Below are 72,089 nucleotides of genomic sequence, written 5' to 3' on the forward strand. Positions count from 1 at the left end.
TGGAGAGATGGCTCAGTGGTTAAGAGCATTGCCTGCTCTTCCAAAGGTCAGAAGTTCGATTCCTGGAAATCACATAATTGTTCTCAAAAGGAGGTTTGGTGCCCTCTACTGGCAACATAAGGAAGAGGCATGAGAGATGGCTCCGTGGTTAAGATCATTGCCTCCTCTTCCAACCTCCTGAATTCAATTCCAGGCAACCACATAATGGCTCACAACCATCTGCAATGAGGACTTGTGCCCTCTTTTGGATACAAAAATAAGAGCTGGGGTGTTAGCTCAGTGGATAAGAGCTTTGACTGCCCTTCCAAAGGTCAGAAGTTCCATTCCTGGCAATCCCATAATTGCTCTCAAAAGGTAGATTTGGTGCCCTTTACTGGCAAAAAAGAAGAGGCATGAGAGATGGTTCAGTGCTTAAGAGCATTGCCTGCTCTTAGAACCTCCTGAAATCAATTGCAGGCAACCACATAATGATTCACAACCATCTGCCATGAGGTCTTGTGCCCTCTTTGGGCTACAGTAAGGAAAGCTGGGGAGATAGGTCAGTGGTTAAGAACATTGGCTGCCCTTCCGAAGGTCAGAAGTTCGATTCCTGGCTACCAAATAATTGCTCTCAAAAGGAGGTTTGGCGCCCTCTAGTGGCACCACAAGGAAGAGGCAAGAGAGATGGCTCTGTGGTAAAGAGCATTGCCTGCTGAGTTTGATGAGACCACATACAGACATAGAGTCAGGGCCAAGGGCCAGGGCCCGCCTTGTTGTGACTGAATGAGGCAAAAGCTTTTGTTAGGATGTTAAAGGCTCACAGCTCTATCACCACGAGCCAGCGTGCTTCAGAGACAACACCAAGGAGAGTAAGGCAAGATGACTAGAAGAAGAAAATACAGGCATGTTCATGTTCCTGAAGAAGAACTCACATCCAAGACATCCAAAGGACGACAAACACCAGCAAAAGGTGTACCAATTTTAAGCCAGAGAAACAATTTATCTAGACCTCCTCTATGAGGTACACGAACGGCCAATAGGTCCACGGAGACCCCTGTACTCCACGTGTTAGGGAAATGGAGATGTGATCCACACACCACATTGAGTAAACCTGGTTTAGTAAAAGAAGTTGAAAAATGGGTTGCAGAGATGCCTCAGTGGTTAAGAGCATTGCCTGCTCTTCCAAAGATCTGAAGTTCGATTCCTGGGAATCACATAGTTGCTCTCAAAATGAGGTTTGGTGCCCTCTACTGGCAACAGAGGGGAGAGGCAGGAGAGATGGCTCAGTGGTTAAGAGCATTGCCTGCTCTTCCAAGTTCTATTCCTGGAAATCACATAATTGCTCTCAAAATGAGGTTTGGTGTCCTCTACTGGCAACAGAAGGAAGAGGCTGGAGAGATGGCTCAGTGTTTAAGAGAATTGCCTGCTCTTCCAAAGTTCAGAAGTTCGATTCCTGGAAATCACATAATTGCTCTCAAAAGGAGGTTTGGTGCCCTCTACTTTCAACAGAAGGAAGAGCCAGGAGAGATGGCTCAGTGGTTAAGAGCATTGCCTGCTGAGGTTGATGAGGCCAAGTGGACACATACAGCCACGGCCAACGTTGTTGTCTCAGAATCAGGCAAAACATTTTGTTAGGATAATAAAGACTCACAGCTCTATCAGCATGAGCCTGCATGCTTCAGGGACACCACCAAGCAGAATGAGGAAAGATGGTTAGAAGAAGAAAATACAGGCATGTTCATGTTCCTTAAGAAGAACTCACATCCAAGACATCCAAAGGATGACAAACACCAGCCAAAGGTTTACCAATTTAAAGCCAGACAAACAATTTATCTAGACTTCATCTATGAGGTACGCGAACGGCCAATATGTCCATGGAGACCCCTGTACTCCACATGTTAGTGGAATGCAGATATGATCCACACACCACATTGAGTAAACCTGGTTTAGTTCAAGAAGTTGAAAAACGGGTTGGAGAGATGGCTCAGTGGTTAAGAACATTGCCTGCTCTTCCAACCTCCGGAACTGAATTCCAGGCAACCACATAATGGCTCACAACCATCTGCAATGAGGTCTTGTGCCCTCTTTGGGATACAGAAAGAAGAGCTGGGGAGATAGCTCAGTGGTTAAGAGCTTTGCCTGCCCTTCCAAAGGTCAGAAGTTCGATTCCTGGCAACCACATAATTGTTCTCAAATGGGAGGTTTGGTGCCCTCTACTGGCAACAGAAGGAAGATGCAAGAGAGATGGCTCAATGGTTAAGAGAATTGCCTGCTCTTCCAACCTCCTGAATTCAATTCCAGGCGACCACATAACGGGTCACAACCATCTGCCATGAGGTCTTGTGCCCTCTTTTGGCTACAGTAAGAAGAGCTGGAGAGACAGCTCAGTGGTTAAGAGCATTGGTTGCCCTTTCAAAGGTCAGAAGTTCGATTCCTGGGAACCACGTAATTGCTCTCATAAGGAGGTTTGGCGCCCTCTAGTGGCACCACAAGGAAGAGGCAAGAAAGATGGCTCTGTGGTAAAGAGCTTTGCCTGCTGAGTTTGATGAGGCCAAGAACAGACATAGAGTCGGGGCACAGGGCCAGGGCCCACGTTGTTGTGACTGAATGAGGCAAAAGCTCTTGTTAGGATGTTAAAGACTCACAGCTCTATCACCATGAGCCAGCGTGCTTCAGAGACAACACCAAGGAGAGTAAGGCAAGATGGCTAGAAGAAGAAAATATTGGCATGTTCATGTGCCTGAAGAAGAACTCATATCCAAGACAATCAAAGGACTACCAACACCAGCAAAATGTTAACCTATTTAAAGCCAGAGAAACAATTTATCTAGACCTCCTCTATGAGGTACATGAATGGCCAATAGGTCCATGCAGACCCCTGTACTCCACATGTTAGGGAAATGGAGATGTGATCCACACACCACATTGACTAAAGCTGGTTTAGTAAAAGAAGTTGAAAATCGGGTTGGAGAGATGGCTCAGTGGTTAAGAGAATTGCCTGCTCTTCCAAAGGTCAGAAGTTCGATTCCTGGAAATCACATAATTGCTCTCAAAAGGAGGTTTGGTGCCCTCTACTGGCAACATAAAGAAGAGGCATGAGAGATGGCTCCGTGGTTAAGATCATTGCCTCCTCTTCCAACCTCCTGAATTCAATTCCAGGCAACCACATAATGGCTCACAACCATCTGCAATGAGGTCTTGTGCCCTCTTTTGGATACAAAAATAAGAGCTGGGGTGTTAGCTCAGTGGATAAGAGCTTTGGCTGCCCTTCCAAACGTCAGAAGTTCCATTCCTGGCAATCCCATAATTGCTCTCAAAAGGTAGATTTCTTGCCCTTTACTGGCAAAAAAGAAGAGGCGTGAGAGATGGTTCAGTGCTTAAGAGCATTGCCTGCTCTTAGAAGCTCCTGAAATCAATTGAAGGCAACCACATAATGATTCACAACCATCTGCCATGAGGTCTTGTGCCCGATTTGGCTACAGTAAGAAAAGCTGGAGAGATAGGTCAGTGGTTAAGAACATTGGCTGCCCTTCCGAAGGTCAGAAGTTCGATTCCTGGCTACCAAATAATTGCTCTCAAAAGGAGGTTTGGCGCCCTCTAGTGGCACCACAAGGAAGAGGCAAGAGAGATGGCTCTGTGGTAAAGAGCATTGCCTGCTGAGTTTGATGAGACCACATACAGACATAGAGTCAGGGCCAAGGGCCAGGGCCCGCGTTGTTGTGACTGAATGAGGCAAAAGCTTTTGTTAGGATGTTAAAGGCTCACAGCTCTATCACCACGAGCCACCGTGCTTCAGGGACAACACCAAGGAGAGTAAGGCAAGATGACTAGAAGAAGAAAATACAGGCATGTTCATGTTCCTGAAAAGGAACTCACATCCAAGACATCCAAAGGACGACAAACACCAGCAAAAGGTGTACCAATTTTAAGCCAGAGAAACAATTTATCTAGACCTCCTCTATGAGGTACACGAACGGCCAATAGGTCCACGGAGACCCCTGTACTCCACATGTTAGGGAAATGGAGATGTGATCCACACACCACATTGAGTAAACCTGGTTTAGTAAAAGAAGTTGAAAAACGGGTTGGAGAGATGGCTCAGTGGTTAAGAGCATTGCCTGCTCTTCCAAAGTTCAGAAGTTCGATTCCTGGGAATCACATAGTTGCTCTCAAAATGAGGTTTGGTGCCCTCTACTGGCAACAGAGGGGAGAGGCAGGAGAGATGGCTCAGTGGTTAAGAGCATTGCCTGCTGAGGTTGATGAGGCCAAGTGGACACATACAGCCAGGGTCCCCGTTGTTGTCTCAGAATCAGGCAAAACATTTTGTTAGGATAATAAAGACTCACAGCTCTATCAGCATGAGCCTGCATGCTTCAGGGACACCACCAAGCAGAATGAGGAAAGATGGTTAGAAGAAGAAAATACAGGCATGTTCATGTTCCTTAAGAAGAACTCACATCCAAGACATCCAAAGGATGACAAACACCAGGCAAAGGTTTACCAATTTAAAGCCAGACAAACAATTTATCTAGACTTCATCTATGAGGTACGCGAACGGCCAATATGTCCATGGAGACCCCTGTACTCCACATGTTAGTGGAATGCAGATATGATCCACACACCACATTGAGTAAACCTGGTTTAGTTCAAGAAGTTGAAAAACGGGTTGGAGAGATGGCTCAGTGTTTAAGAACATTGCCTGCTCTTCCAACCTCCTGAACTGAATTCCAGGCAACCCCATAATGGCTCACAACCATCTGCAATGAGGTCTTGTGCCCTCTTTTGGATAAAGAGAGAAGAGCTGGGAGATAGCTCAGTGGTTAAGAGCTTTGCCTGCCCTTCCAAAGGTCAGAAGTTCGATTCCTGGCAACCACATAATTGCTCTCAAAAGGAGGTTTGGTGCCCTCTACTGGCAACAGAAGGAAGATGCAAGAGAGATGGCTCAATGGTTAAGAGAACTGCCTGCTCTTCCAACCTCCTGAATTCAATTCCAGGCGACCTCATAATGGGTCACAACCATCTGCCATGAGGTCTCGTGCCCTCTTTTGGCTACAGAAAGAAGAGCTGGGGAGATAGCTCAGTGGTTAAGAGCTTTGCCTGCCCTTCCAAAGGTCAGAAGTTCGATTCCTGGCAACCACAAAATTGCTCTCAAAAGGAGGTTTGGTGCCTCTACTGGCAACAGAAGGAAGAGGCAGGAAAGATGGCTCTGTGGTAAAGAGCTCTGCCTGCTGAGTTTGATGAGGCCAAGAACAGACATAGAGTCGGGGCACAGGGCCAGGGCCCGCGTTGCTGTGACTGAATGAGGCAAAAGCTCTTGTTAGGATGTTAAAGACTCACAGCTCTATCACCATGAGCCAGCGTGCTTCAGAGACAACACCAAGGAGAGTAAGGCAAGATGGCTAGAAGAAGAAAATTTTGGCATGTTCATGTGCCTTAAGAAGAACTCATATCCAAGACAATCAAAGGACTACAAACACCAGCAAAATGTTAACCTATTTAAAGCCAGAGAAACAATTTATCTAGACCTCCTCTATGAGGTACATGAATGGCCAATAGGTCCATGCAGACCCCTGTACTCCACATGTCAGGGAAATGGAGATGTGATCCACACACCACATTGACTAAAGCTGGTTTAGTAAAAGAAGTTGAAAAACGGGTTGGAGAGATGGCTCAGTGGTTAAGAGCATTGCCTGCTCTTCCAAAGGTCAGAATTTCGATTCCTGGAAATCACATAATTGTTCTCAAAAGGAGGTTTGGTGCCCTCTACTGGCAACATAAGGAAGAGGCATGAGAGATGGCTCCGTGGTTAAGATCATTGCCTCCTCTTCCAACCTCCTGAATTCAATTCCAGGCAACCACATAATGGCTCACAACCATCTGCAATGAGGTCTTGTGCCCTCTTTTGGATACAAAAATAAGAGCTGGGGTGTTAGCTCAGTGGATAAGAGCTTTGACTGCCCTTCCAAAGGTCAGAAGTTCCATTCCTGGCAATCCCATAATTGCTCTCAAAAGGTAGATTTGGTGCCCTTTACTGGCAAAAAAGAAGAGGCATGAGAGATGGTTCAGTGCTTAAGAGCATTGCCTGCTCTTAGAACCTCCTGAAATCAATTGCAGGCAACCACATAATGATTCACAACCATCTGCCATGAGGTCTTGTGCCCTCTTTGGGCTACAGTAAGAAAAGCTGGGGAGATAGGTCAGTGGTTAAGAACATTGGCTGCCCTTCCGAAGGTCAGAAGTTCGATTCCTGGCTACCAAATAATTGCTCTCAAAAGGAGGTTTGGCGCCCTCTAGTGGCACCACAAGGAAGAGGCAAGAGAGATGGCTCTGTGGTAAAGAGCATTGCCTGCTGAGTTTGATGAGACCACATACAGACATAGAGTCAGGGCCAAGGGCCAGGGTCCGCGTTGTTGTGACTGAATGAGGCAAAAGCTTTTGTTAGGATGTTAAAGGCTCACAGCTCTATCACCACGAGCCAGCGTGCTTCAGGGACAACACCAAGGAGAGTAAGGCAAGATGACTAGAAGAAGAAAATACAGGCATGTTCATGTTCCTGAAAAGGAACTCACATCCAAGACATCCAAAGGACGACAAACACCAGCAAAAGGTGTACCAATTTTAAGCCAGAGAAACAATTTATCTAGACCTCCTCTATGAGGTACACGAACGGCCAATAGGTCCACGGAGACCCCTGTACTCCACATGTTAGGGAAATGGAGATGTGATCCACACACCACATTGAGTAAACCTGGTTTAGTAAAAGAAGTTGAAAAACGGGTTGGAGAGATGGCTCAGTGGTTAAGAGCATTGCCTGCTCTTCCAAAGTTCAGAAGTTCGATTCCTGGGAATCACATAGTTGCTCTCAAAATGAGGTTTGGTGCCCTCTACTGGCAACAGAGGGGAGAGGCAGGAGAGATGGCTCAGTGGTTAAGAGCATTGCCTGCTGAGGTTGATGAGGCCAAGTGGACACATACAGCCAGGGTCCCCGTTGTTGTCTCAGAATCAGGCAAAACATTTTGTTAGGATAATAAAGACTCACAGCTCTATCAGCATGAGCCTGCATGCTTCAGGGACACCACCAAGCAGAATGAGGAAAGATGGTTAGAAGAAGAAAATACAGGCATGTTCATGTTCCTTAAGAAGAACTCACATCCAAGACATCCAAAGGATGACAAACACCAGGCAAAGGTTTACCAATTTAAAGCCAGACAAACAATTTATCTAGACTTCATCTATGAGGTACGCGAACGGCCAATATGTCCATGGAGACCCCTGTACTCCACATGTTAGTGGAATGCAGATATGATCCACACACCACATTGAGTAAACCTGGTTTAGTTCAAGAAGTTGAAAAACGGGTTGGAGAGATGGCTCAGTGTTTAAGAACATTGCCTGCTCTTCCAACCTCCTGAACTGAATTCCAGGCAACCCCATAATGGCTCACAACCATCTGCAATGAGGTCTTGTGCCCTCTTTTGGATAAAGAGAGAAGAGCTGGGAGATAGCTCAGTGGTTAAGAGCTTTGCCTGCCCTTCCAAAGGTCAGAAGTTCGATTCCTGGCAACCACATAATTGCTCTCAAAAGGAGGTTTGGTGCCCTCTACTGGCAACAGAAGGAAGATGCAAGAGAGATGGCTCAATGGTTAAGAGAACTGCCTGCTCTTCCAACCTCCTGAATTCAATTCCAGGCGACCTCATAATGGGTCACAACCATCTGCCATGAGGTCTCGTGCCCTCTTTTGGCTACAGAAAGAAGAGCTGGGGAGATAGCTCAGTGGTTAAGAGCTTTGCCTGCCCTTCCAAAGGTCAGAAGTTCGATTCCTGGCAACCACAAAATTGCTCTCAAAAGGAGGTTTGGTGCCTCTACTGGCAACAGAAGGAAGAGGCAGGAAAGATGGCTCTGTGGTAAAGAGCTCTGCCTGCTGAGTTTGATGAGGCCAAGAACAGACATAGAGTCGGGGCACAGGGCCAGGGCCCGCGTTGCTGTGACTGAATGAGGCAAAAGCTCTTGTTAGGATGTTAAAGACTCACAGCTCTATCACCATGAGCCAGCGTGCTTCAGAGACAACACCAAGGAGAGTAAGGCAAGATGGCTAGAAGAAGAAAATTTTGGCATGTTCATGTGCCTTAAGAAGAACTCATATCCAAGACAATCAAAGGACTACAAACACCAGCAAAATGTTAACCTATTTAAAGCCAGAGAAACAATTTATCTAGACCTCCTCTATGAGGTACATGAATGGCCAATAGGTCCATGCAGACCCCTGTACTCCACATGTCAGGGAAATGGAGATGTGATCCACACACCACATTGACTAAAGCTGGTTTAGTAAAAGAAGTTGAAAAACGGGTTGGAGAGATGGCTCAGTGGTTAAGAGCATTGCCTGCTCTTCCAAAGGTCAGAATTTCGATTCCTGGAAATCACATAATTGTTCTCAAAAGGAGGTTTGGTGCCCTCTACTGGCAACATAAGGAAGAGGCATGAGAGATGGCTCCGTGGTTAAGATCATTGCCTCCTCTTCCAACCTCCTGAATTCAATTCCAGGCAACCACATAATGGCTCACAACCATCTGCAATGAGGTCTTGTGCCCTCTTTTGGATACAAAAATAAGAGCTGGGGTGTTAGCTCAGTGGATAAGAGCTTTGACTGCCCTTCCAAAGGTCAGAAGTTCCATTCCTGGCAATCCCATAATTGCTCTCAAAAGGTAGATTTGGTGCCCTTTACTGGCAAAAAAGAAGAGGCATGAGAGATGGTTCAGTGCTTAAGAGCATTGCCTGCTCTTAGAACCTCCTGAAATCAATTGCAGGCAACCACATAATGATTCACAACCATCTGCCATGAGGTCTTGTGCCCTCTTTGGGCTACAGTAAGAAAAGCTGGGGAGATAGGTCAGTGGTTAAGAACATTGGCTGCCCTTCCGAAGGTCAGAAGTTCGATTCCTGGCTACCAAATAATTGCTCTCAAAAGGAGGTTTGGCGCCCTCTAGTGGCACCACAAGGAAGAGGCAAGAGAGATGGCTCTGTGGTAAAGAGCATTGCCTGCTGAGTTTGATGAGACCACATACAGACATAGAGTCAGGGCCAAGGGCCAGGGTCCGCGTTGTTGTGACTGAATGAGGCAAAAGCTTTTGTTAGGATGTTAAAGGCTCACAGCTCTATCACCACGAGCCAGCGTGCTTCAGGGACAACACCAAGGAGAGTAAGGCAAGATGACTAGAAGAAGAAAATACAGGCATGTTCATGTTCCTGAAAAAGAACTCACATCCAAGACATCCAAAGGACGACAAACACCAGCAAAAGGTGTACCAATTTTAAGCCAGAGAAACAATTTATCTAGACCTCCTCTATGAGGTACACGAACGGCCAATAGGTCCACGGAGACCCCTGTACTCCACATGTTAGGGAAATGGAGATGTGATCCACACACCACATTGAGTAAACCTGGTTTAGTAAAAGAAGTTGAAAAACGGGTTGGAGAGATGGCTCAGTGGTTAAGAGCATTGCCTGCTCTTCCAAAGTTCAGAAGTTCGATTCCTGGGAATCACATAGTTGCTCTCAAAATGAGGTTTGGTGCCCTCTACTGGCAACAGAGGGGAGAGGCAGGAGAGATGGCTCAGTGGTTAAGAGCATTGCCTGCTGAGGTTGATGAGGCCAAGTGGACACATACAGCCAGGGTCCCCGTTGTTGTCTCAGAATCAGGCAAAACATTTTGTTAGGATAATAAAGACTCACAGCTCTATCAGCATGAGCCTGCATGCTTCAGGGACACCACCAAGCAGAATGAGGAAAGATGGTTAGAAGAAGAAAATACAGGCATGTTCATGTTCCTTAAGAAGAACTCACATCCAAGACATCCAAAGGATGACAAACACCAGCCAAAGGTTTACCAATTTAAAGCCAGACAAACAATTTATCTAGACTTCATCTATGAGGTACGCGAACGGCCAATATGTCCATGGAGACCCCTGTACTCCACATAGTGGAATGCAGATATGATCCACACACCACATTGAGTAAACCTGGTTTAGTTCAAGAAGTTGAAAAACGGGTTGGAGAGATGGCTCAGTGTTTAAGAACATTGCCTGCTCTTCCAACCTCCTGAACTGAATTCCAGGCAACCCCATAATGGCTCACAACCATCTGCAATGAGGTCTTGTGCCCTCTTTTGGATAAAGAGAGAAGAGCTGGAGAGATAGCTCAGTGGTTAAGAGCATTGGTTGCCCTTCCAAAGGTCAGAAGTTCGATTCCTGGGAACCACGTAATTGCTCTCAAAAGGAGGTTTGGCGCCCTCTATTGGCTACAGAAGGAAGAGGCAGGAAAGATGGCTCTGTGGTAAAGAGCTCTGCCTGCTGAGTTTGATGAGGCCAAGAACAGACATAGAGTCGGGGCACAGGGCCAGGGCCCACGTTGTTGTGACTGAATGAGGCAAAAGCTCTTGTTAGGATGTTAAAGACTCACAGCTCTATCACCATGAGCCAGCGTGCTTCAGAGACAACACCAAGGAGAGTAAGGCAAGATGGCTAGAAGAAGAAAATTTTGGCATGTTCATGTGCCTTAAGAAGAACTCATATCCAAGACAATCAAAGGACTACAAACACCAGCAAAATGTTAACCTATTTAAAGCCAGAGAAACAATTTATCTAGACCTCCTCTATGAGGTACATGAATGGCCAATAGGTCCATGCAGACCCCTGTACTCCACATGTCAGGGAAATGGAGATGTGATCCACACACCACATTGACTAAAGCTGGTTTAGTAAAAGAAGTTGAAAAACGGGTTGGAGAGATGGCTCAGTGGTTAAGAGCATTGCCTGCTCTTCCAAAGGTCAGAATTTCGATTCCTGGAAATCACATAATTGTTCTCAAAAGGAGGTTTGGTACCCTCTACTGGCAACATAAGGAAGAGGCATGAGAGATGGCTCCGTGGTTAAGATCATTGCCTCCTCTTCCAACCTCCTGAATTCAATTCCAGGCAACCACATAATGGCTCACAACCATCTGCAATGAGGTCTTGTGCCCTCTTTTGGATACAAAAATAAGAGCTGGGGTGTTAGCTCAGTGGATAAGAGCTTTGACTGCCCTTCCAAAGGTCAGAAGTTCCATTCCTGGCAATCCCATAATTGCTCTCAAAAGGTAGATTTGGTGCCCTTTACTGGCAAAAAAGAAGAGGCATGAGAGATGGTTCAGTGCTTAAGAGCATTGCCTGCTCTTAGAACCTCCTGAAATCAATTGCAGGCAACCACATAATGATTCACAACCATCTGCCATGAGGTCTTGTGCCCTCTTTGGGCTACAGTAAGAAAAGCTGGGGAGATAGGTCAGTGGTTAAGAACATTGGCTGCCCTTCCGAAGGTCAGAAGTTCGATTCCTGGCTACCAAATAATTGCTCTCAAAAGGAGGTTTGGCGCCCTCTAGTGGCACCACAAGGAAGAGGCAAGAGAGATGGCTCTGTGGTAAAGAGCATTGCCTGCTGAGTTTGATGAGACCACATACAGACATAGAGTCAGGGCCAAGGGCCAGGGTCCGCGTTGTTGTGACTGAATGAGGCAAAAGCTTTTGTTAGGATGTTAAAGGCTCACAGCTCTATCACCACGAGCCACCGTGCTTCAGGGACAACACCAAGGAGAGTAAGGCAAGATGACTAGAAGAAGAAAATACAGGCATGTTCATGTTCCTGAAAAAGAACTCACATCCAAGACATCCAAAGGACGACAAACACCAGCAAAAGGTGTACCAATTTTAAGCCAGAGAAACAATTTATCTAGACCTCCTCTATGAGGTACACGAACGGCCAATAGGTCCACGGAGACCCCTGTACTCCACATGTTAGGGAAATGGAGATGTGATCCACACACCACATTGAGTAAACCTGGTTTAGTAAAAGAAGTTGAAAAACGGGTTGGAGAGATGGCTCAGTGGTTAAGAGCATTGCCTGCTCTTCCAAAGTTCAGAAGTTCGATTCCTGGGAATCACATAGTTGCTCTCAAAATGAGGTTTGGTGCCCTCTACTGGCAACAGAGGGGAGAGGCAGGAGAGATGGCTCAGTGGTTAAGAGCATTGCCTGCTGAGGTTGATGAGGCCAAGTGGACACATACAGCCAGGGTCCCCGTTGTTGTCTCAGAATCAGGCAAAACATTTTGTTAGGATAATAAAGACTCACAGCTCTATCAGCATGAGCCTGCATGCTTCAGGGACACCACCAAGCAGAATGAGGAAAGATGGTTAGAAGAAGAAAATACAGGCATGTTCATGTTCCTTAAGAAGAACTCACATCCAAGACATCCAAAGGATGACAAACACCAGCCAAAGGTTTACCAATTTAAAGCCAGACAAACAATTTATCTAGACTTCATCTATGAGGTACGCGAACGGCCAATATGTCCATGGAGACCCCTGTACTCCACATAGTGGAATGCAGATATGATCCACACACCACATTGAGTAAACCTGGTTTAGTTCAAGAAGTTGAAAAACGGGTTGGAGAGATGGCTCAGTGTTTAAGAACATTGCCTGCTCTTCCAACCTCCTGAACTGAATTCCAGGCAACCCCATAATGGCTCACAACCATCTGCAATGAGGTCTTGTGCCCTCTTTTGGATAAAGAGAGAAGAGCTGGAGAGATAGCTCAGTGGTTAAGAGCATTGGTTGCCCTTCCAAAGGTCAGAAGTTCGATTCCTGGGAACCACGTAATTGCTCTCAAAAGGAGGTTTGGCGCCCTCTATTGGCTACAGAAGGAAGAGGCAGGAAAGATGGCTCTGTGGTAAAGAGCTCTGCCTGCTGAGTTTGATGAGGCCAAGAACAGACATAGAGTCGGGGCACAGGGCCAGGGCCCACGTTGTTGTGACTGAATGAGGCAAAAGCTCTTGTTAGGATGTTAAAGACTCACAGCTCTATCACCATGAGCCAGCGTGCTTCAGAGACAACACCAAGGAGAGTAAGGCAAGATGGCTAGAAGAAGAAAATATTGGCATGTTCATGTGCCTGAAGAAGAACTCATATCCAAGACAATCAAAGGACTACAAACACCAGCAAAATGTTAACCTATTTAAAGCCAGGGAAACAATTTATCTAGACCTCCTCTATGAGGTACATGAATGGCCAATAGGTCCATGCAGTCCCCTGTACTCCACATGTCAGGGAAATGGAGATGTGATCCACACACCACATTGACTAAAGCTGGTTTAGTAAAAGAAGTTGAAAAACGGGTTGGAGAGATGGCTCAGTGGTTAAGAGCATTGCCTGCTCTTCCAAAGTTCAGAAGATCGATTCCTGGGAATCACATAGTTGCACTTAAAATGAGGTTTGGTGCCCTCTACTGGCAACAGAGGGGAGAGGCAGGAGAGATGGCTCAGTGGTTAAGAGCATTGCCTGCTTTTCCAAGTTCGATTCCTCAAAATCACATAATTGCTCTCAAAATGAGGTTTGGTGCCCTCTACTGGCAACAGAAGGAAGAGGCAGGAGAGATGGCTCAGTGGTTAAGAGCATTGCCTGCTGAGGTTGATGAGGCCAAGTGGACACATACTGCCAGGGCCCCCGTTGTTGTCTCAGAATCAGGCAAAACATTTTGTTAGGATAATAAAGACTCACAGCTCTATCAGCATGAGCCTGCATGCTTCAGGGACATTACCAAGCAGAATGAGGAAAGATGGTTAGAAGAAGAAAATACAGGCATGTTCATGTTCCTTAAGAAGAACTCACATCCAAGACATCCAAAGGACGACAAACACCAGCAAAAGGTTTACCAATTTAAAGCCAGACAAACAATTTATCTAGACTTCATCTATGAGGTACGCGAACGGCCAATATGTCCATGGAGACCCCTGTACTCCACATGTTAGTTGAATGCAGATATGATCCACACGCCACATTGAGTAAACCTGGTTTAGTTCAAGAAGTTGAAAAACGGGTTGGAGAGATGGCTCAGTGGTTAAGAGCATTGCCTGCTCTTCCAAAGTTCAGAAGTTCGATTCCTGGGAATCACATAGTTGCTCTCAAAATGAGGTTTGGTGCCCTCTACTGGCAACAGAGGGGAGAGGCAGGAGAGATGGCTCAGTGTTTAAGAGCATTGCCTGCTCTTCCAAAGTTCAGAAGTTCGATTCCTGGAAATCACATAATTGCTCTCAAAATGAGGTTTGGTGCCCTCTACTGGCAACAGAAGGAAGAGGCAGGAGATATGGCTCAGTGGTTAAGAGCTTTGCCTGCCCTTCCAAAGGTCAGAAGTTCGATTCCTGGCAACAACATAATTGCTCTCAAAAGGAGGTTTGGTGCCCTCTACTGGCAACAGAAGGAAGATGCATGAGAGATGGCTCAATGGTTAAGAGAATTGCCTGCTCTTCCAACCTCCTGAATTCAATTCCAGGCGACCACATAACGGGTCACAACCATCTTTCATGAGGTCTTGTGCCCTCTTTTGGCTACAGTAAGAAGAGCTGGAGAGATAGCTCATCGGTTAAGAGCATTGGTTGCCCTTCCAAAGGTCAGAAGTTCGATTCCTGGGAACCACGTAATTGCGCTCAAAAGGAGGTTTGGCGCCGTCTAGTGGCACCACAAGGAAGAGCCAGGAAAGATGGCTCTGTGGTAAAGAGCTTTGCCTGCTGAGTTTGATGAGGCCAAGAACAGACATAGAGTCGGGGCACAGGGCCAGGGCCCACGTGGCTGTGACTGAATGAGGCAAAAGCTCTTGTTTGGATGTTAAAGACTCACAGCTCTATCACCATGAGCCAGCGTGCTTCAGAGACAACACCAAGGAGAGTAAGGCAAGATGGCTAGAAGAAGAAAATTTTGGCATGTTCATGTGCCTGAAGAAGAACTCATATCCAAGACAATCAAAGGACTACAAACACCAGCAAAATGTTAACCTATTTAAAGCCAGAGAAACAATTTATCTAGACCTCCTCTATGAGGTACATGAATGGCCAATAGGTCCATGCAGACCCCTGTACTCCACACGTCATGGAAATGGAGATGTGATCCACACACCACATTGACTAAAGCTGGTTTAGTAAAAGAAGTTGAAAAACGGGTTGGAGAGATGGCTCAGTGGTTAAGAGCATTGCCTACTCTTCCAAAGGTCAGAAGTTCGATTTCTGGAAATCACATAATTGCTCTCAAAAGGAGGTTTGGTGCCCTCTACTGGCAACATAAGGAAGAGGCATGAGAGATGGCTCCGTGGTTAAGATCATTGCCTCCTCTTCCAACCTCCTGAATTCAATTCCAGGCAACCACATAATGGCTCACAACCATCTGCAATGAGGTCTTGTGCCCTCTTTTGGATAAAAAAATAAGAGCTGGGGTTTTAGCTCAGTGGATAAGAGCTTTGGCTGCCCTACCAAAGGTCAGAAGTTCCATTCCTGGCAATCCCATAATTGCTCTCAAAAGGTAGATTTGGTGCCCTTTACTGGCAAAAAAGAAGAGGCATGAGAGATGGTTCAGTGCTTAAGAGCATTGCCTGCTCTTAGAACCTCCTGAAATCAATTGCAGGCAACCACATAATGATTCACAACCATCTGCCATGAGGTCTTGTGCCCTCTTTTGGCTACAGTAAGAAAAGCTGGGGAGATAGGTCAGTGGTTAAGAACATTGGCTGCCCTTCCGAAGGTCAGAAGTTCGATTCCTGGCTACCAAATAATTGCTCTCAAAAGGAGGTTTGGCGCCCTCTAGTGGCACCACAAGGAAGAGGCAAGAGAGATGGCTCTGTGGTAAAGAGCATTGCCTGCTGAGTTTGATGAGACCACATACAGACATAGAGTCAGGGCCAAGGGCCAGGGCCCGCGTTGTTGTGACTGAATGAGGCAAAAGCTTTTGTTAGGATGTTAAAGGCTCACAGCTCTATCACCACGAGCCAGCGTGCTTCAGAGACAACACCAAGGAGAGTAAGGCAAGATGACTAGAAGAAGAAAATACAGGCATGTTCATGTTCCTGAAGAAGAACTCACATCCAAGACATCCAAAGGACGACAAACACCAGCAAAAGGTGTACCAATTTTAAGCCAGAGAAACAATTTATCTAGACCTCCTCTATGAGGTACACGAACGGCCAATATGTCCACGGAGACCCCTGTACTCCACATGTTAGGGAAATGGAGATGTGATCCACACACCACATTGAGTAAACCTGGTTTAGTAAAAGAAGTTGAAAAACGGGTTGGAGAGATGGCTCAGTGGTTAAGAGCATTGCCTGCTCTTCCAAAGGTCAGAAGTTGGATTCCTGGGAATCACATAGTTGCTCTCAAAATGAGGTTTGGTGCCCTCTACTGGCAACAGAGGGGAGAGGCAGGAGAGATGGCTCAGTGGTTAAGAGCATTGCCTGCTCTTCCAAAGTTCAGAAGTTCGATTCCTGGAAATCACATAATTGCTCTCAAAATGAGGTTTGGTGCTCTCTACTGGCAACAGAAGGAAGAGGCAGGCGAGATGGCTCAGTGGTTAAGAGCATTGCCTGCTGAGGTTGATGAGGCCAAGTGGACACATACAGCCAGGGCCCCCGTTGTTGTCTCAGAATCAGGCAAAACATTTTGTTAGGATAATAAAGACTCACAGCTCTATCAGCATGAGCCTGCATGCTTCAGGGACACCACCAAGCAGAATGAGGAAAGATGGTTAGAAGAAGAAAATACAGGCATGTTCATGTTCCTTAAGAAGAACTCACATCCAAGACATCCAAAGGACGACAAACACCAGCAAAAGGTTTACCAATTTAAAGCCAGACAAACAATTTATCTAGACTTCATCTATGATGTACGCGAACGGCCAATATGTCCATGGAGACCCCTGTACTCCACATGTTAGTGGAATGCAGATATGATCCACACACCACATTGAGTAAACCTGGTTTAGTTCAAGAAGTTGAAAAACGGGTTGGAGAGATGGCTCAGTGGTTAAGAACATTGCCTGCTCTTCCAACCTCCTGAACTGAATTCCAGGCAACCACATAATGGCTCACAACCATCTGCAATGAGGTCTTGTGCCCTCTTTGGGATACAGAAAGAAGAGCTGGGGAGATAGCTCAGTGGTTAAGAGCTTTGCCTGCCCTTCCAAAGGTCAGAAGTTCGATTCATGGCAACCACATAATTGCTCTCAAAAGGAGGTTTGGTGCCCTCTACTGGCAACAGAAGGAAGATGCAAGAGAGATGGCTCAATGGTTAAGAGAATTGCCTGCTCTTCCAACCTCCTGAATTCAATTCCAGGCGACCACATAACGGGTCACAACCATCTGCCATGAGGTCTTGTGCCCTCTTTTGGCTACAGTAAGAAGAGCTGGAGAGATAGCTCAGTGGTTAAGAGCATTGGTTGCCCTTCCAAAGGTCAGAAGTTCGATTCCTGGCAACCACAAAATTGCTCTCAAAAGGAGGTTTGGTGCCCTCTACTGGCACCACAAGAAAGAGGCAGGAAAGATGGCTCTGTGGTAAAGAGCTCTGCCTGCTGAGTTTGATGAGGCCAAGAACAGACATAGAGTCGGGGCACAGGGCCAGGGCCCGCGTTGCTGTGACTGAATGAGGCAAAAGCTCTTGTTAGGATGTTAAAGACTCACAGCTCTATCACCATGAGCCAGCGTGCTTCAGAGACAACACCAAGGAGAGTAAGGCAAGATGGCTAGAAGAAGAAAATTTTGGCATGTTCATGTGCCTTAAGAAGAACTCATATCCAAGACAATCAAAGGACTACAAACACCAGCAAAATGTTAACCTATTTAAAGCCAGAGAAACAATTTATCTAGACCTCCTCTATGAGGTACATGAATGGCCAATAGGTCCATGCAGACCCCTGTACTCCACACGTCATGGAAATGGAGATGTGATCCACACACCACATTGACTAAAGCTGGTTTAGTAAAAGAAGTTGAAAAACGGGTTGGAGAGATGGCTCAGTGGTTAAGAGCATTGCCTGCTCTTCCAAAGGTCAGAAGTTCGATTCCTGGAAATCACATAATTGCTCTCAAAAGGAGGTTTGGTGCCCTCTACTGGCAACATAAGGAAGAGGCATGAGAGATGGCTCCGTGGTTAAGATCATTGCCTCCTCTTCCAACCTCCTGAATTCAATTCCAGGCAACCACATAATGGCTCACAACCATCTGCAATGAGGTCTTGTGCCCTCTTTTGGATACAAAAATAAGAGCTGGGGTGTTAGCTCAGTGGATAAGAGCTTTGGCTGCCCTTCCAAAGGTCAGAAGTTCCATTCCTTGTGGCCGCGCAAATGAATGTAGACAGATTATATAGATATATACAGCTTTAATAAGGAAATAAACTTACAGGACCACAGGTTCCCGCGGTGTACCGGAAAAGCGGAGCAAAAGAAAAAGGCCTGCTGGGCTCACGCCCGGCAGATTTATCCGTAAACATTAGCCCGAGCCGAACACGCCCCCAATGGGTGGGGCTATGTCCCTACTTCTCCCCCTTTTGTCTAAATAAGATAGAACCAAACCAAATACAACTATATACAATAATAACAAATAATAAATATAACAAACAATATTGAGGACAAAACTTTTGCTAAACATTCTATCTCAAGGAGTCTAAATAACATAGAGAGTAACTACAATTATATAATCTTCAACTCCGTCAAAGATCTGAGAAGGGAATAAATTTCACTTAACAATCGAGAGATATCCAAAATGTGCAACAATTGACAGAGACAACTGACTACCTGGGCAATCACCCAAAGTCTCGTTTGCAATGTTGAGTCAACCAACTTTGGCTAAGGCCTAACATAACTGGCATACCATTATTAAAGGCAAGGAACTTTCTTAGGACTATCCTACCCTGTCTTGGCAAGATAAGACAATCCTGTTTCATCCACTTAGGGATATTCTGTATCTTTGTCAGAAGTTGAGGTATGGGCTTTTCTTAACCCAAAGGCCAGTTCTGCCAAGAAGACAAGCTCCCAGTGGAGTGTCTTTGGTGCTCAACGTTCTCTCGGGAGTAGAGTGGTGTTGCCAGGAGTAATTGTGTCTCTTTGGCATAGAAATTTTAGGTTAGATTAAAGGCCATTTTCTACAGCTCTTCGAAGAGGCTGAAGATCATACTATCTATACTAAATATAATCTCTATGTAACTAAAAGACCTGATAAACTTAAAAATAAATATGACAAACATATAATTCTCAATACCTATCTAACTTTGAAGACTAAAAGAATAAACAACTGTGCAATATATGAAGACAATGATCTTCAACTGTAAACAATGTCATAGTATCAGAGGTAGAAATGTACAGTGTAATATGGTAGATGTATCAATACAATATGGACAAAGTTATAAGCATACTCATACAAAAATAGAGGTAGGAACACTCATATTCAATATTTAACATATCAATATACAAGAAACAGTACCAGTACAATTTTCTATAGACAGTAATTCACAAATACCAATCATCCCAAAAAACCAGTTACCCCCTTCTTCTTCCTCTTCTTCTTCTTCTTATTTTTTTTTTCCAAAAAAAATATCACCCCATCCCCTCAACCCTAAACCAACCATTAAAAGATGTCCCCAACCCTGAGGGCAAACTCTGTTGGGAGAGGGGATGCCGTCCTCTAAGATTGCTTCTAGCTGACATGGGGGCGACTTTCTTCTTAGGGGGTCCTGTGAAAGCAAATGATGGTAAAATTTCCAAATTAACCTTTGACCTAAGAAAATTGTAACTAGTCTCAGAGCGTTTTGAGAAGGTCCGACCAGAGTGTTGTCAAAAATGTGCACCATTCGAAATTGTCTCTTGTAGTTGGTACCAAAAAACAGGTCTAATATTAGCGCTTTAAAAAAAAATCATGACGTCATAAAAACCAGATGGAGTTGATGTTGTGGGGCCCCATCTTCATCCTGGAAACTTCAAAGATTACTGTAGGAAAATTTGTTGCTTGTTATGGGAAATTTAAACATTAACAACAAGGACATATACTGACATATAAAGAAAGACACAGATATGAGGAAAAGCAAAGAAAGTTTAAGACATATATATATATATATATATATATATATATATATATATATATATATATTAATACTTACAGAACAAGTCCCTCCATCAGTAATTAAATATTAGGGGTACCTTAAATTCTTTGAAGATGGGTATTTTCCTGTGGAGATAAGAAGAGAACCCTGCCCCCAACCTATTTGTATTACTTACCATCAGTATGATTGCCATCCATGTGATTGAATTGTTATTTATCTTTCCCAACTGGCTTCTCTTCATCAAAACGAACCTTTATCAATTTTGATGGAATCCACAATTTTTCCTCACCTGTGGAGACAAGAGCAAATCCCCTTCCCCAACGCAGCACATCTCCTGGCTTCCATTGTGAGGTCAGCACATCCTTGAAATAAACTGGTTGATTTAGTTCAGTAGACTTTTCCATTATCCAATGTCTTTCTGCAGCCGATGTTCCCTTCTCATTAGCGTTGAGGAAATTCAAGGTTAACAAAGCATTATGTAACCTATTTCTGGGGGTGTTTTCCACCCCTTTCTGTTTGTTCAACATTTCCTTTATAGTTCGATTTGATCTTTCTATGACTGCTTGACCTGTAGGATTGTATGGTATACCTGTAACATGCTTGATATTGTAATAATCAAAAAACCGTTTCATTTTCCTAGAGACATAAACAGGACCATTATCTGTCTTTATTTGTGTAGGTATACCCATGATAGCCATGACTTCTAATAAATGAGTGATAACTGAATCAGCTTTTTCTGAACTTAAAGCCGTTGCCCACTGAAAGCCTGAATACGTGTCAATGGTGTGATGAACATATTTTAATTTGCCAAATTCTGCAAAGTGGAACACATCCATCTGCCAGATTTCATTCCTTTGGGTGCCCTTTGGATTAGCCCCTGCAGGCAGTGGCGTTTGGTTATAGAAAGAGCAAGTAGGGCATTTCTTTACAATCTCCCTAGCTTGTTGCCATGTAATAGAAAACTCTTTCTTCAAACCTTTGCTATTAACATGATGTTTTTTATGAAATTCAGAGGCTTGTAGCACACTACCAATCAATAATTGATCAATTTCTGCATTACCTTGTGCTAGAGGACCTGGCAGACCCATATGGGATCGGATGTGTGTTATGTACATAGGGCAAAGCCTGTTCCTAATCAAATCTTGCACCTGGATAAACAAAGAGGTTAGTTCTGTATCATCAGGTATAAATTCAGCAGTTTCAATATGTAAAATAACTCTTTCTGCATATTGTGAATCAGTAACTATATTAATAGGTTCTTTAAAATCCCTTAGCACCATAAGAATGGCATATAATTCTGCCTTCTGGACAGAATCATAAGGACTTTGTTCCACCTTACCCAAGTCTTCTGATTTGTAACCTGCCTTCCCTGATTTATTGGCATCAGTATAGAACGTATGGGCTCCAGTTATTGGAGTATCACGGACGATTCGAGGAAGGATCCAAGAAGTTCTCTTTATGAAGTTAAGCCTCTTGCTTTTTGGATAGTTGTTATTAATGTCTCCCAAGAAATTAGCACAAGCTCTTTGCCATGGTTCATTATCTTCCCATAATTTCTTTAGTTCATCAGCAGTGAAAGGCACTATAATTTCTGCTGGGTCTATGCCTGCTAGTTGACGAAGTCTCAACTTGCCTTTTATAATTAACTCAGAGACTTTTTCTACATAAGTTTTCAGTTTCTTACTTGGTTTATGTGGTACAAAGATCCATTCCAAGATAATATCATCTCTCTGCATTAAAATTCCTGTAGGGGAAATTTTTGATGGTAGTATGACGAGAATACAGTCGAGCTCTGGATTTACCCTATCCACATGTGCCTGTTGTAATTTTTCCTCAATCATCGTCAGTTCCTTTTCTGCTTCAGCTGTTAATTCTCTGGGACTGTTTAAATCTTTGTCACCATCCAAGGTTTTGTTCAAATGAATTATTAGATCAGGTGTTATCCCAATAGCTGGCCGTAGACTGGAAATGTCCCCTAATAGTCTTTGAAAGTCATTAAGAGTCCGTAGGCGATCTCTCCGAATTTGTGCCTTTTGTGTCTTAATTTTTTGTAAACCTATTTTATAACCTAAATAATTAACAGAATCTCCCTTCTGAATCTTTTCAGGAGCAATTTGCAATCCCCATTTTGGTAAAAGTATTTTTATTTCTTCAAACAATCTGTTCAAGGTATCCATGTTTGAATCGGATAACAAAATGTCGTCCATGTAATGATATACTATCGATTTGGGAAATTTCTTGCGTATTATTGGCAATGGTTGATTCACAAAATATTGGCACAGGGAGGGGCTATTTAACATACCCTGGGGGAGGACGGTCCAGTGGTACCTCCTCGAAGGTTGAGAATTATTATAAGTAGGCACTGTGAAGGCAAATTTTTCTCTATCTTCTTTTTGTAAAGGTATAGTGAAAAAACAATCCTTTAAATCAATAACTATGAGAGGCCATCCTTTTGGCAATAAAGAGGGCAAAGGAATTCCAGATTGCAGAGGGCCCATAGGTTGAATAACCTTGTTGATAGCCCTGAGATCTGTCACCATTCTCCATTTACCTGATTTTTTCTTAACCACAAATACAGGAGAATTCCAAGGGCTGGTAGATTCTTCTATATGTCCAGCATCTAATTGCTCTTGTACCAACTGTTCTAAAGCCTGTAACTTTTCCTCAGCTAAAGGCCATTGCTTTGTCCATATTGGTTTCTCAGTCAACCATTTTAAAGGCAAGGCTGTTGGTATCTCTGAAGGGACATCAATTGCTTGTTCTTGTACAGCCCGAATGGCCGGTTTTCTCCGTTTGTAATATCTTTTAATATTATCCCCAGAAATATAGGCTCTAGAAGTAGCAGGAATGTTAATTTGGGTATTCCATTGTTGTAATAGGTCACGACCCCATAAATTCATTGCAATATTGGCTACATATGGCCTTAATTTTCCTATTTGTCCCTCTGGTCCTATACATTCAACCCATCTCGTGCTCTGCCTTACTCGAGATAGGGTTCCAATTCCCAGGAGCTGAACATTTACATTCTGAAGAGGCCAATATGGATGCCAAGATTCTGGGGTAATGATACTTACATCCGCACCTGTGTCCAGCAGGCCAGTAATAAAAATGCCATTTACACACACTCTCAGCTTTGGTCTTTGGTCATTTATAGAAGTTTGCCAAAACACACGGAACTCATCTTTCTGATCATTATTGCTTGTAACAGTAGGCATGGGGCTTTCTAATTGTCCTGACGAGTCACGTTCTCTGTAGTAACTGGAAATGACTGAACCATGTTTGCCATGGGGGCCTGTGAGGCCCCCCCCTCTCATGTTTCCCGTCTGTATCAGGTTGCCTTGTCTATCTCTTGTAGACCTGCACTCATTCGTCCAGTGTCTGCCCTTTCCACATCTTCTACATAAACCTGAAGGCTGAGTCCTCCTATTTCTGTTATTTCTAGAAGATGCATTATTATTATTTCTGAAAATCCGTTGTCTACAATTCCTTTTCATATGACCCATTTTGCCACAATTAAAACATTTGGTATTCTGATGTCTCCTTTTACCATTGGAAATTGCTTCTTCTACCCATGCTTCAGTGCCATAGTCAAATGTATCAACATCTAGTGTATGCAAGACCCATTCTTCTAATGGCGCTGATCTGAGCTTTAAAGGTCCCAAAATCCTTTTGCATTCCACATTTGCATTTTCATAAGCCAAAGTCTCGATCATTATACGTCTTGCTTCTGGGTCAGATATCCCTATTTGTACAGCTTTAGTTATTCTTTGTAAAAAGTCACTAAAGTGTTCTCTTTGACCCTGTTTAACTCTGACAAATGATTCCATCCTCTGTCCTGGGTCTTGCACCCTGTCCCAAGCCCTTAAGGCTGCTGTAGTACACACAGAGAGTATGTTTTCATCCAAATTAGCTTGTTCCTGAGGCTCAGAAAATAGCCCCTCTCCCAAAATTTGATCTATGGAAATCTCAATTCCCTTTGCTCTTTCTTGCTGTTCTAAAAGTCTAGCCTCTTGCCTGAATAAGCATTTCCATTTCAATTGCGTTCCACTCTCAAGGACAGCAGAGCTCAGTTGAAACCAGTCATTGGGCGTGACCTTATTAGTGGTAGCCCAAGATCTTAGCATCTCTTTAACAAAAGAGGCATTCATTCCAAAAGTCATTACAGCCTGTTTAATTTCTTTGAGATCATTCATACGGACAGGTTCCCATGTATCTTCCTTGATGACCCTAGGGTTTCTGGAACCAACTACTTTCTCAGTTGTTACAACTGGAAAGGCAGGTAGAACTGTAGGTAGAGCTTTGTGGGAATTGTCCCGGAGGGATTTACCCACAGATTTAGTTAAAATATGCCTTTCTACCTCTTGCTCTTCTTCCTCAGAATTTAGAAATTCCTCAATCTTTTCAATTCTATTCACCATTGCCTTCTTTAATGTCTGAATCTCCTGTCCAGAATTATGTTCTAAAGCCTTCATTGAGGATTCTAAAGTATGAAGTTTGTCCATTACAGATAATGTCTCATCTTTGGACATAATTTTTATAGCATATACCGTGCCTTCTTGTATAGATAATCTTTCTGTCAATCTGTCATAAGCTTTAGACAAAATCCGATTGTCACATTCAGCAGTTTTGATTCTCTCAGTTAATGTTTCTGTTCCTACTGAAAGGGACTGAAGCTTACGATCCAAATCAGCTGTTCCTTCTTCCACAGTAATGAATTTCTCCTTAATATCAGCCATTAATGTTTCAGAAAGGGACTGAAGCTTACGATCCAAATCAGCTGTTCTCTCTTCCATAGTAATGAATTTCTCCTTAACATCAGCCTGTACCTCTTCTAAATTTTTTTCAGTTTGTCGAGTTGTGTTAAACAAAGATCTGTTCTCTGCCTGGAGAACTTCAAACTGATTTTTGAGAAGATTGTTGTCATTCTCAATTGTTTTTAAGCGTTCAACCTCGTCTCGTAAAGACTTTATCATATTTCTATTATCAAACCATACAGTACCAAGGAAAACTACGAATCCCAGAAAGATCCATATCTGTGGGCTGACAGACACTTCTTGTAAAATCTCCCACATGGTACAACTGAAAAGGCTGTTAAAGTCTTGAATGGTAATGTTTTCAGACATTTTTCTTATTTATAAAAGAAAATTATGTACCTGTAATGAAGTTTTCCTGCCAGTGGTGGCTAAAGAAATGCACCTGAGTCCACGTGGTCTAAGCCAGAGCCGGTCTGAAACAATTAACTCAAAACAAAAATTATTGTACTGCCTGTTAAGGGAAGGGGTTGGTGGCTTTTACTTCAAAACCGCGGGTGCTTCACTTAAATCAGGCAGTGAGGGTTTGGAAGAAGCAGGGAGCTATTAACTGCTCTGTGGGGTGTCGCTGCTCTGTGACTGTAGTGGCCTGGAGTGGGGGAAGGGAAAGCGAGCAGGGAGCGCGCTGTAAATAGCCTTCCTGAGCTCAGGCAACTAGCCGGGAAAGGTGGAGCTTGCGCCCCCCCTGTGCCGGGTCGGGGGCAAAATAGCCCGACGTCGGGACGCCAAATGTGGCGGCGCAAATGAATGTAGACAGATTATATAGATATATAGAGCTTTAAAAAGGAAATAAACTTACAGGACCACAGGTTCCCGCGGTGTACCGGAAAAGCGGAGCAAAAGAAAAAGGGCTGCTGGGCTCACGCCCGGCAGATTTATCCGTAAACATTAGCCCGAGGCGAACACGCCCCCATGGGTGGGGCTATGTCCCTACAATTCCTGGCAATCCCATAATTGCTCTCAAAAGGTAGATTTGGTGCCCTTTACTGGCAAAAAAGAAGAGGCGTGAGAGATGGTTCAGTGCTTAAGAGCATTGCCTGCTCTTAGAACCTCCTGAAATCAATTGCAGGCAACCACATAATGATTCACAACCATCTGCCATGAGGTCTTGTGCCCTCTTTTGGCTACAGTAAGAAAAGCTGGAGAGATAGGTCAGTGGTTAAGAACATTGGCTGCCCTTCCGAAGGTCAGAAGTTCGATTCCTGGCTACAAAATAATTGCTCTCAAAAGGAGGTTTGGCGCCCTCTAGTGGCACCACAAGGAAGAGGCAAGAGAGATGGCTCTGTGGTAAAGAGCATTGCCTGCTGAGTTTGATGAGACCACATACAGACATAGAGTCAGGGCCAAGGGCCAGGATCCGCATTGTTGTGACTGAATGAGGCAAAAGCTTTTGTTAGGATGTTAAAGGCTCACAGCTCTATCACCACGAGCCAGCGTGCTTCAGAGACAACACCAAGGAGAGTAAGGCAAGATGACTAGAAGAAGAAAATACAGGCATGTTCATGTTCCTGAAGAAGAACTCACATCCAAGACATCCAAAGGACGACAAACACCAGCAAAAGGTGTACCAATTTTAAGCCAGAGAAACAATTTATCTAGACCTCCTCTATGAGGTACACGAACGGCCAATAGGTCCACGGAGACCCCTCTACTCCACGTGTTAGGGAAATGGAGATGTGATCCACACACCACATTGAGTAAACCTGGTTTAGTAAAAGAAGTTGAAAAACGGGTTGGAGAGATGGCTCAGTGGTTAAGAGCATTGCCTGCTCTTCCAAAGGTCAGAAGTTCGATTCCTGGGAATCACATAGTTGCTCTCAAAATGAGGTTTGGTGCCGTCTACTGGCAACAGAGGGGAGATGCAGGAGAGATGGCTCAGTGGTTAAGAGCATTACCTGCTCTTCCAAAGTTCAGAAGTTCGATTCCTGGAAATCACATAATTGCTCTCAAAATGAGGTTTGGTGCCCTCTACTGGCAACAGAAGGAAGAGGCAGGAGAGATGGCTCAGTGGTTAAGAGCATTGCCTGCTGAGGTTGATGAGGCCAAGTGGACACATACAGCCAGGGCCCCCGTTGTTGTCTCAGAATCAGGCAAAACATTTTGTTAGGATAATAAAGACTCACAGCTCTATCAGCATGAGCCTGCATGCTTCAGGGACACCACCAAGCAGAATGAGGAAAGATGGTTAGAAGAAGAAAATACAGGCATGTTCATGTTCCTTAAGAAGAACTCACATCCAAGACATCCAAAGGACGACAAACACCAGCAAAAGGTTTACCAATTTAAAGCCAGACAAACAATTTATCTAGACTTCATCTATGAGGTATGCGAACGGCCAATATGTCCATGGAGACCCCTGTACTCCACATGTTAGTGGAATGCAGATATGATCCACACACCACATTGAGTAAACCTGGTTTAGTTCAAGAAGTTGAAAAACGGGTTGGAGAGATGGCTCAGTGGTTAAGAACATTGCCTGCTCTTCCAACCTCCTGAACTGAATTCCAGGCAACCACATAATGGCTCACAACCATCTGCAATGAGGTCTTGTGCCCTCTTTTGGATACAGAAAGAAGAGCTGGGGAGATAGCTCAGTGGTTAAGAGCTTTGCCTGCCCTTCCAAAGGTCAGAAGTTCGATTCCTGGCAACCAAATAATTGCTCTCAAAAGGAGGTTTGGTGCCCTCTACTGGCAACAGAAGGAAGATGCAAGAGAGATGGCTCAATGGTTAAGAGAATTGCCTGCTCTTCCAACCTCCTGAATTCAATTCCAGGCGACCACATAATGGGTCACAACCATCTGCCATGAGGTCTTGTGCCCTCTTTTGGCTACAGTAAGAAGAGCTGGAGAGATAGCTCAGTGGTTAAGAGCATTGGTTGCCCTTCCAAAGGTCAGAAGTTCGATTCCTGGCAACCACGTAATTGCTCTCAAAAGGAGGTTTGGCGCCCTCTATTGGCAACAGAAGGAAGAGGCAGGAAGGATGGCTCTGTGGTAAAGAGCTCTGCCTACTGAGTTTGATGAGGCCAAGAACAGACATAGAGTCGGGGCACAGGGCCAGGGCCCACGTTGTTGTGACTGAATGAGGCAAAAGTTCTTGTTAGGATGTTAAAGACTCACAGCTCTATCACCATGAGCCAGCGTGCTTCAGAGACAACACCAAGGAGAGTAAGGCAAGATGGCTAGAAGAAGAAAATATTGGCATGTTCATGTGCCTGAAGAAGAACTCATATCCAAGACAATCAAAGGACTACAAACACCAGCAAAATGTTAACCTATTTAAAGCCAGAGAAACAATTTATCTAGACCTCCTCTATGAGGTACATGAATGGCCAATAGGTCCATGCAGTCCCCTGTACTCCACATGTCAGGGAAATGGAGATGTGATCCACACACCACATTGACTAAAGCTGGTTTAGTAAAAGAAGTTGAAAAACGGGTTGGAGAGATGGCTCAGTGGTTAAGAGCATTGCCTGCTCTTCCAAAGGTCAGAAGTTCGATTCCTGGAAATCACATAATTGCTCTCAAAAGGAGGTTTGGTGCCCTCTACTGGCAACATAAGGAAGAGGCATGAGAGATGGCTCCGTGGTTAAGATCATTGCCTCCTCTTCCAACCTCCTGAATTCAATTCCAGGCAACCACATAATGGCTCACAACCATCTGCAATGAGGTCTTGTGCCCTCTTTTGGATACAAAAATAAGAGCTGGGGTGTTAGCTCAGTGGATAAGAGCTTTGGCTGCCCTTCCAAAGGTCAGAAGTTCCATTCCTTGTGGCCGCGCAAATGAATGTAGACAGATTATATAGATATATACAGCTTTAATAAGGAAATAAACTTACAGGACCACAGGTTCCCGCGGTGTACCGGAAAAGCGGAGCAAAAGAAAAAGGCCTGCTGGGCTCACGCCCGGCAGATTTATCCGTAAACATTAGCCCGAGCCGAACACGCCCCCAATGGGTGGGGCTATGTCCCTACTTCTCCCCTTTTGTCTAAATAAGATAGAACCAAACCAAATACAACTATATACAATAATAACAAATAATAAATATAACAAACAATATTGAGGACAAAACCTTTGCTAAACATTCTATCTCAAGGAGTCTAAATAACATAGAGAGTAACTACAATTATATAATCTTCAACTCCGTCAAAGATCTGAGAAGGGAATAAATTTCACTTAACAATCGAGAGATATCCAAAATGTGCAACAATTGACAGAGACAACTGACTACCTGGGCAATCACCCAAAGTCTCGTTTGCAATGTTGAGTCAACCAACTTTGGCTAAGGCCTAACATAACTGGCATACCATTATTAAAGGCAAGGAACTTTCTTAGGACTATCCTACCCTGTCTTGGCAAGATAAGACAATCCTGTTTCATCCACTTAGGGATATTCTGTATCTTTGTCAGAAGTTGAGGTATGGGCTTTTCTTAACCCAAAGGCCAGTTCTGCCAAGAAGACAAGCTCCCAGTGGAGTGTCTTTGGTGCTCAACGTTCTCTCGGGAGTAGAGTGGTGTTGCCAGGAGTAATTGTGTCTCTTTGGCATAGAAATTTTAGGTTAGATTAAAGGCCATTTTCTACAGCTCTTCGAAGAGGCTGAAGATCATACTATCTATACTAAATATAATCTCTATGTAACTAAAAGACCTGATAAACTTAAAAATAAATATGACAAACATATAATTCTCAATACCTATCTAACTTTGAAGACTAAAAGAATAAACAACTGTGCAATATATGAAGACAATGATCTTCAACTGTAAACAATGTCATAGTATCAGAGGTAGAAATGTACAGTGTAATATGGTAGATGTATCAATACAATATGGACAAAGTTATAAGCATACTCATACAAAAATAGAGGTAGGAACACTCATATTCAATATTTAACATATCAATATACAAGAAACAGTACCAGTACAATTTTCTATAGACAGTAATTCACAAATACCAATCATCCCAAAAAACCAGTTACCCCCTTCTTCTTCCTCTTCTTCTTCTTCTTATTTTTTTTTCCAAAAAAAAATATCACCCCATCCCCTCAACCCTAAACCAACCATTAAAAGATGTCCCCAACCCTGAGGGCAAACTCTGTTGGGAGAGGGGATGCCGTCCTCTAAGATTGCTTCTAGCTGACATGGGGGCGACTTTCTTCTTAGGGCGTCCTGTGAAAGCAAATGATGGTAAAATTTCCAAATTAACCTTTGACCTAAGAAAATTGTAACTAGTCTCAGAGCGTTTTGAGAAGGTCCGACCAGAGTGTTGTCAAAAATGTGCACCATTCGAAATTGTCTCTTGTAGTTGGTACCAAAAAACAGGTCTAATATTAGCGCTTTAAAAAAAAATCATGACGTCATAAAAACCAGATGGAGTTGATGTTGTGGGGCCCCATCTTCATCCTGGAAACTTCAAAGATTACTGTAGGAAAATTTGTTGCTTGTTATGGGAAATTTAAACATTAACAACAAGGACATATACTGACATATAAAGAAAGACACAGATATGAGGAAAAGCAAAGAAAGTTTAAGACATATATATATATATATATATTAATACTTACAGAACAAGTCCCTCCATCAGTAATTAAATATTAGGGGTACCTTAAATTCTTTGAAGATGGGTATTTTCCTGTGGAGATAAGAAGAGAACCCTGCCCCCAACCTATTTGTATTACTTACCATCAGTATGATTGCCATCCATGTGATTGAATTGTTATTTATCTTTCCCAACTGGCTTCTCTTCATCAAAACGAACCTTTATCAATTTTGATGGAATCCACAATTTTTCCTCACCTGTGGAGACAAGAGCAAATCCCCTTCCCCAACGCAGCACATCTCCTGGCTTCCATTGTGAGGTCAGCACATCCTTGAAATAAACTGGTTGATTTAGTTCAGTAGACTTTTCCATTATCCAATGTCTTTCTGCAGCCGATGTTCCCTTCTCATTAGCGTTGAGGAAATTCAAGGTTAACAAAGCATTATGTAACCTATTTCTGGGGGTGTTTTCCACCCCTTTCTGTTTGTTCAACATATCCTTTATAGTTCGATTTGATCTTTCTATGACTGCTTGACCTGTAGGATTGTATGCTATACCTGTAACATGCTTGATATTGTAATAATCAAAAAACCGTTTCATTTTCCTAGAGACATAAGCAGGACCATTATCTGTCTTTATTTGTGTAGGTATACCCATGATAGCCATGACTTCTAATAAATGAGTGATAACTGAATCAGCTTTTTCTGAACTTAAAGCCGTTGCCCACTGAAAGCCTGAATACGTGTCAATGGTGTGATGAACATATTTTAATTTGCCAAATTCTGCAAAGTGGAACACATCCATCTGCCAGATTTCATTCCTTTGGGTGCCCTTTGGATTAGCCCCTGCAGGCAGTGGCGTTTGGTTATAGAAAGAGCAAGTAGGGCATTTCTTTACAATCTCCCTAGCTTGTTGCCATGTAATAGAAAACTCTTTCTTCAAACCTTTGCTATTAACATGATGTTTTTTATGAAATTCAGAGGCTTGTAGCACACTACCAATCAATAATTGATCAATTTCTGCATTACCTTGTGCTAGAGGACCTGGCAGACCCGTATGGGATCGGATGTGTGTTATGTACATAGGGCAAAGCCTGTTCCTAATCAAATCTTGCACCTGGATAAACAAAGAGGTTAGTTCTGTATCATCAGGTATAAATTCAGCAGTTTCAATATGTAAAATAACTCTTTCTGCATATTGTGAATCAGTAACTATATTAATAGGTTCTTTAAAATCCCTTAGCACCATAAGAATGGCATATAATTCTGCCTTCTGGACAGAATCATAAGGACTTTGTTCCACCTTACCCAAGTCTTCTGATTTGTAACCTGCCTTCCCTGATTTATTGGCATCAGTATAGAACGTACGGGCTCCAGTTATTGGAGTATCACGGACGATTCGAGGAAGGATCCAAGAAGTTCTCTTTATGAAGTTAAGCCTCTTGCTTTTTGGATAGTTGTTATTAATGTCTCCCAAGAAATTAGCACAAGCTCTTTGCCATGGTTCATTATCTTCCCATAATTTCTTTAGTTCATCAGCAGTGAAAGGCACTATAATTTCTGCTGGGTCTATGCCTGCTAGTTGACGAAGTCTCAACTTGCCTTTTATAATTAACTCAGAGACTTTTTCTACATAAGTTTTCAGTTTCTTACTTGGTTTATGTGGTACAAAGATCCATTCCAAGATAATATCATCTCTCTGCATTAAAATTCCTGTAGGGGAAATTTTTGATGGTAGTATGACGAGAATACAGTCGAGCTCTGGATTTACCCTATCCACATGTGCCTGTTGTAATTTTTCCTCAATCATCGTCAGTTCCTTTTCTGCTTCAGCTGTTAATTCTCTGGGACTGTTTAAATCTTTGTCACCATCCAAGGTTTTGTTCAAATGAATTATTAGATCAGGTGTTATCCCAATAGCTGGCCGTAGACTGGAAATGTCCCCTAATAGTCTTTGAAAGTCATTAAGAGTCCGTAGGCGATCTCTCCGAATTTGTGCCTTTTGTGTCTTAATTTTTTGTAAACCTATTTTATAACCTAAATAATTAACAGAATCTCCCTTCTGAATCTTTTCAGGAGCAATTTGCAATCCCCATTTTGGTAAAAGTATTTTTATTTCTTCAAACAATCTGTTCAAGGTATCCATGTTTGAATCGGATAACAAAATGTCGTCCATGTAATGATATACTATCGATTTGGGAAATTTCTTGCGTATTATTGGCAATGGTTGATTCACAAAATATTGGCACAGGGAGGGGCTATTTAACATACCCTGGGGGAGGACGGTCCAGTGGTACCTCCTCGAAGGTTGAGAATTATTATAAGTAGGCACTGTGAAGGCAAATTTTTCTCTATCTTCTTTTTGTAAAGGTATAGTGAAAAAACAATCCTTTAAATCAATAACTATGAGAGGCCATCCTTTTGGCAATAAAGAGGGCAAAGGAATTCCAGATTGCAGAGGGCCCATAGGTTGAATAACCTTGTTGATAGCCCTGAGATCTGTCACCATTCTCCATTTACCTGATTTTTTCTTAACCACAAATACAGGAGAATTCCAAGGGCTGGTAGATTCTTCTATATGTCCAGCATCTAATTGCTCTTGTACCAACTGTTCTAAAGCCTGTAACTTTTCCTCAGCTAAAGGCCATTGCTTTGTCCATATTGGTTTCTCAGTCAACCATTTTAAAGGCAAGGCTGTTGGTATCTCTGAAGGGACATCAATTGCTTGTTCTTGTACAGCCCAAATGGCCGGTTTTCTCCGTTTGTAATATCTTTTAATATTATCCCCAGAAATATAGGCTCTAGAAGTAGCAGGAATGTTAATTTGGGTATTCCATTGTTGTAATAGGTCACGACCCCATAAATTCATTGCAATATTGGCTACATATGGCCTTAATTTTCCTATTTGTCCCTCTGGTCCTATACATTCAACCCATCTCGTGCTCTGCCTTACTCGAGATAGGGTTCCAATTCCCAGGAGCTGAACATTTACATTCTGAAGAGGCCAATATGGATGCCAAGATTCTGGGGTAATGATACTTACATCCGCACCTGTGTCCAGCAGGCCAGTAATAAAAATGCCATTTACACACACTCTCAGCTTTGGTCTTTGGTCATTTATAGAAGTTTGCCAAAACACACGGAACTCATCTTTCTGATCATTATTGCTTGTAACAGTAGGCATGGGGCTTTCTAATTGTCCTGACGAGTCACGTTCTCTGTAGTAACTGGAAATGACTGAACCATGTTTGCCATGGGGGCCTGTGAGGCCCCCCCCTCTCACGTTTCCCGTCTGTATCAGGTTGCCTTGTCTATCTCTTGTAGACCTGCACTCATTCGTCCAGTGTCTGCCCTTTCCACATCTTCTACATAAACCTGAAGGCTGAGTCCTCCTATTTCTGTTATTTCTAGAAGATGCATTATTATTATTTCTGAAAATCCGTTGTCTACAATTCCTTTTCATATGACCCATTTTGCCACAATTAAAACATTTGGTATTCTGATGTCTCCTTTTACCATTGGAAATTGCTTCTTCTACCCATGCTTCAGTGCCATAGTCAAATGTATCAACATCTAGTGTATGCAAGACCCATTCTTCTAATGGCGCTGATCTGAGCTTTAAAGGTCCCAAAATCCTTTTGCATTCCACATTTGCATTTTCATAAGCCAAAGTCTCGATCATTATACGTCTTGCTTCTGGGTCAGATATCCCTATTTGTACAGCTTTAGTTATTCTTTGTAAAAAGTCACTAAAGTGTTCTCTTTGACCCTGTTTAACTCTGACAAATGATTCCATCCTCTGTCCTGGGTCTTGCACCCTGTCCCAAGCCCTTAAGGCTGCTGTAGTACACACAGAGAGTATGTTTTCATCCAAATTAGCTTGTTCCTGAGGCTCAGAAAATAGCCCCTCTCCCAAAATTTGATCTATGGAAATCTCAATTCCCTTTGCTCTTTCTTGCTGTTCTAAAAGTCTAGCCTCTTGCCTGAATAAGCATTTCCATTTCAATTGCGTTCCACTCTCAAGGACAGCAGAGCTCAGTTGAAACCAGTCATTGGGCGTGACCTTATTAGTGGTAGCCCAAGATCTTAGCATCTCTTTAACAAAAGAGGCATTCATTCCAAAAGTCATTACAGCCTGTTTAATTTCTTTGAGATCATTCATACGGACAGGTTCCCATGTATCTTCCTTGATGACCCTAGGGTTTCTGGAACCAACTACTTTCTCAGTTGTTACAACTGGAAAGGCAGGTAGAACTGTAGGTAGAGCTTTGTGGGAATTGTCCCGGAGGGATTTACCCACAGATTTAGTTAAAATATGCCTTTCTACCTCTTGCTCTTCTTCCTCAGAATTTAGAAATTCCTCAATCTTTTCAATTCTATTCACCATTGCCTTCTTTAATGTCTGAATCTCCTGTCCAGAATTATGTTCTAAAGCCTTCATTGAGGATTCTAAAGTATGAAGTTTGTCCATTACAGATAATGTCTCATCTTTGGACATAATTTTTATAGCATATACCGTGCCTTCTTGTATAGATAATCTTTCTGTCAATCTGTCATAAGCTTTAGACAAAATCCGATTGTCACATTCAGCAGTTTTGATTCTCTCAGTTAATGTTTCTGTTCCTACTGAAAGGGACTGAAGCTTACGATCCAAATCAGCTGTTCCTTCTTCCACAGTAATGAATTTCTCCTTAATATCAGCCGTTAATGTTTCAGAAAGGGACTGAAGATTAGGATCCAAATCAGCTGTTCTCTCTTCCATAGTAATGAATTTCTCCTTAACATCAGCCTGTACCTCTTCTAAATTTTTTTCAGTTTGTCGAGTTGTGTTAAACAAAGATCTGTTCTCTGCCTGGAGAACTTCAAACTGATTTTTGAGAAGATTGTTGTCATTCTCAATTGTTTTTAAGCGTTCAACCTCGTCTCGTAAAGACTTTATCATATTTCTATTATCAAACCATACAGTACCAAGGAAAACTACGAATCCCAGAAAGATCCATATCTGTGGGCTGACAGACACTTCTTGTAAAATCTCCCACATGGTACAACTGAAAAGGCTGTTAAAGTCTTGAATGGTAATGTTTTCAGACATTTTTCTTATTTATAAAAGAAAATTATGTACCTGTAATGAAGTTTTCCTGCCAGTGGTGGCTAAAGAAATGCACCTGAGTCCACGTGGTCTAAGCCAGAGCCGGTCTGAAACAATTAACTCAAAACAAAAATTATTGTACTGCCTGTTAAGGGAAGGGGTTGGTGGCTTTTACTTCAAAACCGCGGGTGCTTCACTTAAATCAGGCAGTGAGGGTTTGGAAGAAGCAGGGAGCTATTAACTGCTCTGTGGGGGGTCGCTGCTCTGTGACTGTAGTGGCCTGGAGGGGGGAAGGGAAAGCGAGCAGGGAGCGCGCTGTAAATCGCCTTCCTGAGCTCAGGCAACTAGACGGGAAAGGTGGAGCTTGCGCCCCCCCTGTGCCGGGTCGGGGGCAAAATAGCCCGACATTGGGACGCCAAATGTGGTGGCGCAAATGAATGTAGACAGATTATATAGATATATACAGCTTTAATAAGGAAATAAACTTAAGGACCACAGGTTCCCGCGGTGTACCGGAAAAGCAGAGCAAAAGAAAAAGGGCTGCTGGGCTCACGCCCGGCAGATTTATCCGTAAACATTAGCCCGAGGCGAACACGCCCCCAATGGGTGGGGCTATGTCCCTACAATTCCTGGCAATCCCATAATTGCTCTCAAAAGGTAGATTTGGTGCCCTTTACTGGCAAAAAAGAAGAGGCGTGAGAGATGGTTCAGTGCTTAAGAGCATTGCCTGCTCTTAGAACCTCCTGAAATCAATTGCAGGCAACCACATAATGATTCACAACCATCTGCCATGAGGTCTTGTGCCCTCTTTTGGCTACAGTAAGAAAAGCTGGAGAGATAGGTCAGTGGTTAAGAACATTGGCTGCCCTTCCGAAGGTCAGAAGTTCGATTCCTGGCTACCAAATAATTGCTCTCAAAAGGAGGTTTGGCGCCCTCTAGTGGCACCACAAGGAAGAGGCAAGAGAGATGGCTCTGTGGTAAAGAGCATTGCCTGCTGAGTTTGATGAGACCACATACAGACATAGAGTCAGGGCCAAGGGCCAGGGCCCGCGTTGTTGTGACTGAATGAGGCAAAAGCTTTTGTTAGGATGTTAAAGGCTCACAGCTCTATCACCACGAGCCAGCGTGCTTCAGAGACAACACCAAGGAGAGTAAGGCAAGATGACTAGAAGAAGAAAATACAGGCATGTTCATGTTCCTGAAGAAGAACTCACATCCAAGACATCCAAAGGACGACAAACACCAGCAAAAGGTGTACCAATTTTAAGCCAGAGAAACAATTTATCTAGACCTCCACTATGAGGTACACGAATGGCCAATAGGTCCACGGAGACCCCTGTACTCCACGTGTTAGGGAAATGGAGATGTGATCCTCACACCACATTGAGTAAACCTGGTTTAGTAAAAGAAGTTGAAAAACGGGTTGGAGAGATGGCTCAGTGGTTAATAGCATTGCCTGCTCTTCCAAAGGTCAGAAGTTCGATTCCTGGAAATCACATAGTTGCTCTCAAAATGAGGTTTGGTGCCCTCTACTGGCAACAGAGGGGAGAGGCAGGAGAGATGGCTCAGTGTTTAAGAGCATTGCCTGCTCTTCCAAAGTTCAGAAGTTCGATTCCTGGAAATCACATAATTGCTCTCAAAATGAGGTTTGGTGCCCTCTACTGGCAACAGAAGGAAGAGGCAGGAGAGATGGCTCAGTGGTTAAGAGCATTGCCAGCTGTGGTTGATGAGGCCAAGTGGACACATACAGCCAGGGCCCACGTTGTTGTCTCAGAATCAGGCAAAACATTTTGTTAGTCTAATAAAGACTAACAGCTCTATCAGCATGAGCCTGCATGCTTCAGGGACACCACCAAGCAGAATGAGGAAAGATGGTTAGAAGAAGAAAATACAGGCATGTTCATGTTCCTTAAGAAGAACTCACATCCAAGACATCCAAAGGACGACAAACACCAGCAATAGGTTTACCAATTTAAAGCCAGACAAACAATTTATCTAGACTTCATCTATGAGGTACGCAAACGGCCAATATGTCCATGGAGACCCCTGTACTCCACATGTTAGTGGAATGCAGATATGATCCACACACCACATTGAGTAAACCTGGTTTAGTTCAAGAAGTTGAAAAACGGGTTGGAGAGATGGCTCAGTGGTTAAGAGCATTGCCTGCTCTTCCAAAGGTCAGAAGTTCGATTCCTGGAAATCACATAATTGCTCTCAAAAGGAGGTTTGGTGCCCTCTACTGGCAACATAAGGAAGAGGCATGAGAGATGGCTCCGTGGTTAAGATCATTGCCTCCTCTTCCAACCTCCTGAATTCAATTCCAGGCAACCACATAATGGCTCACAACCATCTGCAATGAGGTCTTGTGCCCTCTTTTGGATACAAAAATAAGAGCTGGGGTGTTAGCTCAGTGGATAAGAGCTTTGGCTGCCCTTCCAAAGGTCAGAAGTTCCATTCCTGGCAATCCCATAATTGCTCTCAAAAGGTAGATTTGGTGCCCTTTACTGGCAAAAAAGAAGAGGCATGAGAGATGGTTCAGTGCTTAAGAGCATTGCCTGCTCTTAGAACCTCCTGAAATCAATTGCAGGCAACCACATAATGATTCACAACCATCTGCCATGAGGTCTTGTGCCCTCTTTTGGCTACAGTAAGAAAAGCTGGAGAGATAGGTCAGTGGTTAAGAACATTGGCTGCCCTTCCGAAGGTCAGAAGTTCGATTCCTGGCTACCAAATAATTGCTCTCAAAAGGAGGTTTGGCGCCCTCTAGTGGCACCACAAGGAAGAGGCAAGAGAGATGGCTCTGTGGTAAAGAGCATTGCCTGCTGAGTTTGATGAGACCACATACAGACATAGAGTCAGGGCCAAGGGCCAGGGCCCACGTTGTTGTGACTGAATGAGGCAAAAGCTTTTGTTAGGATGTTAAAGGCTCACAGCTCTATCACCACGAGACAGCGTGCTTCAGAGACAACACCAAGGAGAGTAAGGCAAGATGACTAGAAGAAGAAAATACAGGCATGTTCATGTTCCTGAAAAAGAACTCACATCCAAGACATCCAAAGGACGACAAACACCAGCAAAAGGTTTACCAATTTAAAGCCAGACAAACAATTTATCTAGACTTCATCTATGAGGTACGCGAATGGCCAATATGTCCATGGAGACCCCTGTACTCCACATGTTAGTGGAATGCAGATATGATCCACACACCACATTGAGTAAACCTGGTTTAGTTCAAGAAGTTGAAAAACGGGTTGGAGAGATGGCTCAGTGGTTAAGAACATTGCCTGCTCTTCCAACCTCCTGAACTGAATTCCAGGCAACCACATAATGGCTCACAACCATCTGCAATGAGGTATTGTGCCCTCTTTTGGATACAGAAAGAAGAGCTGGATAGATAGCTCAGTGGTTAAGAGCTTTGCCTGCCCTTCCAAAGGTGAGAAGTTCGATTCCTGGCAACCACATAATTGCTCTCAAAAGGAGGTTTGGTGCCCTCTACTGGCAACAGAAGGAAGATGCAAGAGAGATGGCTCAATGGTTAAGAGAATTGCCTGCTCTTCCAACCTCCTGAATTCAATTCCACGCGACCACATAATGGGTCACAACCATCTGCCATGAGGTCTTGTGCCCTCTTTTGGCTACAGTAAGAAGAACTGGAGAGACAGCTCAGTGGTTAAGAGCATTGGTTGCCCTTCCAAAGGTCAGAAGTTCGATTCCTGGGAACCACGTAATTGCTCTCAAAAGGAGGTTTGGCGATCTCTAGTGGCACCACAAGGAAGATGCAGGAAAGATGGCTCTGAGGTAAAGAGCTCTCCCTGCTGAGTTTGATGAGGCCAAGAACAGACATAGAGTCGGGGCACAGGGCCAGGGCCCACGTTGTTGTGACTGAATGAGGCAAAAGCTCTTGTTAGGATGTTAAAGACTCACAGCTCTATCACCATGAGCCAGCATGCTTCAGAGACAACACCAAGGAGAGTAAGGCAAGATGGCTAGAAGAAGAAAATATTGGCATGTTCATGTGCCTGAAGAAGAACTCATATCCAAGACAATCAAAGGACTACAAACACCAGCAAAATGTTAACCTATTTAAAGCCAGAGAAACAATTTATCTAGACCTCCTCTATGAGGAACATGAATGGCCAATAGGTCCATGCAGACCCCTGTACTCCACATGTCAGGGAAATGGAGATGTGATCCACACACCACATTGACTAAAGCTGGTTTAGTAAAAGAAGTTGAAAAACGGGTTGGAGAGATGGCTCAGTGGTTAAGAGCATGCCTGCTCTTCCAAAGGTCAGAAGTTCGATTCCTGGAAATCACATAATTGCTCTCAAAAGGAGGTTTGGCGCCCTCTACTGGCAACATAAGGAAGAGGCATGAGAGATGGCTCCGTGGTTAAGATCATTGCCTCCTCTTCCAACCTCCTGAATTCAATTCCAGGCAACCACATAATGGCTCACAACCATCTGCAATGAGGTCTTGTGCCCTCTTTTGGATACAAAAATAAGAGCTGGGGTGTTAGCTCAGTGGATAAGAGCTTTGGCTGCCCTTCCAAAGGTCAGAAGTTCCATTCCTGGCAATCCCATAATTGCTCTCAAAAGGTAGATTTGGTGCCCTTTACTGGCAAAAAAGAAGAGGCATGAGAGATGCTTCAGTGCTTAAGAGCATTGCCAGCTCTTAGAACCTCCTGAAATCAATTGCAGGCAACCACATAATGATTCACAACCATCTGCCATGAGGTCTTGTGCCCTCTTTTGGCTACAGTAAGAAAAGCTGGAGAGATAGGTCAGTGGTTAAGAACATTGGCTGCCCTTCCGAAGGTCAGAAGTTCGATTCCTGGCTACCAAATAATTGCTCTCAAAAGGAGGTTTGGCGCCCTCTAGTGGCACCAAAAGGAAGAGGCAAGAGAGATGGCTCTGTGGTAAAGAGCATTGCCTGCTGAGTTTGATGAGACCACATACAGACATAGAGTCAGGGCCAAGGGCCAGGGCCCACGTTGTTGTGACTGAATGAGGCAAAAGCTTTTGTTAGGATGTTAAAGGCTCACAGCTCTATCACCATGAGCCAGCGTGCTTCAGAGAAAACACCAAGGAGAGTAAGGCAAGATGACTAGAAGAAGAAAATACAGGCATGTTCATGTTCCTGAAAAAGAACTCACATCCAAGACATCCAAAGGACGACAAACACCAGCAAAAGGTTTACCAATTTAAAGCCAGACAAACAATTTATCTAGACTTCATCTATGAGGTACGCGAACGGCCAATATGTCCATGGAGACCCCTGTACTCCACATGTTAGTGGAATGCAGATATGATCCACACACCACATTGAGTAAACCTGGTTTAGTTCAAGAAGTTGAAAAACGGGTTGGAGAGATGGCTCAGTGGTTAAGAACATTGCCTGCTCTTCCAACCTCCTGAACTGAATTCCAGGCAACCACATAATGGCTCACAACCATCTGCAATGAGGTATTGTGCCCTCTTTTGGATACAGAAAGAAGAGCTGGGGAGATAGCTCAGTGGTTAAGAGCTTTGCCTGCCCTTCCAAAGGTGAGAAGTTCGATTCCTGGCAACCACATAATTGCTCTCAAAAGGAGGTTTGGTGCCCTCTACTGGCAACAGAAGGAAGATGCAAGAGAGATGGCTCCGTGGTTAAGATCATTGCATCCTCTTCCAACCTCCTGAATTCAATTCCAGGCAACCACATAATGGCTCACAACCATCTGCAATGAGGTCTTGTGCCCTCTTTTGGATACAAAAATAAGAGCTGGGGTGTTAGCTCAGTGGATAAGAGCTTTGGCTGCCCTTCCAAAGGTCAGAAGTTCCATTCCTGGCAATCCCATAATTGCTCTCAAAAGGTAGATTTGGTGCCCTTTACTGGCAAAAAAGAAGAGGCATGAGAGATGGTTCAGTGCTTAAGAGCATTGCCTGCTCTTAGAACCTCCTGAAATCAATTGCAGGCAACCACATAATGATTCACAACCATCTGCCATGAGGTCTTGTGCCCTCTTTTGGCTACAGTAAGAAAAGCTGGAGAGATAGGTCAGTGGTTAAGAACATTGGCTGCCCTTCCGAAGGTCAGAAGTTCGATTCCTGGCTACCAAATAATTGCTCTCAAAAGGAGGTTTGGCGCCCTCTAGTGGCACCACAAGGAAGAGGCAAGAGAGATGGCTCTGTGGTAAAGAGCATTGCCTGCTGAGTTTGATGAGACCACATACAGACATAGAGTCAGGGCCAAGGGCCAGGGCCCACGTTGTTGTGACTGAATGAGGCAAAAGCTTTTGTTAGGATGTTAAAGGCTCACAGCTCTATCACCACGAGCCAGCGTGCTTCAGAGACAACACCAAGGAGAGTAAGGCAAGATGACTAGAAGAAGAAAATACAGGCATGTTCATGTTCCTGAAAAAGAACTCACATCCAAGACATCCAAAGGACGACAAACACCAGCAAAAGGTTTACCAAGTTAAAGCCAGACAAACAATTTATCTAGACTTCATCTATGAGGTACGCGAATGGCCAATATGTCCATGGAGACCCCTGTACTCCACATGTTAGTGGAATGCAGATATGATCCACACACCACATTGAGTAAACCTGGTTTAGTTCAAGAAGTTGAAAAACGGGTTGGAGAGATGGCTCAGTGGTTAAGAACATTGCCTGCTCTTCCAACCTCCTGAACTGAATTCCAGGCAACCACATAATGGCTCACAACCATCTGCAATGAGGTATTGTGCCCTCTTTGGGATACAGAAAGAAGAGCTGGATAGATAGCTCAGTGGTTAAGAGCTTTGCCTGCCCTTCCAAAGGTGAGAAGTTCGATTCCTGGCAACCACATAATTGCTCTCAAAAGGAGGTTTGGTGCCCTCTACTGGCAACAGAAGGAAGATGCAAGAGAGATGGCTCAATGGTTAAGAGAATTGCCTGCTCTTCCAACCTCCTGAATTCAATTCCAGGCGACCACATAATGGGTCACAACCATCTGCCATGAGGTCTTGTGCCCTCTTTTGGCTACAGTAAGAAGAACTGGAGAGACAGCTCAGTGGTTAAGAGCATTGGTTGCCCTTCCAAAGGTCAGATGTTCGATTCCTGGGAACCACGTAATTGCTCTCAAAAGGAGGTTTGGCGATCTCTAGTGGCACCACAAGGAAGATGCAGGAAAGATGGCTCTGAGGTAAAGAGCTCTCCCTGCTGAGTTTGATGAGGCCAAGAACAGACATAGAGTCGGGGCACAGGGCCAGGGCCCACGTTGTTGTGACTGAATGAGGCAAAAGCTCTTGTTAGGATGTTAAAGACTCACAGCTCTATCACCATGAGCCAGCATGCTTCAGAGACAACACCAAGGAGAGTAAGGCAAGATGGCTAGAAGAAGAAAATATTGGCATGTTCATGTGCCTGAAGAAGAACTCATATCCAAGACAATCAAAGGACTACAAACACCAGCAAAATGTTAACCTATTTAAAGCCAGAGAAACAATTTATCTAGACCTCCTCTATGAGGTACATGAATGGCCAATAGGTCCATGCAGACCCCTGTACTCCACATGTCAGGGAAATGGAGATGTGATCCACACACCACATTGACTAAAGCTGGTTTAGTAAAAGAAGTTGAAAAACGGGTTGGAGAGATGGCTCAGTGGTTAAGAGCATGCCTGCTCTTCCAAAGGTCAGAAGTTCGATTCCTGGAAATCACATAATTGCTCTCAAAAGGAGGTTTGTTGGTGCCCTCTACTGGCAACATAAGGAAGAGGCATGAGAGATGGCTCCGTGGTTAAGATCATTGCCTCCTCTTCCAACCTCCTGAATTCAATTCCAGGCAACCACATAATGGCTCACAACCATCTGCAATGAGGTCTTGTGCCCTCTTTTGGATACAAAAATAAGAGCTGGGGTGTTAGCTCAGTGGATAAGAGCTTTGGCTGCCCTTCCAAAGGTCAGAAGTTCCATTCCTGGCAATCCCATAATTGCTCTCAAAAGGTAGATTTGGTGCCCTTTACTGGCAAAAAAGAAGAGGCATGAGAGATGGTTCAGTGCTTAAGAGCATTGCCTGCTCTTAGAACCTCCTGAAATCAATTGCAGGCAACCACATAATGATTCACAACCATCTGCCATGAGGTCTTGTGCCCTCTTTTGGCTACAGTAAGAAAAGCTGGAGAGATAGGTCAGTGGTTAAGAACATTGGCTGCCCTTCCGAAGGTCAGAAGTTCGATTCCTGGCTACCAAATAATTGCTCTCAAAAGGAGGTTTGGCGCCCTCTAGTGGCACCAAAAGGAAGAGGCAAGAGAGATGGCTCTGTGGTAAAGAGCATTGCCTGCTGAGTTTGATGAGACCACATACAGACATAGAGTCAGGGCCAAGGGCCAGGGCCCACGTTGTTGTGACTGAATGAGGCAAAAGCTTTTGTTAGGATGTTAAAGGCTCACAGCTCTATCACCACGAGCCAGCGTGCTTCAGAGAAAACACCAAGGAGAGTAAGGCAAGATGACTAGAAGAAGAAAATACAGGCATGTTCATGTTCCTGAAAAAGAACTCACATCCAAGACATCCAAAGGACGACAAACACCAGCAAAAGGTTTACGAATTTAAAGCCAGACAAACAATTTATCTAGACTTCATCTATGAGGTACGCGAACGGCCAATATGTCCATGGAGACCCCTGTACTCCACATGTTAGTGGAATGCAGATATGATCCACACACCACATTGAGTAAACCTGGTTTAGTTCAAGAAGTTGAAAAACGGGTTGGAGAGATGGCTCAGTGGTTAAGAACATTGCCTGCTCTTCCAACCTCCTGAACTGAATTCCAGGCAACCACATAATGGCTCACAACCATCTGCAATGAGGTATTGTGCCCTCTTTTGGATACAGAAAGAAGAGCTGGGGAGATAGCTCAGTGGTTAAGAGCTTTGCCTGCCCTTCCAAAGGTGAGAAGTTCGATTCCTGGCAACCACATAATTGCTCTCAAAAGGACGTTTGGTGCCCTCTACTGGCAACAGAAGGAAGATGCAAGAGAGATGGCTCAATGGTTAAGAGAATTGCCTGCTCTTCCAACCGCCTGAATTCAATTCCAGGCGACCACATAATGGGTCACAACCATCTGCCATGAGGTTTTGTGCCCTCTTTTGGCTACAGTAAGAAGAACTGGAGAGACAGCTCAGTGGTTAAGAGCATTGGTTGCCCTTCCAAAGGTCAGAAGTTCGATTCCGGGGAACCACGTAATTGCTCTCAAAAGGAGGTTTGGCGATCTCTAGTGGCACCACAAGGAAGATGCAGGAAAGATGGCTCTGAGGTAAAGAGCTCTCCCTGCTGAGTTTGATGAGGCCAAGAACAGACATAGAGTCGGGGCACAGGGCCAGGGCCCACGTTGTTGTGACTGAATGAGGCAAAAGCTCTTGTTAGGATGTTAAAGACTCACAGCTCTATCACCATGAGCCAGCATGCTTCAGAGACAACACCAAGGAGAGTAAGGCAAGATGGCTAGAAGAAGAAAATATTGGCATGTTCATGTGCCTGAAGAAGAACTCATATCCAAGACAATCAAAGGACTACAAACACCAGCAAAATGTTATCCTATTTAAAGCCAGAGAAACAATTTATCTAGACCTCCTCTATGAGGTACATGAATGGCCAATAGGTCCATGCAGACCCCTGTACTCCACATGTCAGGGAAATGGAGATGTGATCCACACACCACATTGACTAAAGCTGGTTTAGTAAAAGAAGTTGAAAAACGGGTTGGAGAGATGGCTCAGTGGTTAAGAGCATGCCTGCTCTTCCAAAGGTCAGAAGTTCGATTCCTGGAAATCACATAATTGCTCTCAAAAGGAGGTTTGGTGCCCTCTACTGGCAACATAAGGAAGAGGCATGAGAGATGGCTCCGTGGTTAAGATCATTGCCTCCTCTTCCAACCTCCTGAATTCAATTCCAGGCAACCACATAATGGCTCACAACCATCTGCAATGAGTTCTTGTGCCCTCTTTTGGATACAAAAATAAGAGCTGGGGTGTTAGCTCAGTGGATAAGAGCTTTGGCTGCCCTTCCAAAGGTCAGAAGTTCCATTCCTGGCAATCCCATAGTTGCTCTCAAAAGGTAGATTTGGTGCCCTTTACTGGCAAAAAAGAAGAGGCATGAGAGATGGTTCAGTGCTTAAGAGCATTGCCTGCTCTTAGAACCTCCTGAAATCAATTGCAGGCAACCACATAATGATTCACAACCATCTGCCATGAGGTCTTGTGCCCTCTTTTGGCTACAGTAAGAAAAGCTGGAGAGATAGGTCAGTGGTTAAGAACATTGGCTGCCCTTCCGAAGGTCAGAAGTTCGATTCCTGGCTACCAAATAATTGCTCTCAAAAGGAGGTTTGGCGCCCTCTAGTGGCACCAAAAGGAAGAGGCAAGAGAGATGGCTCTGTGGTAAAGAGCATTGCCTGCTGAGTTTGATGAGACCACATACAGACATAGAGTCAGGGCCAAGGGCCAGGGCCCGCGTTGTTGTGACTGAATGAGGCAAAAGCTTTTGTTAGGATGTTAAAGGCTCACAGCTCTATCACCACGAGCCAGCGTGCTTCAGAGACAACACCAAGGAGAGTAAGGCAAGATGACTAGAAGAAGAAAATACAGGCATGTTCATGTTCCTGAAGAAGAACTCACATCCAAGACATCCAAAGGACGACAAACACCAGCAAAAGGTGTACCAATTTTAAGCCAGAGAAACAATTTATCTAGACCTCCTCTATGAGGTACACGAACGGCCAATAGGTCCACGGAGACCCCTGTACTCCACATGTTAGGAAAATGGAGATGTGATCCACACACCACATTGAGTAAACCTGGTTTAGTAAAAGAAGTTGAAAAACGGGTTGGAGAGATGGCTCAGTGGTTAAGAGCATTGCCTGCTCTTCCAAAGGTCAGAAGTTCGATTCCTGGGAATCACATAGTTGCTCTCAAAATGAGGTTTGGTGCCCTCTACTGGCAACAGAGGGGAGAGGCAGGAGAGATGGCTCAGTGGTTAAGAGCATTGCCTGCTCTTCCAAGGTCGATTCCTGGAAATCACATAATTGCTCTCAAAATGAGGTTTGGTGCCCTCTACTGGCAACAGAAGGAAGAGGCAGGAGAGATGGCTCAGTGGTTAAGAGCATTGCCTGCTGAGGTTGATGAGGCCAAGTGGACACATACAGCCAGGGCCCACGTTGTTGTCTCAGAATCAGGCAAAACATTTTGTTAGGATAATAAAGACTCACAGCTCTATCAGCATGAGGCTGCATGCTTCAGGGACACCACCAAGCAGAATGAGGAAAGATGGTTAGAAGAAGAAAATACAGGCATGTTCATGTTCCTTAAGAAGAACTCACATCCAAGACATCCAAAGGACGACAAACACCAGCAAAAGGTTTACCAATTTAAAGCCAGACAAACAATTTATCTAGACTTCATCTATGAGGTACGCGAACGGCCAATATGTCCATGGACACCCCTGTACTCCACATGTTAGTGGAATGCAGATATGATCCACACACCACATTGAGTAAACCTGGTTTAGTTCAAGAAGTTGAAAAACGGGTTGGAGAGATGGCTCAGTGGTTAAGAACATTGCCTGCTCTTCCAACCTCCTGAACTGAATTCCAGGCAACCACATAATGGCTCACAACCATCTGCAATGAGGTCTTGTGCCCTCTTTTGGATACAGAAAGAAGAGCTGGGGAGATAGCTCAGGGGTTAAGAGCTTTGCCTGCCCTTCCAAAGGTCAGAAGTTCGATTCCTGGCAACCACATAATTGCTCTCAAAAGGAGGTTTGGTGCCCTCTACTGGCAACAGAAGGAAGATGCAAGAGAGATGGCTCAATGGTTAAGAGAATTGCCTGCTCTTCCAACCTCCTGAATTCAATTCCACGCGACCACATAATGGGTCACAACCATCTGCCATGAGGTCTTGTGCCCTCTTTTGGCTACAGAAAGAAGAGCTGGAGAGACAGCTCAATGGTTAAGAGCATTGGTTGCCCTTCCAAAGGTCAGAAGTTCGATTCCTGGGAACCACGTAATTGCTCTCAAAAGGAGGTTTGGAACCCTCTAGTGGCACCACAAGGAAGAGGCAGGAAAGATGGCTCTGTGGTAAAGAGCTTTGCCTGCTGAGTTTGATGAGGCCAAGAACAGACATAGAGTCGGGGCACAGGGCCAGGGCCCACGATGTTGTGACTGAATGAGGCAAAAGCTCTTGTTAGGATGTTAAAGACTCACAGCTCTATCATCATGAGCCAGCGTGCTTCATAGACAACACCAAGAAGAGTAAGGCAAGATGGCTAGAAGAAGAAAATATTGGCATGTTCATGTGCCTGAAGAAGAACTCATATCCAAGACAATCAAAGGACTACAAATACCAGCAAAATGTTAACCTATTTAAAGCCAGAGAAACAATTTATCTAGACCTCCTCTATGAGGTACATGAATGGCCAATAGGTCCATGCAGACCCCTGTACTCCACATGTCAGGGAAATGGAGATGTGATCCACACACCACATTGACTAAAGCTGGTTTAGTAAAAGAAGTTGAAAAACGGGTTGGAGAGATGGCTCAGTGGTTAAGAGCATTGCCTGCTCTTCCAAAGGTCAGAAATTCGATTCCTGGAAATCACATAATTGCTCTCAAAAGGAGGTTTGGTGCCCTCTACTGGCAACATAAGGAAGAGGCATGAGAGATGGCTCCGTGGTTAAGATCATTGCCTCCTCTTCCAACCTCCTGAATTCAATTCCAGGCAACCACATAATGGCTCACAACCATCTGCAATGAGGTCTTGTGCCCCCTTTTGGATACAAAATAAGAGCTGGGGTGTTAGCTCAGTGGATAAGAGCTTTGGCTGCCCTTCCAAAGGTCAGAAGTTCCATTCCTGGCAATCCCATAATTGCTCTCAAAAGGTAGATTTGGTGCCCTATACTGGCAAAAAAGAAGAGGCATGAGAGATGGTTCAGTGCTTAAGAGCATTGCCTGCTCTTAGAACCTCCTGAAATCAATTGCAGGCAACCACATAATGATTCACAACCATCTGCCATGAGGTCTTGTGCCCTCTTTTGGCTACAGTAAGAAAAGCTGGAGAGATAGGTCAGTGGTTAAGAACATTGGCTGCCCTTCCGAAGGTCAGAAGTTCGATTCCTGGCTACCAAATAATTGCTCTCAAAAGGAGGTTTGGCGCCCTCTAGTGGCACCACAAGGAAGAGGCAAGAGAGATGGCTCTGTGGTAAAGAGCATTGCCTGCTGAGTTAGATGAGACCGCATACAGACATAGAGTCAGGGCCAAGGGCCAGGGCCCGCGTTGTTGTGACTGAATGAGGCAAAAGCTTTTGTTAGGATGTTAAAGGCTCACAGCTCTATCACCACGAGCCAGCGTGCTTCAGAGACAACACCAAGGAGAGTAAGGCAAGATGACTAGAAGAAGAAAATACAGGCATGTTCATGTTCCTGAAGAAGAACTCACATCCAAGACATCCAAAGGACGACAAACACCAGCAAAAGGTGTACCAATTTTAAGCCAGAGAAACAATTTATCTAGACCTCCTCTATGAGGTACACGAACGGCCAATAGGTCCACGGAGACCCCTGTACTCCACGTGTTAGGGAAATGGAGATGTGATCCACACACCACATTGAGTAAACCTGGTTTAGTAAAAGAAGTTGAAAAACGGGTCGGAGAGATGGCTCAGTGGTTAAGAGCATTGCCTGCTCTTCCAAAGGTCAGAATTTGGATTCCTGGGAATCACATAGTTGCTCTCAAAATGAGGTTTGGTGCCCTCTACTGGCAACAGAGGGGAGAGGCAGGAGAGATGACTCAGTGGTTAAGAGCATTGCCTGCTCTTCCAAAGTTCAGAAGTTCGATTCCTGGAAATCACATAATTGCTCTCAAAAGGAGGTTTGGTGCCCTCTACTGGCAACAGAAGGAAGAGGCAGGAGAGATGGCTCAGTGGTTAAGAGCATTGCCTGCTGAGGTTGATGAGGCCAAGTGGACACATACAGCCAGGGCCCACGTTGTTGTCTCAGAATCAGGCAACACATTTTGTTAGGATAATAAAGACTCACAGCTCTATCAGCATGAGCCTGCATGCTTCAGGGACACCACCAAGCAGAATGAGGAAAGATGGTTAGAAGAAGAAAATACAGGCATGTTCATGTTCCTTAAGAAGAACTCACATCCAAGACATCCCAAGGACGACAAACACCAGCAAAAGGTTTACCAATTTAAAGCCAGACAAACAATTTATCTAGACTTCATCTATGAGGTACGCGAACGGCCAATATGTCCATGGACACCCCTGTACTCCACATGTTAGTGGAATGCAGATATGATCCACACACCACATTGAGTAAACCTGGTTTAGTTCAAGAAGTTGAAAAACGGGTTGGAGAGATGGCTCAGTGGTTAAGAACATTGCCTGCTCTTCCAACCTCCTGAACTGAATTCCAGGCAACCACATAATGGCTCACAACCATCTGCAATGAGGTCTTGTACCCTCTTTTGGATACAGAAAGAAGAGCTGGGGAGATAGCTCAGTGGTTAAGAGTTTTGCCTGCCCTTCCAAAGGTCAGAAGTTCGATTCCTGGCAACCACATAATTGCTCTCAAAAGGAGGTTTGGTGCCCTCTACTGGCAACAGAAGGAAGATGCAAGAGAGATGGCTCAATGGTTAAGAGAATTGCCTGCTCTTCCAACCTCCTGAATTCAATTCCAGGCGACCACATAATGGGTCACAACCATCTGCCATGAGGTCTTGTGCCCTCTTTTGGCTACAGTAAGAAGAGCTGGAGAGATAGCTCAGTGGTTAAGAGAATTGGTTGCCCTTCCAAAGGTCAGAAGTTCGATTACTGGGAACCACGTAATTGCTCTCAAAAGGAGGTTTGGCGCCCTCTATTGGCAACAGAAGGAAGAGGCAGGAAAGATGTCTCTGTGGTAAAGAGCTCTGCCTGCTGAGTTTGATGAGGCCAAGAACAGACATAGAGTCGGGGCACAGGGCCAGGGCCCACGTTGTTGTGACTGAATGAGGCAAAAGCTCTTGTTAGGATGTTAAAGACTCACAGCTCTATCACCATGAGCCAGCGTGCTTCAGAGACAACACCAAGGAGAGTAAGGCAAGATGGCTAGAAGAAGAAAATATTGGCATGTTCATGTGCCTGAAGAAGAACTCATATCCAAGACAATCAAAGGACTACAAACACCAGCAAAAGGTTAACCTATTTAAAGCCAGAGAAACAATTTATCTAGACCTCCTCTATGAGGTACATGAATGGCCAATAGGTCCATGCAGTCCCCTGTACTCCACATGTCAGGGAAATGGAGATGTGATCCACACACCACATTGACTAAAGCTGGTTTAGTAAAAGAAGTTGAAAAACGGGTTGGAGAGATGGCTCAGTGGTTAAGAGCATTGCCTGCTCTTCCAAAGGTCAGAAGTTCGATTCCTGGAAATCACATAATTGCTCTCAAAAGGAGGTTTGGTGCCCTCTACTGGCAACATAAGGAAGAGGCATGAGAGATGGCTCCGTGGTTAAGATCATTGCCTCCTCTTCCAACCTCCTGAATTCAATTCCAGGCAACCACATAATGGCTCACAACCATCTGCAATGAGGTCTTGTGCCCTCTTTTGGATACAAATATAAGAGCTGGGGTGTTAGCTCAGTGGATAAGAGCTTTGGCTGCCCTTCCAAAGGTCAGAAGTTCAATTCCTGGCAATCCCATAATTGCTCTCAAAAGGTAGATTTCGTGCCCTTTACTGGCAAAAAAGAAGAGGCATGAGAGATGGTTCAGTGCTTAAGAGCATTGCCTGCTCTTAGAACCTCCTGAAATCAATTGCAGGCAACCACATAATGATTCACAACCATCTGCCATGAGGTCTTGTGCCCTCTTTTGGCTACAGTAAGAAAAGCTGGAGAGATAGGTCAGTGGTTAAGAACATTGGCTGCCCTTCCGAAGGTCAGAAGTTCGATTCCTGGCTACCAAATAATTGCTCTCAAAAGGAGGTTTGGCGCCCTCTAGTGGCACCACAAGGAAGAGGCAAGAGAGATGGCTCTGTGGTAAAGAGCATTGCCTGCTGAGTTAGATGAGACCGCATACAGACATAGAGTCAGGGCCAAGGGCCAGGGCCCGCGTTGTTGTGACTGAATGAGGCAAAAGCTTTTGTTAGGATGTTAAAGGCTCACAGCTCTATCACCACGAGCCAGCGTGCTTCAGAGACAACACCAAGGAGAGTAAGGCAAGATGACTAGAAGAAGAAAATACAGGCATGTTCATGTTCCTGAAGAAGAACTCACATCCAAGACATCCAAAGGACGACAAACACCAGCAAAAGGTGTACCAATTTTAAGCCAGAGAAACAATTTATCTAGACCTCCTCTATGAGGTACACGAACGGCCAATAGGTCCACGGAGACCCCTGTACTCCACGTGTTAGGGAAATGGAGATGTGATCCACACACCACATTGAGTAAACCTGGTTTAGTAAAAGAAGTTGAAAAACGGGTCGGAGAGATGGCTCAGTGGTTAAGAGCATTGCCTGCTCTTCCAAAGGTCAGAATTTGGATTCCTGGGAATCACATAGTTGCTCTCAAAATGAGGTTTGGTGCCCTCTACTGGCAACAGAGGGGAGAGGCAGGAGAGATGACTCAGTGGTTAAGAGCATTGCCTGCTCTTCCAAAGTTCAGAAGTTCGATTCCTGGAAATCACATAATTGCTCTCAAAAGGAGGTTTGGTGCCCTCTACTGGCAACAGAAGGAAGAGGCAGGAGAGATGGCTCAGTGGTTAAGAGCATTGCCTGCTGAGGTTGATGAGGCCAAGTGGACACATACAGCCAGGGCCCAGGTTGTTGTCTCAGAATCAGGCAACACATTTTGTTAGGATAATAAAGACTCACAGCTCTATCAGCATGAGCCTGCATGCTTCAGGGACACCACCAAGCAGAATGAGGAAAGATGGTTAGAAGAAGAAAATACAGGCATGTTCATGTTCCTTAAGAAGAACTCACATCCAAGACATCCCAAGGACGACAAACACCAGCAAAAGGTTTACCAATTTAAAGCCAGACAAACAATTTATCTAGACTTCATCTATGAGGTACGCGAACGGCCAATATGTCCATGGACACCCCTGTACTCCACATGTTAGTGGAATGCAGATATGATCCACACACCACATTGAGTAAACCTGGTTTAGTTCAAGAAGTTGAAAAACGGGTTGGAGAGATGGCTCAGTGGTTAAGAACATTGCCTGCTCTTCCAACCTCCTGAACTGAATTCCAGGCAACCACATAATGGCTCACAACCATCTGCAATGAGGTCTTGTGCCCTCTTTTGGATACAGAAAGAAGAGCTGGGGAGATAGCTCAGTGGTTAAGAGCTTTGCCTGCCCTTCCAAAGGTCAGAAGTTCGATTCCTGGCAACCACATAATTGCTCTCAAAAGGAGGTTTGGTGCCCTCTACTGGCAACAGAAGGAAGATGCAAGAGAGATGGCTCAATGGTTAAGAGAATTGCCTGCTCTTCCAACCTCCTGAATTCAATTCCAGGCGACCACATAATGGGTCACAACCATCTGCCATGAGGTCTTGTGCCCTCTTTTGGCTACAGTAAGAAGAGCTGGAGAGATAGCTCAGTGGTTAAGAGAATTGGTTGCCCTTCCAAAGGTCAGAAGTTCGATTACTGGGAACCACGTAATTGCTCTCAAAAGGAGGTTTGGCGCCCTCTATTGGCAACAGAAGGAAGAGGCAGGAAAGATGTCTCTGTGGTAAAGAGCTCTGCCTGCTGAGTTTGATGAGGCCAAGAACAGACATAGAGTCGGGACACAGGGCCAGGGCCCACGTTGTTGTGACTGAATGAGGCAAAAGCTCTTGTTAGGATGTTAAAGACTCACAGCTCTATCACCATGAGCCAGCGTGCTTCAGAGACAACACCAAGGAGAGTAAGGCAAGATGGCTAGAAGAAGAAAATATTGGCATGTTCATGTGCCTGAAGAAGAACTCATATCCAAGACAATCAAAGGACTACAAACACCAGCAAAAGGTTAACCTATTTAAAGCCAGAGAAACAATTTATCTAGACCTCCTCTATGAGGTACATGAATGGCCAATAGGTCCATGCAGTCCCCTGTACTCCACATGTCAGGGAAATGGAGATGTGATCCACACACCACATTGACTAAAGCTGGTTTAGTAAAAGAAGTTGAAAAACGGGTTGGAGAGATGGCTCAGTGGTTAAGAGCATTGCCTGCTCTTCCAAAGGTCAGAAGTTCGATTCCTGGAAATCACATAATTGCTCTCAAAAGGAGGTTTGGTGCCCTCTACTGGCAACATAAGGAAGAGGCATGAGAGATGGCTCCGTGGTTAAGATCATTGCCTCCTCTTCCAACCTCCTGAATTCTATTCCAGGCAACCACATAATGGCTCACAACCATCTGCAATGAGGTCTTGTGCCCTCTTTTGGATACAAATATAAGAGCTGGGGTGTTAGCTCAGTGGATAAGAGCTTTGGCTGCCCTTCCAAAGGTCAGAAGTTCAATTCCTGGCAATCCCATAATTGCTCTCAAAAGGTATATTTCGTGCCCTTTACTGGCAAAAAAGAAGAGGCATGAGAGATGGTTCAGTGCTTAAGAGCATTGCCTGCTCTTAGAACCTCCTGAAATCAATTGCAGGCAACCACATAATGATTCACAACCATCTGCCATGAGGTCTTGTGCCCTCTTTTGGCTACAGTAAGAAAAGCTGGAGAGATAGGTCAGTGGTTAAGAACATTGGCTGCCCTTCCGAAGGTCAGAAGTTCGATTCCTGGCTACCAAATAATTGCTCTCAAAAGGAGGTTTGGCGCCCTCTAGTGGCACCACAAGGAAGAGGCAAGAGAGATGGCTCTGTGGTAAAGAGCATTGCCTGCTGAGTTTGATGAGACCACATACAGACATAGAGTCAGGGCCAAGGGCCAGGGCCCGCGTTGTTGTGACTGAATGAGGCAAAAGCTTTTGTTAGGATGTTAAAGGCTCACAGCTCTATCACCACGAGCCAGCGTGCTTCAGAGACAACACCAAGGAGAGTAAGGCAAGATGACTAGAAGAAGAAAATACAGGCATGTTCATGTTCCTGAAGAAGAACTCACATCCAAGACATCCAAAGGACGACAAACACCAGCAAAAGGTGTACCAATTTTAAGCCAGAGAAACAATTTATCTAGACCTCCTCTATGAGGTACACGAACGGCCAATAGGTCCACGGAGACCCCTGTACTCCACGTGTTAGGGAAATGGAGATGTGATCCACACACCACATTGAGTAAACCTGGTTTAGTAAAAGAAGTTGAAAAACGGGTCGGAGAGATGGCTCAGTGGTTAAGAGCATTGCCTGCTCTTCCAAAGGTCAGAATTTGGATTCCTGGGAATCACATAGTTGCTCTCAAAATGAGGTTTGGTGCCCTCTACTGGCAACAGAGGGGAGAGGCAGGAGAGATGACTCAGTGGTTAAGAGCATTGCCTGCTCTTCCAAAGTTCAGAAGTTCGATTCCTGGAAATCACATAATTGCTCTCAAAATGAGGTTTGGTGCCCTCTACTGGCAACAGAAGGAAGAGGCAGGAGAGATGGCTCAGTGGTTAAGAGCATTGCCTGCTGAGGTTGATGAGGCCAAGTGGACACATACAGCCAGGGCCCAGGTTGTTGTCTCAGAATCAGGCAACACATTTTGTTAGGATAATAAAGACTCACAGCTCTATCAGCATGAGCCTGCATGCTTCAGGGACACCACCAAGCAGAATGAGGAAAGATGGTTAGAAGAAGAAAATACAGGCATGTTCATGTTCCTTAAGAAGAACTCACATCCAAGACATCCCAAGGACGACAAACACCAGCAAAAGGTTTACCAATTTAAAGCCAGACAAACAATTTATCTAGACTTCATCTATGAGGTACGCGAACGGCCAATATGTCCATGGACACCCCTGTACTCCACATGTTAGTGGAATGCAGATATGATCCACACACCACATTGAGTAAACCTGGTTTAGTTCAAGAAGTTGAAAAACGGGTTGGAGAGATGGCTCAGTGGTTAAGAACATTGCCTGCTCTTCCAACCTCCTGAACTGAATTCCAGGCAACCACATAATGGCTCACAACCATCTGCAATGAGGTCTTGTACCCTCTTTTGGATACAGAAAGAAGAGCTGGGGAGATAGCTCAGTGGTTAAGAGCTTTGCCTGCCCTTCCAAAGGTCAGAAGTTCGATTCCTGGCAACCACATAATTGCTCTCAAAAGGAGGTTTGGTGCCCTCTACTGGCAGCAGAAGGAAGATGCAAGAGAGATGGCTCAATGGTTAAGAGAATTGCCTGCTCTTCCAACCTCCTGAATTCAATTCCAGGCGACCACATAATGGGTCACAACCATCTGCCATGAGGTCTTGTGCCCTCTTTTGGCTACAGTAAGAAGAGCTGGAGAGATAGCTCAGTGGTTAAGAGAATTGGTTGCCCTTCCAAAGGTCAGAAGTTCGATTACTGGGAACCACGTAATTGCTCTCAAAAGGAGGTTTGGCGCCCTCTATTGGCAACAGAAGGAAGAGGCAGGAAAGATGTCTCTGTGGTAAAGAGCTCTGCCTGCTGAGTTTGATGAGGCCAAGAACAGACATAGAGTCGGGGCACAGGGCCAGGGCCCACGTTGTTGTGACTGAATGAGGCAAAAGCTCTTGTTAGGATGTTAAAGACTCACAGCTCTATCACCATGAGCCAGCGTGCTTCAGAGACAACACCAAGGAGAGTAAGGCAAGATGGCTAGAAGAAGAAAATATTGGCATGTTCATGTGCCTGAAGAAGAACTCATATCCAAGACAATCAAAGGACTACAAACACCAGCAAAAGGTTAACCTATTTAAAGCCAGAGAAACAATTTATCTAGACCTCCTCTATGAGGTACATGAATGGCCAATAGGTCCATGCAGTCCCCTGTACTCCACATGTCAGGGAAATGGAGATGTGATCCACACACCACATTGACTAAAGCTGGTTTAGTAAAAGAAGTTGAAAAACGGGTTGGAGAGATGGCTCAGTGGTTAAGAGCATTGCCTGCTCTTCCAAAGGTCAGAAGTTCGATTCCTGGAAATCACATAATTGCTCTCAAAAGGAGGTTTGGTGCCCTCTACTGGCAACATAAGGAAGAGGCATGAGAGATAGCTCCGTGGTTAAGATCATTGCCTCCTCTTCCAACCTCCTGAATTCTATTCCAGGCAACCACATAATGGCTCACAACCATCTGCAATGAGGTCTTGTGCCCTCTTTTGGATACAAATATAAGAGCTGGGGTGTTAGCTCAGTGGATAAGAGCTTTGGCTGCCCTTCCAAAGGTCAGAAGTTCAATTCCTGGCAATCCCATAATTGCTCTCAAAAGGTAGATTTCGTGCCCTTTACTGGCAAAAAAGAAGAGGCATGAGAGATGGTTCAGTGCTTAAGAGCATTGCCTGCTCTTAGAACCTCCTGAAATCAATTGCAGGCAACCACATAATGATTCACAACCATCTGCCATGAGGTCTTGTGCCCTCTTTTGGCTACAGTAAGAAAAGCTGGAGAGATAGGTCAGTGGTTAAGAACATTGGCTGCCCTTCCGAAGGTCAGAAGTTCGATTCCTGGCTACCAAATAATTGCTCTCAAAAGGAGGTTTGGCGCCCTCTAGTGGCACCACAAGGAAGAGGCAAGAGAGATGGCTCTGTGGTAAAGAGCATTGCCTGCTGAGTTTGATGAGACCACATACAGACATAGAGTCAGGGCCAAGGGCCAGGGCCCGCGTTGTTGTGACTGAATGAGGCAAAAGCTTTTGTTAGGATGTTAAAGGCTCACAGCTCTATCACCACGAGCCAGCGTGCTTCAGAGACAACACCAAGGAGAGTAAGGCAAGATGACTAGAAGAAGAAAATACAGGCATGTTCATGTTCCTGAAGAAGAACTCACATCCAAGACATCCAAAGGACGACAAACACCAGCAAAAGGTGTACCAATTTTAAGCCAGAGAAACAATTTATCTAGACCTCCTCTATGAGGTACACGAACGGCCAATAGGTCCACGGAGACCCCTGTACTCCACGTGTTAGGGAAATGGAGATGTGATCCACACACCACATTGAGTAAACCTGGTTTAGTAAAAGAAGTTGAAAAACGGGTCGGAGAGATGGCTCAGTGGTTAAGAGCATTGCCTGCTCTTCCAAAGGTCAGAATTTGGATTCCTGGGAATCACATAGTTGCTCTCAAAATGAGGTTTGGTGCCCTCTACTGGCAACAGAGGGGAGAGGCAGGAGAGATGACTCAGTGGTTAAGAGCATTGCCTGCTCTTCCAAAGTTCAGAAGTTCGATTCCTGGAAATCACATAATTGCTCTCAAAATGAGGTTTGGTGCCCTCTACTGGCAACAGAAGGAAGAGGCAGGAGAGATGGCTCAGTGGTTAAGAGCATTGCCTGCTGAGGTTGATGAGGCCAAGTGGACACATACAGCCAGGGCCCACGTTGTTGTCTCAGAATCAGGCAACACATTTTGTTAGGATAATAAAGACTCACAGCTCTATCAGCATGAGCCTGCATGCTTCAGGGACACCACCAAGCAGAATGAGGAAAGATGGTTAGAAGAAGAAAATACAGGCATGTTCATGTTCCTTAAGAAGAACTCACATCCAAGACATCCCAAGGACGACAAACACCAGCAAAAGGTTTACCAATTTAAAGCCAGACAAACAATTTATCTAGACTTCATCTATGAGGTACGCGAACGGCCAATATGTCCATGGACACCCCTGTACTCCACATGTTAGTGGAATGCAGATATGATCCACACACCACATTGAGTAAACCTGGTTTAGTTCAAGAAGTTGAAAAACGGGTTGGAGAGATGGCTCAGTGGTTAAGAACATTGCCTGCTCTTCCAACCTCCTGAACTGAATTCCAGGCAACCACATAATGGCTCACAACCATCTGCAATGAGGTCTTGTACCCTCTTTTGGATACAGAAAGAAGAGCTGGGGAGATAGCTCAGTGGTTAAGAGCTTTGCCTGCCCTTCCAAAGGTCAGAAGTTCGATTCCTGGCAACCACATAATTGCTCTCAAAAGGAGGTTTGGTGCCCTCTACTGGCAACAGAAGGAAGATGCAAGAGAGATGGCTCAATGGTTAAGAGAATTGCCTGCTCTTCCAACCTCCTGAATTCAATTCCAGGCGACCACATAATGGGTCACAACCATCTGCCATGAGGTCTTGTGCCCTCTTTTGGCTACAGTAAGAAGAGCTGGAGAGATAGCTCAGTGGTTAAGAGAATTGGTTGCCCTTCCAAAGGTCAGAAGTTCGATTACTGGGAACCACGTAATTGCTCTCAAAAGGAGGTTTGGCGCCCTCTATTGGCAACAGAAGGAAGAGGCAGGAAAGATGTCTCTGTGGTAAAGAGCTCTGCCTGCTGAGTTTGATGAGGCCAAGAACAGACATAGAGTCGGGGCACAGGGCCAGGGCCCACGTTGTTGTGACTGAATGAGGCAAAAGCTCTTGTTAGGATGTTAAAGACTCACAGCTCTATCACCATGAGCCAGCGTGCTTCAGAGACAACACCAAGGAGAGTAAGGCAAGATGGCTAGAAGAAGAAAATATTGGCATGTTCATGTGCCTGAAGAAGAACTCATATCCAAGACAATCAAAGGACTACAAACACCAGCAAAAGGTTAACCTATTTAAAGCCAGAGAAACAATTTATCTAGACCTCCTCTATGAGGTACATGAATGGCCAATAGGTCCATGCAGTCCCCTGTACTCCACATGTCAGGGAAATGGAGATGTGATCCACACACCACATTGACTAAAGCTGGTTTAGTAAAAGAAGTTGAAAAACGGGTTGGAGAGATGGCTCAGTGGTTAAGAGCATTGCCTGCTCTTCCAAAGGTCAGAAGTTCGATTCCTGGAAATCACATAATTGCTCTCAAAAGGAGGTTTGGTGCCCTCTACTGGCAACATAAGGAAGAGGCATGAGAGATGGCTCCGTGGTTAAGATCATTGCCTCCTCTTCCAACCTCCTGAATTCTATTCCAGGCAACCACATAATGGCTCACAACCATCTGCAATGAGGTCTTGTGCCCTCTTTTGGATACAAATATAAGAGCTGGGGTGTTAGCTCAGTGGATAAGAGCTTTGGCTGCCCTTCCAAAGGTCAGAAGTTCAATTCCTGGCAATCCCATAATTGCTCTCAAAAGGTATATTTCGTGCCCTTTACTGGCAAAAAAGAAGAGGCATGAGAGATGGTTCAGTGCTTAAGAGCATTGCCTGCTCTTAGAACCTCCTGAAATCAATTGCAGGCAACCACATAATGATTCACAACCATCTGCCATGAGGTCTTGTGCCCTCTTTTGGCTACAGTAAGAAAAGCTGGAGAGATAGGTCAGTGGTTAAGAACATTGGCTGCCCTTCCGAAGGTCAGAAGTTCGATTCCTGGCTACCAAATAATTGCTCTCAAAAGGAGGTTTGGCGCCCTCTAGTGGCACCACAAGGAAGAGGCAAGAGAGATGGCTCTGTGGTAAAGAGCATTGCCTGCTGAGTTTGATGAGACCACATACAGACATAGAGTCAGGGCCAAGGGCCAGGGCCCGCGTTGTTGTGACTGAATGAGGCAAAAGCTTTTGTTAGGATGTTAAAGGCTCACAGCTCTATCACCACGAGCCAGCGTGCTTCAGAGACAACACCAAGGAGAGTAAGGCAAGATGACTAGAAGAAGAAAATACAGGCATGTTCATGTTCCTGAAGAAGAACTCACATCCAAGACATCCAAAGGACGACAAACACCAGCAAAAGGTGTACCAATTTTAAGCCAGAGAAACAATTTATCTAGACCTCCTCTATGAGGTACACGAACGGCCAATAGGTCCACGGAGACCCCTGTACTCCACGTGTTAGGGAAATGGAGATGTGATCCACACACCACATTGAGTAAACCTGGTTTAGTAAAAGAAGTTGAAAAACGGGTCGGAGAGATGGCTCAGTGGTTAAGAGCATTGCCTGCTCTTCCAAAGGTCAGAATTTGGATTCCTGGGAATCACATAGTTGCTCTCAAAATGAGGTTTGGTGCCCTCTACTGGCAACAGAGGGGAGAGGCAGGAGAGATGACTCAGTGGTTAAGAGCATTGCCTGCTCTTCCAAAGTTCAGAAGTTCGATTCCTGGAAATCACATAATTGCTCTCAAAATGAGGTTTGGTGCCCTCTACTGGCAACAGAGGGGAGAGGCAGGAGAGATGGCTCAGTGGTTAAGAGCATTGCCTGCTGAGGTTGATGAGGCCAAGTGGACACATACAGCCAGGGCCCACGTTGTTGTCTCAGAATCAGGCAACATATTTTGTTAGGATAATAAAGACTCACAGCTCTATCAGCATGAGCCTGCATGCTTCAGGGACACCACCAAGCAGAATGAGGAAAGATGGTTAGAAGAAGAAAATACAGGCATGTTCATGTTCCTTAAGAAGAACTCACATCCAAGACATCCAAAGGACGACAAACACCAGCAAAAGGTTTACCAATTTAAAGCCAGACAAACAATTTATCTAGACTTCATCTATGAGGTACGCGAACGGCCAATATGTCCATGGAGACCCCTGTACTCCACATGTTAGTGGAATGCAGATATGATCCACACACCACATTGAGTAAACCTGGTTTAGTTCAAGAAGTTGAAAAACGGGTTGGAGAGATGGCCCAGTTGTTAAGAACATTGCCTGCTCTTCCAACCTCCTGAACTGAATTCCAGGCAACCACATAATGGCTCACAACCATCTGCAATGAGGTCTTGTGCCCTCTTTTGGATACAGAAAGAAGAGCTGGGGAGATAGCTCAGTGGTTAAGAGTTTTGCCTGCCCTTCCAAAGGTGAGAAGTTCGATTCCTGGCAACCACATAATTGCTCCCAAAAGGAGGTTTGGTGCCCTCTACTGGCAACAGAAGGAAGATGCAAGAGAGATGGCTCAATGGTTAAGAGAATTGCCTGCTCTTCCAACCTCCTGAATTCAATTCCAGGCGACCACATAATGGGTCACAACCATCTGCCATGAGGTCTTGTGCCCTCTTTTGGCTACAGTAAGAAGAGCTGGAGAGACAGCTCAGTGGTTAAGAGCATTGGTTGCCCTTCCAAAGGTCAGAAGTTCGATTCCTGGGAACCACGTAATTGCTCTCAAAAGGAGGTTTGGCGCCCTCTAGTGGCACCACAAGGAAGAGGCAGGAAAGATGGCTCTGTGGTAAAGAGCTTTGCCTGCTGAGTTTGATGAGGCCAAGAACAGACATAGAGTCGGGGCACAGGGCCAGGGCCCACGTTGTTGTGACTGAATGAGGCAAAAGCTCTTGTTAGGATGTTAAAGACTCACAGCTCTATCACCATGAGCCAGCGTGCTTCAGAGACAACACCAAGGAGAGTAAGGCAAGATGGCTAGAAGAAGAAAATATTGGCATGTTCATGTGCCTGAAGAAGAACTCATATCCAAGACAATCAAAGGACTACAAACACCAGCAAAATGTTAACCTATTTAAAGCCAGAGAAACAATTTATCTAGACCTCCTCTATGAGGTACACGAATGGCCAATAGGTCCATGCAGACCCCTGTACTCCACATGTCAGGGAAATGGAGATGTGATCCACACACCATATTGACTAAAGCTGGTTTAGTAAAAGAAGTTGAAAAACGGGTTGGAGAGATGGCTCAGTGGTTAAGAGCATTGCCTGCTCTTCCAAAGGTCAGAAGTTCGATTCCTGGAAATCACATAATTGCTCTCAAAAGGAGGTTTGGTGCCCTCTACTGGCAACATAAGGAAGAGGCATGAGAGATAGCTCCGTGGTTAAGATCATTGCCTCCTCTTCCAACCTCCTGAATTCAATTCCAGGCAACCACATAATGGCTCACAACCATCTGCAATGAGGTCTTGTGCCCTCTTTTGGATACAAAAATAAGAGCTGGGGTGTTAGCTCAGTGGATAAGAGCTTTGGCTGCCCTTCCAAAGGTCAGAAGTTCCATTCCTGGCAATCCCATAATTGCTCTCAAAAGGTAGATTTGGTGCCCTTTACTGGCAAAAAAGAAGAGGCATGAGAGATGGTTCAGTGCTTAAGAGCATTGCCTGCTCTTAGAACCTCCTGAAATCAATTGCAGGCAACCACATAATGATTCACAACCATCTGCCATGAGGTCTTGTGCCCTCTTTTGGCTACAGTAAGAAAAGCTGGAGAGATAGGTCAGTGGTTAAGAACATTGGCTGCCCTTCCGAAGGTCAGAAGTTCGATTCCTGGCTACCAAATAATTGCTCTCAAAAGGAGGTTTGGCGCCCTCTAGTGGCACCACAAGGAAGAGGCAAGAGAGATGGCTCTGTGGTAAAGAGCATTGCCTGCTGAGTTTGATGAGACCACATACAGACATAGAGTCAGGGCCAAGGGCCAGGGCCCGCATTGTTGTGACTGAATGAGGCAAAAGCTTTTGTTAGGATGTTAAAGGCTCACAGCTCTATCACCACGAGCCAGCGTGCTTCAGAGACAACACCAAGGAGAGTAAGGCAAGATGACTAGAAGAAGAAAATACAGGCATGTTCATGTTCCTGAAGAAGAACTCACATCCAAGACATCCAAAGGACGACAAACACCAGCAAAAGGTGTACCAATTTTAAGCCAGAGAAACAATTTATCTAGACATCCTCTATGAGGTACACGAACGGCCAATACGTCCATGGAGACCCCTGTACTCCACATGTTAGGGAAATGGAGATGTGATCCACACACCACATTGAGTAAACCTGGTTTAGTAAAAGAAGTTGAAAAACGGGTTGGAGTGATGGCTCAGTGGTTAAGAGCATTGCCTGCTCTTCCAAAGTTCAGAAGTTGGATTCCTGGGAATCACATAGTTGCTCTCAAAATGAGGTTTGGTGCCCTCTACTGGCAACAGAGGGGAGAGGCAGGAGAGATGGCTCAGTGGTTAAGAGCATTGCCTGCTCTTCCAAAGTTCAGAAGTTCGATTCCTGGAAATCACATAATTGCTCTCAAAATGAGGTTTGGTGCCCTCTACTGGCAACAGAAGGAAGAGGCAGGAGAGATGGCTCAGTGGTTAAGAGCATTGCCTGCTGAGGTTGATGAGGCCAAGTGGACACATACAGCCAGGGCCCACGTTGTTGTCTCAGAATCAGGCAACACATTTTGTTAGGATAATAAAGACTCACAGCTCTATCAGCATGAGCCTGCATGCTTCAGGGACACCACCAAGCAGAATGAGGAAAGATGGTTAGAAGAAGAAAATACAGGCATGTTCATGTTCCTTAAGAAGAACTCACATCCAAGACATCCAAAGGACGACAAACACCAGCAAAAGGTTTACCAATTTAAAGCCAGACAAACAATTTATCTAGACTTCATCTATGAGGTACGCGAACGGCCAATATGTCCATGGAGACCCCTGTACTCCACATGTTAGTGGAATGCAGATATGATCCACACACCACATTGAGTAAACCTGGTTTAGTTCAAGAAGTTGAAAAACGGGTTGGAGAGATGGCCCAGTTGTTAAGAACATTGCCTGCTCTTCCAACCTCCTGAACTGAATTCCAGGCAACCACATAATGGCTCACAACCATCTGCAATGAGGTCTTGTGCCCTCTTTTGGATACAGAAAGAAGAGCTGGGGAGATAGCTCAGTGGTTAAGAGCTTTGCCTGCCCTTCCAAAGGTCAGAAGTTCGATTCCTGGCAACCACATAATTGCTCTCAAAAGGAGGTTTGGTGCCCTCTACTGGCAACAGAAGGAAGATGCAAGAGAGATGGCTCAATGGTTAAGAGAATTGCCTGCTCTTCCAACCTCCTGAATTCAATTCCAGGCGACCACATAACGGGTCACAACCATCTGCCATGAGGTCTTGTGCCCTCTTTTGGCTACAGTAAGAAGAGCTGGAGAGACAGCTCAGTGGTTAAGAGCATTGGTTGCCCTTCCAAAGGTCAGAAGTTCGATTCCTGGGAACCACGTAATTGCTCTCAAAAGGAGGTTTGGCGCCCTCTAGTGGCACCACAAGGAAGAGGCAGGAAAGATGGCTCTGTGGTAAAGAGCTTTGCCTGCTGAGTTTGATGAGGCCAAGAACAGACATAGAGTCGGGGCACAGGGCCAGGGCCCACGTTGTTGTGACTGAATGAGGCAAAAGCTCTTGTTAGGATGTTAAAGACTCACAGCTCTATCACCATGAGCCAGCGTGCTTCAGAGACAACACCAAGGAGAGTAAGGCAAGATGGCTAGAAGAAGAAAATACTGGCATGTTCATGTGCCTGAAGAAGAACTCATATCCAAGACAATCAAAGGACTACAAACACCAGCAAAATGTTAACCTCTTTAAAGCCAGAGAAACAATTTATCTAGACCTCCTCTATGAGGTACATGAATGGCCAATAGGTCCATGCAGACCCCTGTACTCCACACGTCAGGGAAATGGAGATGTGATCCACACACCACATTGACTAAAGCTGGTTTAGTAAAAGAAGTTGAAAAACGGGTTGGAGAGATGGCTCAGTGGTTAGTTCGATTCCTGGAAATCACATAATTGCTCTCAAAAGGAGGTTTGGTGCCCTCTACTGGCAACATAAGGAAGAGGCATGAGAGATGGCTCCGTGGTTAAGATCATTGCCTCCTCTTCCAACCGCCTGAATTCAATTCCAGGCAACCACATAATGGCTCACAACCATCTGCAATGAGGTCTTGTGCCCTCTTTTGGATACAAAAATAAGAGCTGGGGTGTTAGCTCAGTGGATAAGAGCTTTGGCTGCCCTTCCAAAGGTCAGAAGTTCCATTCCTGGCAATCCCATAATTGCTCTCAAAAGGTAGATTTGGTGCCCTTTACTGGCAAAAAAGAAGAGGCGTGAGAGATGGTTCAGTGCTTAAGAGCATTGCCTGCTCTTAGAACCTCCTGAAATCAATTGCAGGCAACCACATAATGATTCACAACCATCTGCCATGAGGTCTTGTGCCCTCTTTTGGCTACAGTAAGAAAAGCTGGAGAGATAGGTCAGTGGTTAAGAACATTGGCTGCCCTTCCGAAGGTCAGAAGTTCGATTCCTGGCTACCAAATAATTGCTCTCAAAAGGAGGTTTGGCGCCCTCTAGTGGCACCACAAGGAAGAGGTATGAGAGATGGCTCTGTGGTAAAGAGCATTGCCTGCTGAGTTTGATGAGACCACATACAGACATAGAGTCACGGCCAAGGGCCAGGGCCCGCGTTGTTGTGACTGAGTGAGGCAAAAGCTTTTGTTAGGATGTTAAAGGCTCACAGCTCTATCACCACGAGCCAGCGTGCTTCAGAGACAACACCAAGGAGAGTAAGGCAAGATGACTAGAAGAAGAAAATACAGGCATGTTCATGTTCCTGAAGAAGAACTCACATCCAAGACATCCAAAGGACGACAAACACCAGCAAAAGGTGTACCAATTTTAAGCCAGAGAAACAATTTATCTAGACATCCTCTATGAGGTACACGAACAGCAAATAGGTCCACGGAGACCCCTCTACTCCACATGTTAGGGAAATGGAGATGTGATCCACACACCACATTGAGTAAACCTGGTTTAGTAAAAGAAGTTGAAAAACGGGTTGGAGAGATGGCTCAGTGGTTAAGAGCATTGCCTGCTCTTCCAAAGTTCAGAAGTTCGATTCCTGGGAATCACATAGTTGCTCTCAAAATGAGGTTTGGTGCCCTCTACTGGCAACAGAGGGGAGAGGCAGGAGAGATGGCTCAGTGGTTAAGAGCATTGCCTGCTCTTCCAAGTTCGATTCCGGAAATCACATAATTGCTCTCAAAAGGAGGTTTGGTGTCCTCTACTGCCAACAGAAGGAAGAGGCAGGAGAGATGGCTCAGTGGTTAAGAGCATTGCCTGCTGAGGTTGATGAGGCCAAGTGGACACATACAGCCAGGGCCCACGTTGTTGTCTCAGAATCAGGCAAAACATTTTGTTAGGATAATAAAGACTCACAGCTCTATCAGCATGAGCCTGCATGTTCAGGGACACCACCAAGCAGAATGAGGAAAGATGGTTAGAAGAAGAAAATACAGGCATGTTCATGTTCCTTAAGAAGAACTCACATCCAAGACATCCAAGGACGACAAACACCAGCAAAAGGTTTACCAATTTAAAGCCAGACAAACAATTTATCTAGACTTCATCTATGAGGTACGCGAACGGCCAATATGTCCATGGACACCCCTGTACTCCACATGTTAGTGGAATGCAGATATGATCCACACACCACATTGAGTAAACCTGGTTTAGTTCAAGAAGTTGAAAAACGGGTTGGAGAGATGGCCCAGTTGTTAAGAACATTGCCTGCTCTTCCAACCTCCTGAACTGAATTCCAGGCAACCACATAATGGCTCACAACCATCTGCAATGAGGTCTTGTGCCCTCTTTTGGATACAGAAAGAAGAGCTGGGGAGATAGCTCAGTGGTTAAGAGCTTTGCCTGCCCTTCCAAAGGTCAGAAGTTCGATTCCTGGCAACCACATAATTGCTCTCAAAAGGAGGTTTGGTGCCCTCTACTGGCAACAGAAGGAAGATGCAAGAGAGATGGCTCAATGGTTAAGAGAATTGCCTGCTCTTCCAACCTCCTGAATTCAATTCCAGGCGACCACATAACGGGTCACAACCATCTGCCATGAGGTCTTGTGCCCTCTTTTGGCTACAGTAAGAAGAGCTGGAGAGACAGCTCAGTGGTTAAGAGCATTGGTTGCCCTTCCAAAGGTTAGAAGTTCGATTCCTGGGAACCACGTAATTGCTCTCAAAAGGAGGTTTGGTGCCCTCTACTGGCAACATAAGGAAGAGGCATGAGAGATGGCTCCGTGGTTAAGATCATTGCCTCCTCTTCCAACCTCCTGAATTCAATTCCAGGCAACCACATAATGGCTCACAACCATCTGCTATGAGGTCTTGTGCCCTCTTTTGGATACAAAAATAAGAGCTGGGGTGTTAGCTCAGTGGATAAGAGCTTTGGCTGCCCTTCCAAAGGTCAGAAGTTCCATTCCTGGCAATCCCATAATTGCTCTCAAAAGGTAGATTTGGTGCCCTTTACTGGCAAAAAAGAAGAGGCATGAGAGATGGTTCAGTGCTTAAGAGCATTGCCTGCTCTTAGAACCTCCTGAAATCAATTGCAGGCAACCACATAATGATTCACAACCATCTGCCATGAGGTCTTGTGCCCTCTTTTGGCTACAGTAAGAAAAGCTGGAGAGATAGGTCAGTGGTTAAGAACATTGGCTGCCCTTCCGAAGGTCAGAAGTTCGATTCCTGGCTACCAAATAATTGCTCTCAAAAGGAGGTTTGGCGCCCTCTAGTGGCACCACAAGGAAGAGGCAAGAGAGATGTCTCTGTGGTAAAGAGCATTGCCTGCTGAGTTTGATGAGACCACATACAGACATAGAGTCAGGGCCAAGGGCCAGGGCCCGCGTTGTTGTGACGGAATGAGGCAAAAGCTTTTGTTAGGATGTTAAAGGCTCACAGCTCTATCACCACGAGCCAGCGTGCTTCAGAGACAACACCAAGGAGAGTAAGGCAAGATGACTAGAAGAAGAAAATACAGGCATGTTCATGTTCCTGAAGAAGAACTCACATCCAAGACATCCAAAGGACGACAAACACCAGCAAAAGGTGTACCAATTTTAAGCCAGAGAAACAATTTATCTAGACCTCCTCTATGAGGTACACGAACGGCCAATACGTCCACGGAGACCCCTGTACTCAACATGTTAGGGAAATGGAGATGTGATCCACACACCACATTGAGTAAACCTGGTTTAGTAAAAGAAGTTGAAAAACGGGTTGGAGAGATGGCTCAGTGGTTAAGAGCATTGCCTGCTCTTCCAAAGTTCAGAAGTTCGATTCCTGGGAATCACATAGTTGCTCTCAAAATGAGGTTTGGTGCCCTCTACTGGCAACAGAGGGGAGAGGCAGGAGAGATGGCTCAGTGGTTAAGAGCATTGCCTGCTCTTCCAAAGTTCAGAAGTTCGATTCCTGGGAATCACATAGTTGCTCTCAAAATGAGGTTTGGTGCCCTCTACTGGCAACAGAGGGGAGAATCAGGAGAGATGGCTCAGTGGTTAAGAGCATTGCCTGCTCTTCCATGTTCGATTCCGGAAATCACATAATTGCTCTCAAAAGGAGGTTTGGTGTCCTCTACTGCCAACAGAAGGAAGAGGCAGGAGAGATGGCTCAGTGGTTAAGAGCATTGCCTGCTCTTCCAAAGTTCAGAAGTTCGATTCCTGGAAATCACATAATTGCTCTCAAAATGAGGTTTGGTGCCCTCTACTGGCAACAGAAGGAAGAGGCAGGAGAGATGGCTCAGTGGTTAAGAGCATTGCCTGCTGAGGTTGATGAGGCCAAGTGGACACATACAGCCAGGGCCCACGTTGTTGTCTCAGAATCAGGCAACACATTTTGTTAGGATAATAAAGACTCACAGCTCTATCAGCATGAGCCTGCATGCTTCAGGGACACCACCAAGCAGAATGAGGAAAGATGGTTAGAAGAAGAAAATACAGGCATGTTCATGTTCCTTAAGAAGAACTCACATCCAAGACATCCAAAGGACGACAAACACCAGCAAAAGGTTTACCAATTTAAAGCCAGACAAACAATTTATCTAGACTTCATCTATGAGGTACGCGAACGGCCAATATGTCCATGGAGACCCCTGTACTCCACATGTTAGTGGAATGCAGATATGATCCACACACCACATTGAGTAAACCTGGTTTAGTTCAAGAAGTTGAAAAACGGGTTGGAGAGATGGCCCAGTTGTTAAGAACATTGCCTGCTCTTCCAACCTCCTGAACTGAATTCCAGGCAACCACATAATGGCTCACAACCATCTGCAATGAGGTCTTGTGCCCTCTTTTGGATACAGAAAGAAGAGCTGGGGAGATAGCTCAGTGGTTAAGAGCTTTGCCTGCCCTTCCAAAGGTCAGAAGTTCGATTCCTGGCAACCACATAATTGCTCTCAAAAGGAGGTTTGGTGCCCTCTACTGGCAACAGAAGGAAGATGCAAGAGAGATGGCTCAATGGTTAAGAGAATTGCCTGCTCTTCCAACCTCCTGAATTCAATTCCAGGCGACCACATAACGGGTCACAACCATCTGCCATGAGGTCTTGTGCCCTCTTTTGGCTACAGTAAGAAGAGCTGGAGAGACAGCTCAGTGGTTAAGAGCATTGGTTGCCCTTCCAAAGGTCAGAAGTTCGATTCCTGGGAACCACGTAATTGCTCTCAAAAGGAGGTTTGGCGCCCTCTAGTGGCACCACAAGGAAGAGGCAGGAAAGATGGCTCTGTGGTAAAGAGCTTTGCCTGCTGAGTTTGATGAGGCCAAGAACAGACATAGAGTCGGGGCACAGGGCCAGGGCCCACGTTGTTGTGACTGAATGAGGCAAAAGCTCTTGTTAGGATGTTAAAGACTCACAGCTCTATCACCATGAGCCAGCGTGCTTCAGAGACAACACCAAGGAGAGTAAGGCAAGATGGCTAGAAGAAGAAAATACTGGCATGTTCATGTGCCTGAAGAAGAACTCATATCCAAGACAATCAAAGGACTACAAACACCAGCAAAATGTTAACCTCTTTAAAGCCAGAGAAACAATTTATCTAGACCTCCTCTATGAGGTACATGAATGGCCAATAGGTCCATGCAGACCCCTGTACTCCACACGTCAGGGAAATGGAGATGTGATCCACACACCACATTGACTAAAGCTGGTTTAGTAAAAGAAGTTGAAAAACGGGTTGGAGAGATGGCTCAGTGGTTAGTTCGATTCCTGGAAATCACATAATTGCTCTCAAAAGGAGGTTTGGTGCCCTCTACTGGCAACATAAGGAAGAGGCATGAGAGATGGCTCCGTGGTTAAGATCATTGCCTCCTCTTCCAACCGCCTGAATTCAATTCCAGGCAACCACATAATGGCTCACAACCATCTGCAATGAGGTCTTGTGCCCTCTTTTGGATACAAAAATAAGAGCTGGGGTGTTAGCTCAGTGGATAAGAGCTTTGGCTGCCCTTCCAAAGGTCAGAAGTTCCATTCCTGGCAATCCCATAATTGCTCTCAAAAGGTAGATTTGGTGCCCTTTACTGGCAAAAAAGAAGAGGCGTGAGAGATGGTTCAGTGCTTAAGAGCATTGCCTGCTCTTAGAACCTCCTGAAATCAATTGCAGGCAACCACATAATGATTCACAACCATCTGCCATGAGGTCTTGTGCCCTCTTTTGGCTACAGTAAGAAAAGCTGGAGAGATAGGTCAGTGGTTAAGAACATTGGCTGCCCTTCCGAAGGTCAGAAGTTCGATTCCTGGCTACCAAATAATTGCTCTCAAAAGGAGGTTTGGCGCCCTCTAGTGGCACCACAAGGAAGAGGTATGAGAGATGGCTCTGTGGTAAAGAGCATTGCCTGCTGAGTTTGATGAGACCACATACAGACATAGAGTCACGGCCAAGGGCCAGGGCCCGCGTTGTTGTGACTGAGTGAGGCAAAAGCTTTTGTTAGGATGTTAAAGGCTCACAGCTCTATCACCACGAGCCAGCGTGCTTCAGAGACAACACCAAGGAGAGTAAGGCAAGATGACTAGAAGAAGAAAATACAGGCATGTTCATGTTCCTGAAGAAGAACTCACATCCAAGACATCCAAAGGACGACAAACACCAGCAAAAGGTGTACCAATTTTAAGCCAGAGAAACAATTTATCTAGACATCCTCTATGAGGTACACGAACAGCAAATAGGTCCACGGAGACCCCTCTACTCCACATGTTAGGGAAATGGAGATGTGATCCACACACCACATTGAGTAAACCTGGTTTAGTAAAAGAAGTTGAAAAACGGGTTGGAGAGATGGCTCAGTGGTTAAGAGCATTGCCTGCTCTTCCAAAGTTCAGAAGTTCGATTCCTGGGAATCACATAGTTGCTCTCAAAATGAGGTTTGGTGCCCTCTACTGGCAACAGAGGGGAGAGGCAGGAGAGATGGCTCAGTGGTTAAGAGCATTGCCTGCTCTTCCAAGTTCGATTCCGGAAATCACATAATTGCTCTCAAAAGGAGGTTTGGTGTCCTCTACTGCCAACAGAAGGAAGAGGCAGGAGAGATGGCTCAGTGGTTAAGAGCATTGCCTGCTGAGGTTGATGAGGCCAAGTGGACACATACAGCCAGGGCCCACGTTGTTGTCTCAGAATCAGGCAAAACATTTTGTTAGGATAATAAAGACTCACAGCTCTATCAGCATGAGCCTGCATGTTCAGGGACACCACCAAGCAGAATGAGGAAAGATGGTTAGAAGAAGAAAATACAGGCATGTTCATGTTCCTTAAGAAGAACTCACATCCAAGACATCCAAGGACGACAAACACCAGCAAAAGGTTTACCAATTTAAAGCCAGACAAACAATTTATCTAGACTTCATCTATGAGGTACGCGAACGGCCAATATGTCCATGGACACCCCTGTACTCCACATGTTAGTGGAATGCAGATATGATCCACACACCACATTGAGTAAACCTGGTTTAGTTCAAGAAGTTGAAAAACGGGTTGGAGAGATGGCCCAGTTGTTAAGAACATTGCCTGCTCTTCCAACCTCCTGAACTGAATTCCAGGCAACCACATAATGGCTCACAACCATCTGCAATGAGGTCTTGTGCCCTCTTTTGGATACAGAAAGAAGAGCTGGGGAGATAGCTCAGTGGTTAAGAGCTTTGCCTGCCCTTCCAAAGGTCAGAAGTTCGATTCCTGGC

The sequence above is a fragment of the Chionomys nivalis genome, unplaced genomic scaffold (genome assembly GCF_950005125.1).
Source record: "Chionomys nivalis unplaced genomic scaffold, mChiNiv1.1 scaffold_60, whole genome shotgun sequence".
Lineage (NCBI taxonomy): Eukaryota > Metazoa > Chordata > Mammalia > Rodentia > Cricetidae > Chionomys > Chionomys nivalis.